Below are 72089 nucleotides of genomic sequence, written 5' to 3' on the forward strand. Positions count from 1 at the left end.
TGAGTTGCGTAGGTTCGACTGCTAGGACCGCAGGTGCGGTCGCGCAGGTGCAAAAAAATGGCCGCATGTGCGAAAAATCTGGGCAGAAACCATAAGTAGAACTCTTCGCGAATTTTGGTCATTCTTCCCAATTTCAACTCGGTTTTTGGAGCTTTTGGAGGGGTTTGAAGAGGGAATCAAGGGGGTTTCATTGAGGTAAGTTACTTGAACCTTAATACTTGTATATATGGTGGTTTCCCATTGTTTTAATCATGGTAATTAGTGAAAATGAGGGGTTAGGGCTTGGAATATTTGGAGAGTAATTTAAGGATTTGAAGGACTAAACAATGTCGGATTTTGATGAATTTGGTATGGTTAAACTCGTGAGTGAATGAGCTTTCTAGTTTTGTAAATTTTGTCGGATTTCGAGACATGGGCTCGGGGGCCGGGTTTGACCCAATTGCGGGTTTGGGTCTAATTTTGTAGTTTTTCTTGTGGAATTCATTCCATTAACGTATATTGATGGTATTGTATTGATTATGAATAGATTTGGAGCATTTGGAGGCCGAGTCCAGAGGCAAGAGCATTACGGGGTAGAGATTTGACCGATTTGAGGTAAGTAACGATTGTAAATCTAGTTCTGAGGGTACGAAACCCTGGATTTTGTATCATTCTACTATTTTGAGGTGACAAACATGCTAGGTGACGGGCGTGTGGGCGTGCACTGTTGAGGATTTGTGACTTGGTCCGTCCCGTAGCAACTGTAAAGTTGCATATTTTGTTGAAATTATATGATACTTATATGTTTTAGAAAGAATTTCTGTAAATTGGGCTGAATGCCACATTTAGGCTTTGTGCCAATGCTGTTTGGACCCTTAAGGGCTGTTTCTTACCATCCTCTCATTGGTTTCGATTGGAAATCCATACTCAGTCATGTTACGCTTGTTTACCACATAACTCGATTTTATGACTCTATATTTTTATGCATATAAATGTTTTGGGCCGAATGCCCTGTTTTACTGAAATGCTCGAGTGGCTTGAGAGGTTTATGACTGAGTGAGGCCGAGGGCCTGATTTGTGAGGATGAGTGTGGATCGGGGATGCCCGCCTGCAACATACTTTATTATTATGGCACGTGAGTTGTCCATGCAGCACGTGAGTTATCCATACAGATTATAGCGCTTTGGCTGAAAGAGCCCCTCCGGAGTCTGTTCACACCCCCAGTAAGTGCAGGTACCTACTGAGTGCGAGTTCCGAGTGCTGAGTGACTGGGAGGCATGAGTGATTGTGAGATATATCCGAGTGGCACGAGTGACTGTGAGGTTTGCCCGAGGGGCTGTATATGAGTGATGTTTTTCCTGATGGGCTGTTTATGATTTCATCATTTTGCTCACCTTTGCATTGAGCCTTTGTTTGAAAAACTATTGGAAAAATATCCTTAAATGATTTTTACTGAAACCGTGTTTAAACGAGATGATTTGATTCAAACACTGATTTTTAAAGCATGTTGTACTTTACTGAGATTTCATGATATGAATGTTATATGCTTTATTGCTCGTCACTACTGCTCAGTCTTTATTTATTATTGTTACTTACTGAGTTGGCATACTCACATTACTCCATGCACCTTGTGTGCAGATTCAGGTGTAGCTGGACATGGTAGCGGATATTGAGTATTCTGGTTGCAGATTTTCATTGAGATAGCAAGGTAGTTGTTTGGCGATCGCAACCCCTCCTCTTCTCCCTCTTATCTTCCTCTAGTGGTATTTAGATATTTTTCAGGCTGAGTTAGCCTTGATATTGTTAGATAGATTATTGTAGATGCTCATGACTAGTGACACCCCGATGTCAGACTTTTTCTTTTCCGCACTTCTGTTTTTCTTTGATTTGAACTCCTCAAATGAAGGTTTTATGTTAAATAGTATTGAAATTATCTTTGGAATGAAAATATTGGTTTGTTTGGAAATGAGTCGGCTTGCCTAGTTCCACGATAGGCGCCATCACGACAAATTAGGTTTTTGGGTCGTGACAGATTGGAATCAGAGCCTATGTTACATAGGTCTCACGAGACATGAGCGGGTTTAGTAGAGTCTTGCGGATCGGTATGGAGACGTCTATACTTATCTTCAGGAGGCTGCAGAACCTTTAGGAAACTCCACATTTTTGAATTCATGTCGTGCAAATATGTTAATTCTAGTAACTAAACATTTGTTGTTTCATTCTCTCACATATGGTGAGGAGTCGTACTACCGGTCAGGAGGGCCAGCCACCAGTACCACCATCCAGGGTTGTGAGAGGCCGAGGCCAAGGCCGCGGTAGGAGCAGAGCTGCAAACCGTACAGTAGTTTGGGCAGTACCTGCAGATCCACTGGTAGTCCCAGATCAGGACCAAGTTCCAGATGTTGATGCACCAGCTCAGGCACCACCTATGCCTATTATGATTCCAAGCCTTCAGGAGGACCTAGCTCAGATTCTGACAGCATGTACTGGCCTTGCTCAAGCAGTCTCTATTTCGACGGTCGAAGCCACTTCTCAGGCCAGGGGAGGCACTCAGACTCCCGTCGCTCGCACACTCGAGCAGGTTGTTCAGGGACTTCAGACACCGGAGGCACCACCAGCCCAGCCGGTTATAGCTGCACAGGATTATGCGGTTCCTGCTATGCCTGAGGATGATCAGTGTAGGTTGGAGAGGTTTGGGAGACTCCCGCCACCACCTTTTAGTGGCACAGAGAGAGAGGATGCTCAGGACTTTTTGGACAGGTGTCAGAGGATACTCCATACTGCTGGTATTTTCGAGACTTGTGGGGTCTCATTCACTACCTTTCCGTTTTCTGGGGCTGCACTCAGATGGTGGGAGACTTAGGAGAGGCGTAGGCCTGTTGACGCAACACCCCTTACTTGGCAGTAATTCTCCGTGGTCATTTTGGAAAAGTTCGTGCCTCGATCTCGCAGAGAGGAGCTGCGTAGAGAGTTTGAGCAACTTTGCCAGGGTGATATGTCTGTGACACAGTATGAGATGTGATTCTCTGAGTTGGCCCGTCATGCGATCTGGTTGGTTCCCATAGACAGGGAAATGATCATGAGGTTTATTGATGGTTTCATTTATCAGCTACGGTTGCTCATGACCAGAGAGAGGGTTTCGGGTGCTACTTTTGATGAGGTTGTCGACATTGCTCGGCAGATTGAGATGGCTTATGGTGCTCCTTTTGGGGGTCAGTTCCAGCACGGTAAAGGTCTTCATTTCAGACAGGCTCAGTTAGCTCGGCCATTTCATCGGGGTATATCATCTGGTCATGGTTCTCACAGTTCTCATCAGGGCCACTCATCACTTAGTGCCCTTCCAGTTCAGATTTCGTCTCGTGCTCCACCTGTTCAGGGCTCTTCCTTGCCGGGTTCTTCTACCAGTCATTCCGGTGCTAGGGGTTCCCTTCAGTTTCCGCCTCCAGCACCAGGGAGTTGTTTTGAGTGTGGGGAGCTGGGGCATATGTGGAGGCAGTGTCCTCGTCATCATGGAGGTCTATCTCAGCATAGGAGTCAGCCTCCGACCACAACACCAGTAACCTCACCACCCACCTAGTTAGCTCGGGGTGGAGGTCAGTCAACTAGGGGTCGCCCTAGAGGGGGAGGCAGATCAGGGGGGTGGTCAGGCCCGTTTCTATGCTCTCCCTTCCAGACAAGATGTTAATGCTTCAGATGCTGTGATTACAGGTATTGTCTCAGTTTGCCACAGAGATGCCTCAATATTATTTGACCCTGGTTCCACGTATTCATATGTTTCCTCGTATTTTTCCCATTATCTAGATATACCCCGTGAGTCCTTAGTTTCATCTGTACATTTATCTACTCCTGTGGGCGATACTATTATTGTGGACCACATATATCGGTCATGTGTGGTAACTATTGGGGGTTTGGAGACCCGAGTGGATCTAATGTTGCTCAGTATAGTTGACTTTGATGTGATATTGGGTATGGATTGGTTATCTCCATGTCATGTTGTTCTAGATTGTCATGCTAAGACGGTGGCGTTAACTATGCCGGGAATTTCGAGGGTTGAGTGGAGCGGTTCTGTAGATTATGTACCAAGTAAGGTGATTTTATATTTGAAAGCTCAGCGCATGGTTGAGAAGGGTTGTCTATCTTATTTGGCTTTTGTGAGGGATGTTAGTGTAGAGACTCCTGTCATTAATTCTGTTCCGGTGGTACATGATTTTCCGGATGTGTTTCCTGCAGATTGTTGGGCACGCTGCCTGACAGGATATTGACTTTGGTATTGATTTGGTGCCGGGCACTCAGCCCATTTCTATTCCACCGTATCATATGGCATCGGTAGAGTTGAAGGAATTGAAAGAACAACTTCAGGAACTCCTTGATAAGTGATTTATTCGGCCTAGTGTGTCACTTTGGGGTGCACCGGTTCTATTTGGGAAGAAGAAGGATGGTTCCATGAGAATGTGTATTGATTACAGGCAGTTGAACAAGGTTACAGTCAAGAATAAGTATCCTTTGCCTCGTATTGATGATTTATTCAACCAGCTTCAGGGAGCGAGGGTGTTCTCCAAGATTGATTTGAGGTCCGGTTATCACCAGCTGAAGATTCGGGATTCAGATATTCTTAAGACAGCTTTCAGGACCCGATATGGCCATTATGAGTTCTTGGTGATGTCTTTTGGGCTGACTAATGCCCCAACAACGTTCATGCATTTGATGAACAATGTATTCCAACCCTATTTGGACTCATTCATAGTTGTATTCATTGATGACATCCTGGTGTACTCTCGTAGCTGGGAGGAGCATGCCCAATATTTGAAGATTGTATTATAGAGATTGAGGGATGAGAAGCTTTATACAAAGTTCTCCAAATGTGAGTTTTGGCCCCGTTCAGTAGCATTCGTGGGGCACGTGGTGTCAAATGAGGGTATTCAGGTGGATCCAAAGAAGATAGAGGCGGTGCAGAGTTGGCCCAGACCGTCCTCATCCATGGAGATTAGAAGATTTCTTGGTTTGGTGGGTTACTATTGTCGCTTTGTAGAGGGATTTTCATCTATTGCATCGCCCTTGACCAAATTGACCCAAAAAGGTGCTCCATTCAGGTGGTCGGATGAATGTGAGGAGAGCTTTCAGAAGCTCAAGACTGCTTTGACCACAACTCCAGTGTTAGTTCTGCCATCAGCTTTAGGTTCTTACACCGTGTATTATGATGCCTCGAGGATAGGCATTGGTTGTGTTTTGATGCAGGAGGGTAGGGTGATTGCCTATGCCTCGCGCCAGTTAAATACCCATGAGAAGAACTATCATGTCCATGATCTTGAGTTAGCACCCATTGTTCACGCCTTGAAAATTTGGCGTCATTATTTGTATGGGGTTCAAATTAAGATTTATACAGATCACCGGAGTCTACAGTATCTGTTAAAGCATAAGGATATTAATTTGCATCAGCGGAGATGGTTAGAGCTTCTTAAAGACTATGATATCACTATTTTGTACCATCCGAGGAAGGCCAATGTGGTGGTCGATGCTTTGAGTCATCGGGCAGAGAGTTTTGGGAGTTTAGCATATCTTCTAGCATTAGAGAGACCTTTGGCATTGGATGTCCAGGCCTTAGCAAGCCAGCTTGTCAGATTAGATATTTCGGAGCCTAGTCGGGTATTGGCTTGTGTGGTCTCCAGGTCTTCTCTTTATGACCGTATCAGGGAACGTCAGTATGATGACCCCCACTTGCTCGTTCTTCAGGACAGGGTTCAGAGAGGTGATGCTAGGGACGTGACTATTGGTGATGACGGCGTGCTGAGAATGCAGGACCGGATATGTGTGCCTAATGTAGATGGACTTTGAGAGTTGATTCTTGAGGAGGCCCACATCTCGCGGTATTCCATCCATCCGGGTGCCGCGAAGATGTACCAAGATTTGAGGCAGCACTATTGGTGGAGGCGGATGAAGAAAGATATAGTTGGCTTTGTGGCTTGGTGTCTCAACTATCAGCAGGTTAAGTATGAACATCAGAGACCGGGTGGCTTGCTTTAGAGATTAGAGATCCCAGAGTGGAAGTGGGAGCGGATCACTATGGACTTTGTAGTTGGTCTCCCACAGACTTCGAGGAAGTTCGATGCTATTTGGGTTATTGTGGATCGGCTGACCAAGTCCGCGCACTACATTCCAGTTGGTACTATTTACTCTTCAGAGAGGTTGGCTGAGATTTACATTCGAGAGATCGTTCGCCTGCATGGTGTCCCAGTTTCAATCATTTTAGATAGGGGTACTCAGTTCACATCGCAGTTTTGGAGGGCCGTGCAGCGAGAGTTGGGTACTCAGGTTGAGTTGAGCACAGCTTTTCACCCTCAGACGGACGGGCAGTCCCAGCGCACTATTTAGATATTGGAGGACATGTTACGTGCTTGTGTCATTAACGTTGGGGGTTCATGGGACCAGTTTCTGCCACTCGCGGAGTTTGCATATAACAATAGTTATCAGTCGAGTATTCAGATGGCTCCGTACGAGGCTTTATATGGGAGGAGGTGTAGATCTCTGGTTGGATGGTTTGAGCCGGGTGAGGCTAGGATCTTGGGTACAGACTTGGTCCAGGATGCATTAGATAAGGTGAAATTGATTCAGAAGTGGCTTCGCATGGCGCAGTGTAGGCAGAAGAGCTACGCGGATAAGAAGGTCCGTGATGTGTCTTTTATGGTTGGGGAGAAGGTTTTGCTGAAGGTATTACCCATGAAGGGTGTTATGAGATTTGGGAAGAGGGTCAAGTTGAGCCCCCGGTTCATTGGGCCTTTTGAGGTGCTTCAGAGGGTAGGAGAGGTGGCTTATAAGCTTGCCTTTCCACCCAGCTTGTCGAGTGTGCATCCAGTGTTTCATGTTTCCATGGTCCGAAAGTATATTAGAGATCCGTCCCATGTTTTGGATTTTAAACGGTTCAGTTGGAGGGTGATATGACTTATGATGTGGAGCCGGTGGCTATTTTGGATCGGCAGGTTTGAAGGTTGAGGTCAAAGGATATAGCTTCAGTGAAGGTGCAATGGAGAGGTCAGCCTGTGGAGGAGGCCACCTGGGAGACCGAGAGGGATATGCGGAGCAGATATCCACGCCTATTCGAGACTCCAGGTATGTTTCTAGACCCGTTCTAGGAAGAACAGATGTTTAAGAGGGAGAGGATGTAACGACCCGATCGGTCGTTTCGAGAGTTATAGCCGCATTTTCCCCATTTCTACTTCTTTTTGTGTTATTCAGCTATATTATGTTATATCGGGTTAGTTGGTTCGGGACCGGACTGGTTTCAGAGTGAATTGAGACACTTAGTCTCTTAAGTAGAAACTTAAGTTGGAAAAGTCAACTGGATGTTGACCTATGTGTAAACGATCTCGGATTTGAATTTTGATGGTTCTGTTAGCTCCGTAAGGTGATTTTGGACTTAGAAGTGCGTCCGGAATGAGATTTGGAGGTCCGTGGTAGAATTAGGCTTGAAATGGCGAAATTGAAAATTTGACGATTTCGGTCGGCAGTGAAAAATTTGATATCGGGGTCGGAATGGAATTCCGAAAGTTGGAGTAGGTTCGTAGTGTCATTTGTGACGTGTGTGCAAAATTTTAGGTAATTCGGACGTGGTTTGGTTGGTTTCGGCATCGTTTGCCGAATTTGAAAATTTAGAAGTTCTTAGGCTTGAATCCGAGGGTAATTTTGTGTTTGGGTGTTGTTTTGAGTGATTCGGAGGTTCGACTAAGTTTGTATGTTATATGACTTGTTGGTATTTTTGGTTGAGGTCCCGAGGGCCTCGAGATGATTCTGGGTGGTTAACGGATTGGTCGAAGTTGGACTTTGCAGCTGGAGCTGTTGCTTCTGCTATTTCCGCACCTGCGGAAGAAAGGATCATAGGTGCGAGGCCGTTGGTGCGCGTGGGGAGTGCACAGGTGCAGGAGACGCTGGGCCAAGCCTGGGAACGCAGGTGCAAAGAATTGGCCGCATCTGCGAGCCCGCAGATGTGAGGCCTTGAGCGTAGATGCGGAGATGAGGAGTTTGGACTGGTTTCGCAGATGCGCACCTAGGGCCGTAGATGCGAGTCCGCAGGTGCGAGGAAGGGGTCCGCAGGTGCGGAATCTGGGTGATTAAGTGAGTTGCGCAGGTGCGGATTCTTGGACAGCAGGTGCGGTCGCGCGGGTGCGAGAAAATGGCCGCAGGTGTAAAAAAACCTGGGCAGAAACCATAAATAGAACCTTTCGCGAATTTTGGTCATTCTTCACAATTTCAACTCGGTTTTTGGAGCTTTTGGAGGGGTTTGAAGAGGGAATCAAGGGGGTTCTGTTGAGGTAAGTTACTTGAGCCCTAATACTTGTATATATGGTGATTTTCCGTTATTTTAATCATAGTAATTAGTGAAAATGAGGGGTTAGGGCTTGGAATATTTGGAGAGTAATTTAAGGATTTGAAGGACCAAACAATGTCGGATTTTGATGAATTTGGTATTGTTAGACTCGTGAGTGAATGAGCTTTCTAGTTTTGTGAATTTTTTGTCGGATTTTGAGATGTGGGCCCGGGGGCCGGGTTTGAGCCAATTTTGGATTTTGGTCTAATTTTGTAGCTTTTCTTGTGGAATTCATTCCATTAACGTATATTGATGGTATTGTACTGATTGTGAATAGATTTGAAGCATTTGGAGGCCGAGTCCAGAGGCAAGAGCATTGCGGGGTAGAGATTTGACCGGTTTGAGGTAAGTAACGATTGCAAATCTTGTTCTGAGGGTACGAAACCCTGGATTTTGTATCATTCTACTATTTTGAGGTGACGCGCATGTTAGGTGACAGGCGTGTGGATGTGCACCGTTGAGGATTTGTGACTTGGTCCGTCCCGTAGCAACTGTAAAGTTGCATATTTTGTTGAAATTATATGATACTTATATGTTTTAGAAAGAATTTCTGTAAATTGGGTTGAATGCCACGTTTGGGCTTTGCGCCAATGCTGTTTTGACCCTTAGGGGCTATTTCTTACCATCCTCTCATTGTTTTTGATTGGAAATCCATAGTTAGTCGTGTTACACTTGTTTACCTCATAACTCGATTTTATGACTCTATATTTTTATGCATATAAATGTTTTGGGCCGAATGCCCTGTTTTACTGAAATGTCCGAGTGGCTTGAGAGGTTTATGACTGAGTGAGGCCGAGGGCATGATTTGTGAGGATGAGTATGGATCGGGGCTGCCTACCTGCAACATACTTTATTATTGTGGCACGTGAGTTGTCCGTGCAGATTATAGAGCTTGGGCTGAAGGAGCCCTTCGGAGTCTGTACACACCCCCAGTGAGCGCAGGTACCTACTGAGTGCGAGTGTCGAGTGACTGGGAGGCATAAGTGATTGTGAGGTATGCCCGAGTGGCAAGAGTAATTGTGAGGTATGCCCGAGTGGCACGAGTGACTGTGAGGTTTTCCCGAGGGGCTGTATATGAGTGATGTTTTACCCGAGGGGCTGTTTATGATTTCATCATTTTGCTCACATTTGCATTAAGCCTTTATTTGAAAAACTGTTGGAAAAATATCTTTAAATGATTTTTACTGAAACTTTGTTTAAACGAGATGATTTGATTCAAACACTTATTTTTAAAGCATGTTGTACTTTACTGAGATTTCATGATATGAATGTTATATGCTTTATTGCTTGTCACTACTGCTCAGTCTTTATTTATTGTTGTTACTTACTGAGTTGGCATACTCACGTTACTCCCTGCACCTTGTGTGCAGATTCAGGTGTAGCTGGACACGGTAGCGGATATTGAGTGTTCTGGTTGCAGATTTTCTTTGAGATAGCAAGGTAGTTGTTTGGCGATCGCAACCCCTGCTCTTCTCCCTCTTATCTTCCTCTAGTGGTATTTAGATATTTTCCAGGCTGAGTTAGCCTTGATATTGTTAGACAGATTGTAGTAGATACTCATGACTAGTGACACCCCGATGTCGGTCTTTTTCTTTTCCGTACTTCTATTTTTCTTGGATTTGAACTCCTCAAATGAAGATTTTATGTTAAATAGTATTGAAATTATCTTTGGAATGAAAATATCGGTTTGTTTGGAAATGAGTCGGCTTGCCTAGTTCCACGATAGGCGCCATCACGACAGATTAGGTTTTTGGGTCGTGACACAACCCCCCGTCAAACTTCCCAACAATTCAACTTTCGGCATTTCAAGCCTAATTCCACTACGGACCTCCAAATAATTTTCCGGACACGCTCCTAAGTCCAAAATCACCATACGGAGCTATTGGAATCATCAAAACTCTATTTCGAGGTTGTTTACACATAAGTCACCATCCGGTCAACTATTTCAACTTAAGCTTCCAACATAAAATTTATTCTTCCAAACTAACTCCGAAATACCATAAAACCAAAATCGACAATTCACACAAGTCATAATACCTCATAGGAAGTTATTCAAGACTTCAAATAGTTGAAATGAGTGTAAATGCTCAAAACGACCGGTCGGGTCGTTACAATCTCCCTCACTTAAACATACGTTCATTATCAAACGTGCCAAGAGTTGTTCTTAACCTTCAAATCTCTATTCCACCTTACCACGCACATACCCGGGGGTGATATCATGTCACCCTATTCTATATAGGCCTGACCACACAACCTAACTGAAAATCATTAATTTAACCCTAACCCAAAAACCTTAGAGCCAAATTTCTAACATCCAGAATTTATTTTCAAGACCTGAATCTCACATCAACACGGTATATGAATCTTAACCAACCGTATCAAGCCATAACCATAGTCTCAGATATAATCACTTAACATACTACACAACTCGTATGCTCGCAATACCATTTTCGATCACATTAACTACTCCAAAGTAACTCGGTAATAGTATTAAACCCCATATCAAACAAAACATCATTCTAAACCTTCGTACACTGCTGATAATGGAAGAAACACGCAAAATCTCATAACATCTTATTAGATCGACAAGTCATGGAGCTTTCCCGCCCCAACCAGAACCTTAATCACTCTCTAAGCCGACTTTCAATAATATCCTCCCAATATACCATAATCCAGCCTGATAGTACCCATTCTAGCTCCAATGACCTTATATTATTAAACACAACTATCTCATTGACATGCCACACCAATACAACTCAATCTACAACTGCGCAACCTTGTACCCAAAATTAAAGATGTCTCAAAGTAGAGAACCGTATTGTAAGTTCAACAAGTACTAATACAACTGAAATGCTATGAGATCATTATATACAGTAGAACCAAGACACCCAAATTTAATAACAGTAACCAGATCCTCTAGAGCTCATATTAACATCACTCGCACGGATAACTCACGTGCTATAGTATCAATATCTGGACCCGCATGGACAACTCACGTGCCAATAACATAATCTGCATGGCATGGTCACAGGCCTTTAATTCAAGCATAGCATACAGGAGAAATCAAATAAGTACACATGAACCATCGTAACTGATCACAACTCAATTACTCGCATGGCTATCACATTGTTCGTGCACGATCATCCCACTAGGAATATTCCCATAATTCCTCTGTGCCACATATCAATAACTCGTATATCAGTAGTCTATTAACTAGGTGAGTATTGCAATACCACTGACATCCGAAAGTCAGAACATAATGCGCACCCTTCTCAGGGATTACCGAGCAGTTATAGCATCCATCGAAATATCTGAAACCGACTATGTTGTCCCACATTTGTTACCTTCTCTTCAAGACCGAACTGTCACCTTGTACGTGTAAATCCTAATCCCACACAATACACCACACCTATTATGCCATCATGTGACAAGCACAAGAATCCCATTATCAACTCTGAGTCACCAGCAAATTACATACCTTCCTAGTTAGAAACCTCTCTCTTACTTCTTTCCAGGAAGAAATCACAATACACAACACGTTCCATACATCGGTAGAAATTTTCCGGTTCAAACCATGGTAGAAACCATCATGAACACTTTGAAATCCATTCGCACATAATCAAGCTATCAGAACTGAATTCCTCTAACTCGACCAAACCACGTAGGTCATCAAAACCCAAGAATATTGTCACCAAAACATCTGTAGAGTCTCGCCACATCATAATTACCCCTATAAATACCACAACCGAAACATCTACTCTGAAAATACCTTATTTGAGTCTAAGGCTATTTCATTCACCTTCCAGATATCGAAATATAAAATCCATAATGATATACAAAAATGTCACAAGTCTCAATACCATACAACTTAAATCTCAGACTTTAGCCATAAACAAATCCGCCAAAAATTCTCAATTTTTACATATTAATCTCGAAATTAGAACTTTCTCGAGAGTCACCCACTTTTCTCAAATTTAAATTGCACCGCCCAAATGGGCCAAAAGACACGTGTTACTTTAGCACACTCAACACTCCAAGAAGTAACCTTGCCTTAAAACGACCAATCAAATTCATACTTCGTTCGCACTACATCCTTCAAAATAACAACCTAATCATTCCATAATTTATATATTTTTAGAAAGTGCAATGTAACCCGTATCCAGGAATTTCCTTACCCGAGTCATCCTCGATCTCTACCTCTGTAAGTCATAACTAACCCACAAGTATGCCTCAGACCAAAACTAAATTTTTAACATATATCCATAAAATTGAATTGCCAATAGCAGGCTCCCCCACTTAGCTCAATGCCATACAACAAAACACTTCATAACTCATAATACCCATACTTTATTACTGCCATAATACTACAGTCCGTTCAACGAGAATTCTTCTCAAGTTTACGCAACACCCACCATAAAGTGCCTCAATCATCCGCTAAGTTTGCATTTATTCTCTGACAGTCAAGTCAACTTTCTCAACAGTATTCAAATTCAAATCTCAACACATACGCCTAGCCGGTAGAAAAGAAACTGTCCACTCAACATTATAAGGAACACACCTATGTAGATTACTCCGCAGGGGGTAACCCACCTGCTTAGTCTCAACTAGCATCTTGTTATACCCTTTCGCAGCCACAATATATGCAATAACTCAATCTTTTTGAGTCAAAACTCATTAACCAAACAAGAGAATTTAATTTGTCCCAAAATTTAACAACGTGAAAGATCCTTCAAAACATCCATACTCGAGACTGTACGTCACATCAAAATGAAAATCAAGCACCCAATGGCCTTTCCTTTACATTTCAAGGTAACGCTTCTCGTTATATTCAAATCGTCTTAACACATTCCGTGGTCACATCATACCCATCACAAGGACATTCCACCGCTCATCGAGCCACAAATTCCACTCGTAGGGACATTACCGGACGTATGAGTCCAATTGTACAAGTTGTAATTGAAGCTACCGAGTTTAAGCTGCGGTCTAACCATGGCCTCAAGTCCTCCAGACTGGCCTATCACCAAAACACAGAATACTCATCTCGAACCTCGTTTATGGAATCACAAGACAGCGATACACAACTGATACTGAGCGCTCACATACGCACACAAATGTGTGGAAGGAATTTAAAGAATTATGTTTCAAGCTGAATCAATTCTGCACGATAGAATACAAGAAAGTAAAATTTTCCTAAGGGTTCGGCAGTCTCTCGAAGCTAAATACAGACGTCTCCATACCTATCCGCAAGACTCTACTAAACATGCTCATGAATCATGAGACCTATGTCACCTATAACTCTAATACCAACTTGTCACGACCCAAAATCTCACATGTCGTGATGGCGCCTATCTCAATACTAGGCAAGACAAAAATCTCAATAAACCACCATTTCTTTTAAATTTGAAAAAAAAATAATTAAATTCAGTGGAAGAAATCTCACAATTTCAAATATAACACTCCCCAAACCCGGTGTCACTGAATACATGAGCATCTAATATGACTACAATGTTTGACTGAAAAAACCACTGTCTGAAAGTATAGAACAGTACAATAACTAAAGGAAAGAGAGACAAGGTCAGTGGACGCCAAGCAGCTACCTTGATAGTCTCCAACTGATAGTACTCTGAAATCTAACAATCTTCATGTCCAAAACCACCTGGATCTGCACACGAGGTGCAGAGTGTAGTATGAGTACAACCAACTCAATAAGTAACAAGACTAACCTCTAAGCTGAAAGAAATGATGAGCTCCGCAGGTACAGTCCAGTATAACTAATGGTACAGAAATGTAGGCATGCTTTCAAGTTCAACCGTTAAACTTAGTACAAGTGAAATAGATCAATACTGCATGATATGAGGAATATGACATCACAGTAGAAAGACCTCACGAAATATTGGTCACAAAGTATTCGGTCACTCGGTACAGTTTATGGCCAATCCAGCCCAAGGGTGTTCCAACCCGTATATATATACACATCGACTGACAATCAGTCATTCAGTACCGTATAAGGCCAATACAGCCCTGGGAAAAATTTATTCCCAAAAATAAATGATACGGACAAGATCGATGTCCAGATAAATTCATTATAATACAAATAAGTAAGGCAAGTCCACGCCCTAGGAAAAATCCATCCCGAATATATATAATCAGTACGTAACTAGGGTGTATAGATTCCGGAAGGGATATTTTAGCCCAAGCATAATACAAATCCAATGTGGCCTACTACAGGCAGGCAGTCCCGATCCGTATGTGTCACGACCCAAACTAACCCTTGTCGTGAGGGCGCCTATCGTGGAACTAGGCAAGCCTACTCATTTCCAAAACAAACCGATATTTTCATTTTAAAGAAAATTTCAATGTTATTTATCATAAAAACCTTCGTAAAGGAGTTCAAATCAAAATAAAAGTGCGGAAAAGAAAGCCCGGCATCGGGGTGTCACTAGTCATGGGCATCTACTACAATCTGTCTAACAACATCAACACTAACTCAGTCTTGAAAATAGCTAAATACAACTAAAGGAAGATAAGAGGGAGAAGAGCAGGGTTGCGATCGCCAGGCAGCTACCTTGCTATCCCCGGGAAAATCTGTAACCAGAACAATCAACAACCGCTACCGTGTGCAGCTACACCTGGATCTGCACACAAGGTGCAGGGAGTAACATGAGTACGCCAACTCAGTAAGTAACAACAATAAATAAAGACTGAGCAGTAGCGACGAGCAATAAAGTATATAACGTTCATATCAGGAAATCTCAGTAAAATACCACATGCTTTTAAAATCAGGATTTGAATCAAAACATCTCGTTTAAACCTAGTTCCAGTAAAAATCATTTAAAGATATTTTTCAACAATTTTTAAACAGAGGAAAAATGCAAAGGTGAGTAAAAATGAGGAAATCATAAACAGCCCCTCGGGCAAAACATCACTCATATACTACCCCTCGGGCAAACCTCACAGTCACTCGTGCCACTCGGGCATACTTCACAATCACTCTTTGCTACTCGGGCATACCTCACAATCACTCTTTGCCACTCGGGCATACCTCACAATCACTCATGTCTCCCAGTCACTCAGCACTCGGCACTCGGCACTCGCACTCAGTAGGTACCTGCGCTCACTGGGGGTGTGTACAGACTCTGGAGGGGCTCCTTCAGCACAAGCGCTATATCAAGCCAAATCATGGCAGCTTCACCTGTCACCTGGTGATTCCTTCTTCGCGATCGCGAAGAGTGATCTGGGCTGGGGAGTGTCACGACCCAATTTTTTCTCCGTCTGGGTATCGTGATGGCACCTAGTCTTAGGGACTAGGTAAGCCTAACAATAATTAAAACAACATTATTTAAATAGAATCTCTTAAAACTCCCAAAACCGGTAGTACAAGTCATAAGCTGTACAGAGTGTTTGCTAGAAAAGTGGACTCAAGCCTACTATATGAAACACATTAACGGGCCTGGCTTTCCCCTCTTTGGGCGCCCTCTACTCGCCTGAATACTCCGCTGTGACACACATGTCCGGAGTCTAGGACAATCTCTAACCCTGTGGCTGGTATCTCTACACTCGAAACAACCTCTCTGCTGACGTGGTTGTGGGAACTGTGCGGTACGGGTACTCTGAGACCCTTGAGCACCTGAAACACTGCGCGAAGCCGGAAGTGCAACTGAACTGGCTAACCTTCCAAACTCCTACCATGTCGTACCCTGCTTCCAAAAATAAGGACCAATAGATCTCTCCGGTCTACGAGGTATCATCGCCTCCCTATACTCTCTCTCCTAATCTCGTATGTTCTCTCACTCCCGGTCTCACATGCCCTCTAACCGGCGAGAGATCCCTACCACCTATTGAAACCAAACATATGACTCCAACTCTCGAGCCATGCTGAACCAAATATCATGCATGAGCCCCTCAATGAATCTAGGGACTCGCCCTCTAGCTGAAGCGACCAAGGCAGGTGCATGTCTGGCCAAATCACTGAATCTGACGGCATACCCTAATACTAACATAGTGTCCAAACGCAACTGCTCAAACTCCGCGCGCTATGCATCCCGAAGGGACTGAGGTACAAACTTTCTCAAAAACATCTCTAAAAACTGAACCCATGTAAGTGAAGTTGCATCGGCCGGGCTACCTAACTCATATGCCCGCCACCACTAATGAGTTTCTCCCTTAAGCTGGAACGTAGTAAAAGCAATCCCACTTGTCTTAACATTGTCCATAGTGCGGAGGATGCTATGGCACTCCTCCAGAAAACTCTGTGCACTCTTTGAAGCCAAACCGCTGAAGGTAGGAGGGTTATATCTCTTGAACCTTGCAAATCTAAGTTGCCCTTCCTTGGATGCTGATGCTCTGACCATAAGTTAAACTAGAACCATAGCCCGTGTCACCATGACACCTGGAACCTGACCAACGTGAACTCGCTGCTCTGGAGTATGGGCGACGGGAGTCTGGGCTCCTCCCCCGATCTATGAAGTAACTGGTACAACCGAAAATAACCCCGCCTGAGCCAATATATCAAACATGCTCAGGAACTGCGCTAAAGTCTCCTGAAGTCCGGGGGTAACATCATCAGGAACCGCAACTCGTGTCCTCACCATTTGTGGGAGAATGGAATGGTAAATTTCAAACTTCAAGATCAATGAACTCGTACGATAGGAATGAAGGAAATGAAATTGTCCTAATAATTTCGTAGCCTCTCAAAGCTAAGTACAGACGTCTCTGTACCGATCCGCTAGACTCTACTAAACTCGCTTATGACTCGTAGCACCTATGAACCTAGAGCTCTGATACCAAATTGTCACGACCCAATTTTCCCTCCGACTGGGTATCGTGATGGCACCTAGTCTTAGGGACTAGGTAAGCCTAACAATAATTAAAACAATATTATTTAAATAGAATCTCTTAAAACTTCCAAAACCGGTAGTGCAAGTCATAAGCTCTACAAAGTGTTTGCTAGAAAACTTCTAAATACAACTGTTTAGAAATAAGAATAAACAGTTCAAAACTAAAAGTTGAAGGTGACTCTCAAGCCTGCGAACGCAGCAGTAGGTTTACCTTGAGTCTCCACAGCAACAGTCCACACAGATAGCTAACGAACAAGTACCTGGATCTGCTCAAAAAAATGTACAGAAGAGTAGCATGAGCGCACCACAGCGGGATCTCCCAGAATACGTCCATATTTTTTTGGGCACCGCTGTGGTGTGCTCATACTACTCTTCTACATATTTTTTTATGCAGATCCAGGTACTTGTTCGTTAGTTATCTGTGTGGACTGTTGTTGTGGAGACTCAAGGTAAACCTGCTGCTGCGTTCGTAGGCTTCGGAGTCACCTTCAACTTTTTATTTTGCACTGTTTATTCTTATTTCTAGACAGTTGTATTTAGAAGTTTTCTAGCAAACACTTTGTAGAGCTTATGACTTGTACTACTGGTTTTGGGAGTTTTAAGAGATTCTATTTAAATAATATTGTTTTAATTATTGTTAGGCTTACCTAATCCCTAAGACTAGGTGCCATCACGATACCCAGACGGAGGGAAAATTGGGTCGTGACAATGCTACGACGTGAAGCCTGATCCCATAAATATCCTCACAAATCAGGCCCCCGGCCTCACTCAGTCATAAACCTCTCGAGCCACTCGGGCATTTCAGTAAAAACAGGGTGCTCAACCCAAAACAACATTTATATGCCTCAAATCGAGTAATAAAACTGAGATATGCAGTAAACAGGTATAACCATGACTGAGTATAGATTTTCAATCAAAAATAGTGAGACCTAAGGGTCCAAACAGCACTGGCACAAGGCCCAAACATGGCATTCAGCCCAATTAACAGAAACTCTTTCTAAAAACACATAAGTATCATATAATTTCCACAAAATATGCAACTTTACAGTTGCTACAGGACGGACCAAGTCACAATCCCCAACAGTGCACGCCCACACGCCCGTCACCTAGCATGTGCGTCACTTCAAAATAGTAGAATGATATGAAATCCAGGGTTTCATACCCTCATGACTAGATTTACAATCGTTACTTACCCCAAAATGGTCAAATCTCTACCCCATAATGCTCTTGCCTCTGGACTCGGCCTCCAAATGCTCCAAAATCTATTCACAATTAGTACAATACCATCAATATACGCTAATGGAATGAATTCCGCAAGAAAAGCTACAAAATTAGACCAAAACCCGAAATTGGCTCAAACCCGACCCCCGGGCCCACGTCTTGAAATCCGACAAAATTTACAAAACTAGAAAGCCCATTCACTCACGAGTCTAACCATACCAAATTCATCAAAATCTGACATCGTTTGGTCCTTCAAATCCTTATATTACTTGTTCAATATTCCCAAGCCCTAACCCCTCATTTTCACTAATTACATGATTAAACAACGGAACAATCATCATATATACGAGTATTAGGTCTCAAGCAACTTACCTCACTGATAGCCCTTGAATCACCTTTCAAAAATCACTACAAAAGCTCCAAAACCTACTTGAAAATGGTGGAAATGAACCAAATTCGCGAAGGGTTTTATTTATTGTTTCTGCCCAGGTTTTTCGCACCTGCGGAAAATTTCACGCTTCTCTGCCACCGCACCTGCGGAAAAATCCATCGCAGGTGCGGAACTCACTTAGGAGCCCAGCTTCCTCATCTGCATCCCAAAACCCCATGCCTGCAAAGGCGCACCTGCGCGTTTCCTCCGCTTCTGCGAAGCCTGCCCAGCGTCCCCCTTTCCGCATATGCGCCCCAGGTTTCGCACCTGCGGGCTCGCAAATGCGACCTCCAACTCACACCTGCGCATCCTGCCTAGCCCAGCATTTCCCGCTCCTGCGGACTTCCCATTCGCACCAGCGGCCTTGCACCTGCGACTCTTCCTTCCGCAGGTGCGTAAAAAGCAGAAGCAGCAACTTCAGCTGCATTTTCCAACCTCGACAAATCCGTTAACCACTTGGAATCACCCCGAGGCCCTTGGGACCTCAACCAAAATACCAAAAAGTCATATATCAACATACAAACTTAGTCGAACCTTCGAATCACTCAAAACAACATCCAAACACCAAATTACCCTTGGAATCAAGCCTAAGAACTTCTAAATTTCCAAATTCGGCAACCGATGCCGAAACCAACCAAACCACGTCCGAATGACCTCAAATGACTCATCACAAATGACTCTACGAAACTATTCCAACTTCTGAAATTCCGTTCCGACCCCGATATCAAATTTTCCACTGCCGACCAAAATCGCCAAATTTCCAACTTCGCCAATTCAAGCCTAATTCTACCACGGACCTCCAAATCACATTTCGGACGCACTCTTAAGACCAAAATCACCTAACAGACCTAACAGAACCATCAAAATTCAAATTCGAGATCATTTACACATAGGTCAACATCCGGTTGACTTTTCCAACTTAAGTTTCTACTTAAGAGGCTAAGTGTCTCAATTCACTCTGAAACTACTCTAGTCCCGAACCAACTAATCTGATATAACATAATATAGCTGAATAACACAAAAATAAGTAGAAATGGGGAAAACGATGCTATAACTCTAGAAACGACCGGCCAGGTCGTTACATCCTTTGACCTCAACCTTCGAACATGCCGATCCAAAATAGCCACTGGCTCCACATCATAAGTTATATCACCCTCTAACTAAACCATTCTGAAATCCAAAATATGGGACGGATCTCCAATATACTTCTGAAGCATGGAAACATGAAACACTGGATGCACATTCGACAAGCTAGGTGGCAAGGCAAGCTTATAAGCCACATCTCCTATCCTCTGAAGCACCTCAAAAGTCCCAATAAATTGGGGGCTCAACTTTCCCCTCTTCCAAACCCTCATAACACCCTTCATGGGAGATACCTTCAGCAAAACCTTCTCCCCAACCATAAAAGATACATCACAGACCTTTCTATCCGCGTAGCTCTTATGCCTAGATTGTGCCGTGTGAAGTCGCTCCTGAATCAATTTCACCTTATCTAATGCATCCTGGACCAAGTCTGTACCTAAGATCCTAGCCTCACCCAACTCAAACCATCCAACCGGAGATCTACAACTCCCATATAAAGCCTCATACGGAACCATTTGAATACTCGACTAATAACTGTTGTTATATGCAAACTCCGCGAGTGGTAGAAACTGGTCTTATGAACTCCCAAAGTCAATGACACAAGCACGCAACATGTCCTCCAATATCTGAATAGTGCGCTCGGACTGCCCGTCTATCTGAGGGTGAAAAGTTGTGCTCAACTCAACCTGAGTACCTAACTCTTGTTGCACGACCCTCCAAAACTGCGATGTGAACTAAGTACCCCTATCTGAAATGATAGCAACTGGGACACCATGCAGGCGAACGATCTCTCGGATGTAAATCTCAGCCAACCGCTCTGAAGAGTAAGTAGTACCAACTGGAATGAAGTGCGCGGACTTGGTCAACTGATCCACAATAACCCAAATAGCATCAAACTTCCTCAAAGTCTGTGGGAGCCCAACTACAAAGTCCATGGTGATCCTCTCCCACTTCCACTCTGGGATCTCTAATCTCTGAAGCAAGACACCCGGTCTCTGATGCTCATACTTAACCTACTAACAGTTGAGACACCGAGCCACAAACCCAACTATATCCTTCTTCATCCGCCTCCACCAATAGTGCTGCCTCAAATCCTGGTATATCTTCATGGCACCCGAATGGATGGAATACCGCGAGTTGTGGTCCTCTTCAAGAATCAACTCTCGAAGCCCATCTATATTATGCACACATATCCGGCCCTGCATTATCAGCACGCCATCATCACCAATAGTCACATCCCTAGTATCACCTCTCCGAACCTTGTCCTGAAGAACGAGCAAGTGGGGGTCATCATATTGACGCTCCTTGATAAGGTCATAAAGAGAAGACCTGGAGACCACACAATCCAATACCCGACTAGGCTACGAAATATTCAATTTGACAAGCTGGCCCGCTAAGGCCTAAACATCCAATACCAAAGGTCTCTCTGTTGTTGGAAGATATGATAAACTTCACAAACTCTCTGCCCGGCAAATCAAAGCATCGGCCACCACATTGCCCTTCCCCGGATGGTACAAGATAGTGATATCATAGTCCTTAAGAAGCTCCAACCATCTCCGCTGACGCAAATTAAGATCCTTCTGCTTGAACAGGTGTTGCAGACTCTGGTGATCAGTATAGATCTCACAATGAACCCCATACAAATAATGACGCCAAATCTTCAAAGCGTGAACAATGGATGCTAACTCAAGATCATGGACATGATAGTTCATCTCATGGGTCTTCAACTGGCGCAAGGCATTGGCGATCATCCTACCCTCATGCATCAAAACACAACCAATGCCTATCCTCGAGGCATCACAATACACGGTGTAAGAACCTAGAGCTGATGGCAGAACTAACACTGGAGTTGTGGTCAAAGCAGTCTTGAACTTCTGAAAGCTCTTCTCACACTCATCCGACCACCTGAATGGAGCACCCTTTTGGGTCAATTTTGTCAAGGGCGATGCAATAGATGAAACTCCCTCCACAAAGCGACGGTAATAACCCGCCAAACCAAGAAAGCTCCTAATCTTCGTGGTTGAGGACGGTCTTGGCCAACTATGCACCGCCTTTATCTTCTTCGGATCCACCTGAATACCCTCACTGGACACCACGTGCCCCAAGAATGCTACTGAACTGAGCCAAAACTCACATTTGGAGAATTTTGCATAAAGCTTTTCCTCCCTCAATCTCTGTAATACAATCTTCAAATGTTGAGCGTGCTCCTCCTGGCTACGAGAGTACACCAGGATGTCATCAATTAATACAACAACAAAAGAATCAAGATATGGCTAGAATACATTGTTCATCAAATGCATGAATGTTGTTGGGGCATTGGTCAGCCCAAAAGACATCATAAGGAACTCATAATGGTCATATCGGGTCCTGAAAGCTGTCTTAAGAATATATGAATCCTGAATCTTTAGCTGGTGATAACCGGACCACAAATCAATCTTGGAGAACACCCTCGCTCTCTGAAGCTGATTGAATAAATCATCAATACGAGGCAAAGGATACTTGTTCTTGACTGTGACCTTGTTCAACTGCATGTAATCAATACACATTCTCATGAAACCATCCTTCTTATTCACAAATAGAATCGGTGCACCCCAAGGTGACACACTAGACCGAATAAACCCATTATTAAGGAGTTCATGAAGTTGTTCTTTCAATTCCTTCAACTCCGCCGGTACCAAATCAATACCAAAGTCAATATCCCTATCAAGCGGCATGCCCAGCAGGTCTGCAGGAAACACATCCGGAAAATCACGTACCACCGAAACAGAATCAATGAAAGGAGTCTCTGCACTAACATCCCTCACAAAAGCCAAATAAGATAGGCAACCCTTCTCAACCATGCGCTGAGCCTTCAAATATGAAATCACCCTACTTGGTACATAATCTACATAACCGCTCCACTCAACCTTTAGAATTTCCGGCATAGCCAACGTCACCGTCTTAGCGTGACAATCTAGAACAGCATGACATGGAGATAACCAATCCATACCCAATATCACATCAAAGTCGACCATACTGAGCAGCAAAAGGTCCACTAGGGTCTTCAGACCCCTAATAATTACCACACATGATCGATATATGTGGTCCACAATAATAGTATCGCCCACAGGAGTAGATTCATGTACAGATGAAACTAAAGACTCACTGGGCATGTCCAGAAAATGGGCAAAATACGAGGAAATATATGAATACGTGGAACCAGGGTCAAATAATACTGAGGCATCTCTATGACAAACTGAGACAATACTTGTAATCACAGCATCTGAAGCAATAGCATATGGTCTAGCAGGGAGGGCATAGAAATGGGACTGGCCACCCACTGATCTGCCTCCCCCTCTAGGGCGACCTCTAGCTGACTAACCTCCACCCCGAGCTGACTGGGCGGGTGGTGAGGTAACTGGTGCTGAAGTCGAAGGATGACTCCTCTGCAGTGATAGACCTCTATTATGACTAGGACAATGCCTCCACATATGCCCAAGATCCCCACACTCAAAATAACTCCCTGGTGCTGGTGGCGGAAACTGAAGGGAACCTCTAGCACCGAGATGACTGGTAGAAGAACCTGGCATGGAAGAGCCCTGAACAGGTGGAGCACGGGACGAACTCTGAGCTAGAAGGGCACTATGTGATGAGTGGCCCTGATGAGAACAGTGAGAACTATGGCCAGATGATGCACCCCGATGAAATGGCCGAGCTGACTGAGCCTGTCTAAAATGACGACCTCTACCGTACTGGAACTGACCCCCAAAAGGAGCATCGTTGAATCCACCCTGACCACGAGGCCTCTTGGCCTCCCTCTCAACCCTCTCCTGACCACGAACCATCCCAATCTATCGAGCAATGTCGACAACCTCATCAAAAGTAGCATCCAAAACCCTCTGTCTGGTCATAGGAACTGTAGCTGATAAGTGAGACCATCAATAAACCTCATGATCCTCTCCTTGTCCGTGGGAACCAACCAGATCGCATGACATGCCAACTCGGAGAACGGTATCTCATACTGTGTCACAGACATATCACCCTAGCGAAGCCGCTCAAACTGTCTGCGCAGCTCCTCTCTGCGGGATCGAGGCACGAACTTCTCCAAAAAGACCACGGAGAACTGCTGACAAGTAAGGGGTGCTGCACCAACAGGGCTACGCCTCTCGTAGGTCTCCCACCATCTGAGTGCATCCCCAGAAAATTGAAAGGTAGTGAATGAGACCCCACAAATCTCCAAAATACCAGCAGTACGGAGTATCCTCTGACATTTGTCCAAGAATTCCTGAGCATCCTCTCTCTCTGCACCACTGAAACGTGGTGGCTGGAGTCTTCCAAACCTCTCCTACCTATGCTGATCATCCTCAAGCATAGCAGGAACCACATAATCCTGAGCAGTTACAACCGGGTTGGGCTGGTGGTGCCTCCGGTGTCTGAAGTCCCTGAACAACCTACTCGGGTGTGCGAGCAACGGGAGTCTGATTGCCTCCCCTGGCCTGAGAAATGGTTGCGGCCGTCGAGATAGAGACCGCTTGAGCAAGGCCGGTACATGCTGTCAGAAACTGAGCTAGGGCCTCCTGAAGGCCTGGAATCACAATAGGCATAGGTGGTGCCTCAGCTGGTGAATCAACAACTGGAACCTGGTCCTGATCTGGGACAACCGGTGGATCTGCAGGTACTGCCCCAGCTGTTATACGGGCTGCACCTCTGCCCCTACCATGACCTCTACTGTGTTATCGGCCTCTCGTGGCCCTGGCTGGTGGTACTGGTGGCTGGCCCTCCTGACCGGTAGCACGAGTCCTCACCATATGTGAGAGAATGAAACAACGGATATTTAGTTACAAGAATCAACATATTCGCACGACAAGAATTCAAGAATGTGGAATCTTCCTAAAGGTTCTGGAGCCTCTCGAAGATAAGTACAAACGTCTCTATACCGATCCGCAAGACTCTACTAAACCCGCTCATTACTCGTGAGACCTATGTAACCTAGGCTCTAATACCAATCTGTCACGACCCAAACTAACCCTTATCGTGAGAGCGCCTATCGTGGAACTAGGCAAGCCGACTCATTTCCAAAACAAACCGATATTTTCATTTCAAAGAAAATTTCAATGTTATTTAACATAAAAACCTTCGTAAAGGAGTTCAAATCAAAATAAAAGTGCGGAAAAGAAAGCCCAGCATCGGGGTGTCACTAGTCATGGGCATCTACTACAATCTGTCTAACAACATCAAGACTAACTCAGTCTGGAAAATAGCTAAATACAACTAGAGGAAGATAAGAGGAAGAAGAGCAGGGGCTGCGATCACCAAGCAGCTACCTTGCTATCCCCGAGATATCTGCAACCAAAATAATCAACAACCGCTACCATGTCCAGCTATACCTGGATCTACACACAAGGTGCAGGGAGTAACATGAGTATGCCAACTCAGTAAGTAACAACAATAAATAAAGACTGAGCAGTAGCGACGAGCAATAAAGCATATAACGTTCATATCAGGAAATCTCAGTAAACTACCACATGCTTTTAAAATCAGGATTTGAATCAAAACATCTCGTTTAAACCTAGTTCCATTAAAACTCATTTAAAGATATTTTTCAACAGTTTTCAAACAGAGGAAAAATGCAAAGGTGAGCAAAAATGATGAAATCATAAACAGCCCCTCGGGCAAAACATCACTCATATATAGCCCCTCGGGCAAACCTCACAGTCACTCGTGCCACTCAAGCATACCTCACAATCACTCTTTGCCACTCAGGCATACCTCAAAATCACTCGTTGCCACTCGGGCATACCTCATAATCACACATGCCTCACAGTCACGTAGCACTCGACACTCGCACTCAGTGTGTACCTGCGCTCACTAGGGATGTGTATAGACTACGGAGGGGCTCCTTCAGCCCAAGCGCTATATCGCGAAGGGTTCTATTTATGGTTTCTGCCCAGGTTTTCTGCACCGGTAAAAAATTTCACGCTTCTGCGCCACCGCACCTGCAGAAAAAATCCATCGCAAGTGCGGAGTTCACTTAGGAGACCAGCTTCCGCATCTGCAGCCCAAAACCCCGCGCCTGCGAAGGCGCACCTGCGCATTTCCTCCGCTTCTGAGAAGCCTGCCCAACGTCCCCTTTTCCGCATCTGCGCCCCAGGTTTCACACCTGCGGGCTCGCAGATGCGACCTCCAACTCGCACCTGCGCATCCTGCCTAGCCCAGCATTTCCCACTCCTCCGGACTTCCCATGTGCACCAGCGGCCTCGCACCTGCGACTTATCCTTCCGCAGGTGCGGAAATAGCAGAAGCAGTAGCTTCAGCTGCATTTTCCTACCTCAAAAAATCCGTTAACCACTCAGAATCACCCCAAGGCCCTCAGGACCTCAACCAAAAATACCAACAAGTCATATATCAACATACAAACTTAGTCGAACCTTGGAATCACTCAAAACAACATCCAAACACCAAATTACCCTCGGATTCAAGCCTAAGAACTTCTAAATTTCTAAATTCGGCAACCGATGCCGAAACCAACCAAACGACGTCCGAATGACCTCAAATTTTGCACACACGTCACAAATGACTCTACGAACCTATTCCAACTTTCGAAATTCTATTCCGACCCCGATATCAAATTTTTCACTGCCGACCAAAATCGCCAAATTTTCAACTTCGCCAATTCAAGCCTAATTCTACCACGGACCTCCAAATCACATTTTGGGCGCACTCCTAAGTGAAAAATCACCTAACAGAGCTAACGGAACCATCAGAATTCAAATCCGAGATCGTTTATACATAGGTCAACATCCGATTGACTTTTTCAACTTAAGTTTCTACTTAAGAGACTAAATGTCTCAATTCACTCTGAAGCCCTCTGGTCCCGAACCAACTAACCCGATATAATATAATATAGTTAAATAACACAAAAAGAAGTAGAAATGAGAAAAATAGGGCTATAACTCTCAAAACGACCGGCCGGGTCGTTACAGTATAATAACAAAGCCTATAAGGCATGTTGCAGGCTGGCAGCCCCGATCCATAAAATAGTAAAGCCAATAAGGCCTGTTGTAGGCAGGCAGCCCCAATCCAGAACAATAATAATGCATAAAGCCATTCTGGCTTGCTACAGGCGGGCAGGCCCGGTCCATTTAATAATAACATATATAAAGCCAATATGGCCTGCTGCACATGATTTATTCAAGACAATAACATGATTCTTTAATCTTTACAACTGCACATGATTTATTCAAGACACAATTTATATGGTGCACGTCCACATGCTCGTCACCTATCATGCGTGTAACCTCCAAACAATTTATATCATACCAAATTCGGGGATTCTTACCCTCAGAACCAAGTTTAGAAGTGTTACTTACCTCAAACAGTGTAATTCTTTACTTTGGTGGGCCTTTGCCTCGTGAATTGGCCTCTAAATGCCTCGAATCTAGCCACAAATAATTCGATACAGTCAATGAAATTTATTGGAATTAATTCCATAATAAAATACTAATTTTCCATAAAAATCCAAAATTTAGCTCAAAAATTGCATGTGGGGCCCACGCCTGGAACCAGACCAAAAGTTACAAAATATGAACGCCCATTCCAACACGAGTCCAACCATACAAATTTTACTCAAATCTGACATCAACTCGACCCTCAAATCTCCAAATTAAACCAAGAGGGTTTTCACAATGTTTCAACTTAATTCACCAATTAAATATTAAAAACAACCATGGATTCGGGTAATTTGACCAATATTGAGTTAAGAACACTTACCCCATTATTTTCCTTGAAATTTTCCCAAAATTCGCTTCTTCTCGAGCTCAAATCTGTCAAAAATGAAAAATGGGACGAAGTCCCATTTTCAGAACTTAAACTCTCTGCCCAGTCATTTCTTCTATGCAATCCTGGTCCACGTCCCGTGATCGTGCAACACAATATTTCCACTGCCCAAAATAACCCTATGCGATCGCGTACAAGGTTATGTGATCGCGAAGACCAAAATACATTGCACCCAAAACTTCTCTACGTGACCGTACCATAACACACGCGAAGCATGAGCTTCCTTGGCATGTGCGATCGCGGACAGCCCACGCGTTCGCATAGAACAATGCTCGTGAACCCCAGTTGTCTCACCTCTTCTTCGCGAACGCAGCTTGATCCACACGTTAGCGATGCATTCCTTCTTCTAAGCTACGCAATCGTGGTCATCCCCAAACGATTGCATACAAAAAAACTCAGTAGCCCTCAATTAACCCTACACGATCGCAGACCTTCTCACGTGATCGCGTAGAAGGAAACCAGATACAGATATCAGAAAATTCCAGCAAAATTTCAAGTTCAAAAATTGATCCGTTAACCATTTGAAACTCACCCGAGGCCCTCGGGACCTCAACCAAATACACCAACAAGTCCTAAAACATCATGCGAACTTAGTCGAGTCTTCAAATCACATCCAACAACACTAAAAACACGAATCATACCCCAATTCAAGCCTAATGAACTTTGAAATTTTATGTTTCCACAAACAACGACGAAACCTATCAAATCATGTCCGATTGACCTCAAATTTTGTACACAAGTCATAAATGACATAACGAAGCTATTCCAATTTCCAGAATCGGATTCCGACCTTGATATTAAAAAGTCAACCCCCCGGTCAAACTTCCCAACAATTCAACTTTCGATATTTCAAGCTTATTTCCACTACAGATCTCCAAATAATTTTTCGGACACGCTCCTAAGTCCAAAATTACCATACGGAGCTATTGGAATCATCAAAACTCTATTACGGGGTCGTTTACACATAAGTCACTATCCGGTCAACTATTTCAACTTAAGCTTCCAACATGAAATTTATTCTTCCAAGCTAACTCTGAAATACCTTAAAATCAAAACTGACAATTCACACAAGTCATAATACCTCGTAGGAAGTTATTCAAGATTTTAAATAGTTGAAAGGAGCGTAAATGCTCAAAACGATCGGTCGGGTCGTTACAAAGCAAATATACTTTGAACGAACCACTATCACTCATTTTGTTCTACTCCAAACAAGCATTGTAGTTCTCTTTAGGTGTGTTGTGTAATTAGTGAGAGATGAAAAAGAGATAAACACTAGTGAGGTATTGTATTAAGAAGAGAGAAGTGACATAGTGACTAAGTTATTGGTGTAAAGCTACATCAACCATCTTGTAAACGAAAAACTTCAAATACTGAAATAGAGCACCCTTGCAACCCAAGGGGACTGGACGTAGGATTCACATTGAATCCGAACTTTGGTATTTTTAATTCCTTCACTTTATTTCTGCACTATTTCTATCCTGTTCTTATCTCTAGTCGACTAATTGGTAAACTAATCAACTACTTAGAATGTAAAGAAGAAAAATCGACAATTCACTCCTCTCCCTTGTACGTTCAATTAATAATATCAAGTGATCAATTGATGTATGTGCAAAATGTGTCTATTGAACACAACACTAATAACCACCAAATGCATGAAACTCAAAGTGGGTGATATGGCAACTAAGCTAATGAGATGATGACATGTGTCAATTTAGACCAAGTAATCTTAGCTGGAATTTTTACCCAAATTTTTCTTTTAAAAAAAGAGAAAATTAAAAAAGGGGAAAAGTCCAAATTTATCCTTCTACTTTGAAATATTATTTACACTTAAACCTTAGTCATATTTTCGGGGTTATATATACCGTTAGCAAAGTATTCAAGTTTGTCCTTATTTTTAACTTTGCTCCAACGTGGCATTGGATCCTGCTGTTAAAATGCCACAACACGCCACATGTGTATATTAATTTTCTTATTTTTGAAAAAAAAAAAAAAAGAGGAACCTTTTCAAAATCTTCTCATTCGTTGCTTATACTTCCACAAGTAAATTTGTCTGCGCTTCGTGCAGTTATAAAAAAAAATTGTATAATAGTTTTTTTAAAAATTCAAGATAGAAAAGATAAAAATCTTCATATGTATGCCTATGAAAAATAATTTTATATATGGATAAAATCATAAGTATACGTTTTTGTTATAATTAGAACTATCATGAACTACATTTCTCATTAGAAGATTTTCTTCAAGAAGAAAAAAAAAGAATTGTCAAGGAAAAGAGAAAAGAAATTAATGGTATAGTAAAATTTGGCCGAACAAACTTGAGATTTTATTCTCGTTTTTCTTCTCTCTTCTTTCTCTCTATATATATATGTGGTCATCGACACACAATTAATTCCTAGCGGCTACTAATCTTCTTATACATTCAAACCAACAAACTTGATAAAAAAAAAAAAAGAGCTTTTAAGGTAGGCTATTTCTTCTTTTAACTTTCAAATTTAATATTTGTCGTAACGGAAAGTCTATACATCTCGCAATCTTTTATAAATTAAAGTGAAACTACATCTCCCCTCTCTATTGTCCCTCATTCATTCATGTTCCAATTCAAGTATTAGGAACAATATAATTTCAGATTATACAATAATTTTGTACTTTATGATGTTATATAATAAGCCCATATAAATTCAAACTACCAATATAAATCATGACACTAATGCTTGAAATCCTAAGCTATAAACAATTATGATTTAAATTCTTCTATAATCATATATAAGATCAACCTGAAGTCCTGAATATTCGAAAATACAAATTCGATTCTTTAAGACAATGAAATCACATTGTGGTCAACTATTTTTTTAAACAATAAATTAGTTTTTGGAGATTTTTTGAAAATGGTTTCTTCAAAAACCAAAAATTGGTCTTTTTCAAGTTTTTAGGAATTTTTCTTTTACTCACTCACAAAATTACTATATATTTTTCAAGTAAAATACATGTCAAAACATAGTTTCAAATTCTAAAAACTATTTTTTAACTTAACTTTAGATACTACCTTTTTATTAAATCACAATTTTTATGTCCAAACGCTTACGTAGATACAGGGAAGGGAATTGAATTTGAATTTATTTGATGAAATGACAAAACGGCCCATAATTTTAATCATCTGATAGGAAAAATAAAGGTATTTTAAAGACTTAGAAAATTGATACAATGCTAACATACTACCTTCGTCTCGACCTAGATTGATCTTTGTTCTGATGATGATAAACCACCATCAATTTCCATAGTATATATATATATATACCCCAACTCTCTTTTGTATTATTTTTTTTTTCACTCTAAAAGAGTGCCCATAACTAGATTTTTTTCACAGCCCCTACCGGCATTAGGAAGAGATTTACTCAACTGGTGTAATAAGTTCAATCGATAGAAAAATGTATTGATACCTAAAACACAAAATACCATATGTATACGTTCAAAATCGGGCTCGTCTACGACATGGTAGATCGGACTCGGAACATGAGGGACTGAAGATCGACCCCTAGTCCCACTAGACCATAACCCGAGGTCAGAGTGTCTATCTTCGAGAACTTTGAGTCTGTGATCCCGGAATCGAATCTGACCCCGAACGAGCTCGAAGAAACATTGTTAGCGTAACCAACAGAAGACCAAAATATCCGTGATCGGTCGGATATTACGGCGGGAATATCGGCACATATCAATAAGGAACCGATAATCAGCAAATCAAGAGATTTTTACCTTTTATAGAATTGTACCTAAAGTAGGACTCCCCCACTATATAAAAGGGTCTGATAATTTGTTTTAAGACATTGTAATACGCATTCCAAAGTAATATATTATTTTTCTCTTTAAGCTCTTATTTCAGACGTGTCTTGACATCGATCGTAGTGCATCCAGTTCGAGGGTCCCCAGACTGTAACTGCTCAATTCATGTGGTTTGAATTTACTTTATCATTATTTATTTTAATTATAATTTAATTTATCTCTTTGTGTCAAGTTAATTCACGTATACTTAAAACCACTTATAAATTCAATTGTTATCCGATTTTAAAGGTAAATAGTTTGGCGGTCACCGTGGGGCTAAGGATAATAGTGATTATTTGATACAAATTTCCACAACACAAACTACTTTACATTGTTCTTTGAAGTATCTCTAATTTCAGGCTAAAACTTAAATTGTCAAACTCTCAATCAACTCCCCTACATGTTGTCAACGAGTCCGGTCATCACGGTGAAAATAACAACATAGCGCCTGGTGACGAGCTACCGCCCGTTGATCCCGTCGAAATTTCAATCGCGGACCCATTTGATGCTAACTTGCATGTGGCTATCGACACAAATCTGCCTACCGACACCGAGAATAGCGTCCATGGTGGAGCCCGATCGACAACGTAAAATATACAAAACAATGGAGCATACAGGATCAATTTAGGGATGATCTTCAAAATGTTATAGGCTCAACAGGCGGCTATAGCTCAGTTACAGAACCGAAGCCGTGCACCGAGCAGAACTGAACCCGATCCGTCCCGGAAAGTCACCCGCAGGGATGAACCGTTCGCCGAGAGGTCGAATGAAAATGAAAGGACCAATCCCGAGATCATGAAAATGCTTGAAGAACTAACGAAAAAGATAGAATCGGGGGAAAATAAAATCGAAGAAAATGACAAAAAGGTGGAAACCTACAATTCCAGGGTCGACCAAATCCTCGGAGCACCGCCGATACTAAAAGGCCCGGATTCCAACTTACCTCTTAACTCTATTAACTCATTTGCTATGCTTGCAGATTCTTTTGTAAAAGCACATGCCAGGGCTATCAAGGTCGAGACCAGGAAGTCGGACATTTTCAAAGTAAACCAGAAGGATAATGAGATGCTCGGAGAGTTCGTGTCCCGGTTTCAAATAAAACTAATGGATCTATCACCGGTCGTTGATGATTGGGTCGTTCAAGCTTTCACCCAAATACCCAATATTTGAAGCTAGGTGGCTTCACAGCAGTTGAAAAATAATCTGATAGAATATCCAGCTGTTACCTGGGTCGACGTGCACAACCGGTATCAGCCGAAATTCAAAGTCGAAGATGATCAACTTGGGGCCCCTTACGGGTCCGTATATCCCGTCAGAACCATAGATAGAGTCAAGATAGACACTAACCGCGAACCGAGATCAAACATAGATCAGTATCAGTCGTACAATGGAGACCGAAGAAATAGTAGGTTCTTGCGGAATTCTATGCGAAATGAAAGGAGAAATGATCGAGGTTAGAGCAACTGGGGACTCATGAGCAAGAACGGTTTCGACAGGCCTATCGGGCCTAAAGAAGCACCAAGGTTATCTGAATACAACTTTAACGTAGATGTTGCTGCCATCGTATCAATTATCGGATGCATCAAGGACACAAAATGGCCTCGACCTCTACAATTCGATCCAGATCAAAGGGATCCTAACCAAATGTGCAAATATCATGGCACTCACGGCCATAGAACAGAGAATTGCCGACAGTTGAGAGAGGAAGTAGCCCGGTTATTCAACAACGGGCACCTTAGGGAATTCCTGAGTGACCAAGCCAAGAATCATTTCAGAAATAGGGATTTTAGTAAATAGACCGAACAAGAAGAACCTCAATACGTAATTAACATAATCATCGGTGTGGTCGATGTCCCTCAAGGGCCGATATTGAAGCGCACCAAAGTATCCATCACAAGGGGAAAATAGACTCGAGATTACATACCAGAAGGAACCTTGTCTTTCAACGACGAGGACGCAGAAGAGATTGTGCAGCCATAAAATGATGCACTAGTAATATCTGTGCTCATAAATAAATCTCGAGTTAAGCGTGTGTTAATTGATCCAGGTAGCTCGACCAACATCATCCGATCGAGAGTCGTAGATCAGCTCGGCCTATAAGATCAAATTGTACCTACAGACCGAGTTCTAAACAGATTCAACATGGCATGTGAAACCACTAATGAGGAGATAACATTACCAGTTAATGTCGTCGGGACCATCCAGGAGGCCAAGTTTTACTTGATCGAATGAGACATGTGGTACAATGCTCTATTCAGAATGCCATGGATCCACAACATGAGGGCAGTGCCCTTGACTCTTCACCAAGTGTTAAAATTCCCAATGCCTGGAGGGATTAACACAATCTACGGAGAAAAACCAGCTGCAAAGAAAATGTTTGCGTTGAAGAGGTGATTCAGATATCCGCATTTACAACATCAAAGGAACCAATTTCGGTCGCAAAGCAAGAGGCTAAATAGCAATTATCGACACCGGCCACGATCCAACCGGAGAAGTAGGGGACTGATGAAGACGATGATTATGGGGTTCCCGGATCTTTTATAGTCCCCGATAATTCCGACACAACTAAATCAATGGGCGAGGAGCTGGAACAGGTTATATTGATCGAGCATCTACCCGATCGGAAGTTATACCTGGGCACGAGGTTAAGTCCCGAGCTCAAGAAAAAACTCATTCAATTTCTTATAGCTAACATAGATTTTTTTGCTTGGTCCCATGTTGATATGGCAAGGATCCCGCTAGAGATAACCACTCACAAGCTAAGCTTAGACCCAAAATTCCACCCGGTCAAGCAGAAGAGGACACCCCAGTCTGAAGTCAAACATTCTTTCATCAAGGATGAGGTATCTAAACTGCTTAAAATAGGGTTCGTTTGGTAGGTTAAATACCCAGATTGGTTAGCAAACATAGTGGTAGTCTCTAAAAAGGGAATCAATTAAGAATGTGTGTAGACTATAAGGATTTGAATAAGGCATGTCCCAAGGAATCCTTCCCTTTACCCAACATCGATCGCATGATCGATTCCATAGCCGACCACGAGACCTTAGTTTTCTCGATGCCTACTCCGAGTACAACCAAATACGAATGAACCCGGATGATCAGGAAAAAACCTCTTTTATCACTAAGTACGGCACATACTGCTATAACGTGATACCATTCAGATTAAAAAATGCAGGTGCCACTTATCAACACCTAGTAAACCGGATGTTCGAGGAACAAATAGGAAAATCAATAGAGGTTTACATTGACGATATATTGGTCAAGTGCCTACGAGCAGAGGACCATTTAAAACATTTGCAGGAAACTTTCAGCATATTGAAGAAGTACAATATGAAGCTGGACCCATAGAAATGCGCGTTTGGAGTCGGATCAGGTAAATTCCTCAGATTCATGGTATCCAATCGAGGAATCGAGATCAACCTTGGCAAGATCAAAGCCATCGAGGATATCACGGTTGTGGACAATGTGAAGGTCATGCACATATTAACCGGACGTATAGAAGCCTTGGGGCGATTCATCTCGAGGTCCTCTGATAAGAGCCACCGATTCTTCCAACTACTGAAGAAGAAGAAGAATAACTGCCCATGAACCCTGGAGTGCCAACGGGCCTTACTGCTTCACACACCGAAGGCAGACGAACAATTATACATGTACTTGGCGATATCAGAGAGAGCGGTAAGTGGAGTCCTGGTCTGGGAAGAGCAAGGTACATAATTTCCAATTTACTATGTTAGCCGGACTCTAGGTGAGGCCGAAACTCGGTACCCTCACCTAGAAAAATTGGCACTCGCTTTGTTAATCGCCTCTAGGAAGCTGAAACCATATTTTCAATGTCATCCTATATGTATTGTGACTACTTACCCATTGCAAAATATAATGCATAAACCTGAGATCTCGGGGCGATTGGCCAAATAGGCCGTGGAAATCAGCGGGTACAATATTTAATATCAACCCCGGACAACCATTAAATCTCAAATTTTGGTAGATTTAGTGGTCGACTATACGCTGGCCCTAATACTCGAGGTCGAAAGAGAGTTGTTAATCAACTCAGGGACCTCCTCGGGAATCTGGACCCTCTTTATGGACGGCGCCTCAAACACAAAAGGGTCCGGACTTGGCATCGTATTGAAGCCACCAACATGCAATGTAGTTAGGCAATCTATTAGGACTGTGAAATTGACTAACAATGAGGCTGAATATGATGACATGATTGCAGGTCTCGAACTAGCCAAAAGCTTGGGGTGGAGGTGATCGAAGCTAAGTGCGACTCCCTCCTCATGATGAACCAAGTTAATAGGACATTCGAGGTCAGAAAAGAATGAATGCAAAGGTACCTAGATAAGTTGTAGGTAACATTACATCGGTTCAAGGAGTAGACTTTGCAACACATATCTCCGGATCAAAACAGTAAGGCCGATGCCCTTGCTAACTTAGGGTCATCGGTCGAGGACGACGAACTCAACTCGGGGGCAGTCGTACAACTCATGAGATTGGTAGTGGAAGAGGGTCACGCCGAGATAAACTCTACAAGCCTAACTTGGGATTAGAGGAACAAATATATAAAATATCTAAAAATCGAAAAACTGCCCTCGGATCCAAAAGAAACGAGGGCCTTGAGTACGAAGGTAGCGCGATTTAGCTTCTCCAAAGATAGAAAATTGTTCAGAAGAACGTTCTATGGCGTACTAGTGATATGTCTAGGGCAGGGAGATACTGAATACGTTCTGAGAGAAGTTCACGAGGGCACATGCAGAAATCATTCGGGCATCGAATCACTAGTTCGAAAGATAATCAGAGCCGGCTATTACTAGATCGACATGGAAAAGGATGCAAAGGAGTTCATACGAAAATGTGATGAATGGCCAAAGACATGCTCCGATGATTCATCAACCCAGGGAGCTGCTGCATTCGGTTTTGTCACCATGGTTGTTCCTGAAGTGGGGAATGGACATCGTTGGCCCCTTTTCATGGGCACCCAGTAAGGCTCAATTTATATTATTTATGACTAACTATTTTACTAAGTGGGTGGAAGCTCAGGCATATGAGAAGGTTAGGGAGAAGGAAGTCATAGATTTCATTTGGGACCACATCATATGCCGGTTCGGAATGCCGGCTGAGATCATGTGCGACAACGGGAAACAATTCATCTATATCAAAGTAAGAAAGTTTCTTGAAGACCATAAGATCAAAAAAATCCTATCAACAACCCACCACCCTAGTGGGCACGGACAAGCAGAATCGACTGACAAGATCATACTCCAAAACCTTAAAAAGAGGTTAACCAATGCTAAAGGAAAATGGAAGGAAATCCTGTACGAAATCCTATGGGCGTACCGTACGACCTCGAAGTTCAGTACCGAGGCCACCCCGTTTTCGTTGGTTTACGGCGCCGAATCTCTAATACCGGTCGAAGTCGGAGAACCAAGTCTTAGGTTCCGATACGCAACCAAGGATTCAAATGACGAGGCCATGAGTACGATCCTGGAGCTATTAGATGAAAGGCGTGAAGCTGCCCTTGTCCGGTTGGCCGCCCAAAAATAGTGGATCAAAAGATATTATAATCGAAGGTTGTGACACGATGCCCTCGACCCACTCCTTGAGTCGAGGGACTGCATTTGGGACCCGAGCAACACCTGCACCACCACAAAGCACCGATTAAAAAAAAAAGGGAAGCCTGGTGCACTATATTCCACTTTATATTCCACTTCTCGATTAACGGCATGTGCTCAGTTGGGATCAAGTCTGATGTCCTCACTCTGACAAAATGACCTAGCCAACCTTGATCCTGATCTTCATCGATACTCGAGAACAAGGCTTTACTAGCCCGATGCGCGATCTTGATAAGTCCCCCCGAAAGAGTCGGGGACTGTATAGGCGCATGGGGTGGTCGATGGTGAACGAGCATCCATCGATCTTGCTCACAGAGAACTGAAGAAGGATCACGATCCTCTAGAAAGAAGGGTGAATTTGAATGAGGCATACCTCGTATCTTTTGCAGAAGTCTATGATGACCGGATCCAATGAACCCAACGTAAAGGGATAAGTGTAAACACTTAAGTATCCCTCGACGTGGGTGGTGATATCTTCATCGAGTGTGGGAACCACAACGTGCTTGTCAACCCAATTGCAATCCTTTTTGATCGTGGGGAGGATTTATTGAGTAATCGAGCATACGTTGTTACAGCCCAAATTCGCATACCATAGATCACGCCGTAAGTTAGTCGACGTAAATCCAAGAAGAGATTATCTTTGAGATGATAAGAAGTTAATCCTATTGGTCTTAAACGATACAAGGGTGTATAAGAGTGGTTAACAAGTATTTGAAGTTAAATAAATCAAGGATGTTGTAACCCGTATTTTCGGGTAACACTAAAGGTGATTAATTTTCCCAAGAGGTCTTGTTTTAATGTATTTGAATCATATAATATCCGCATCATAAGTCTTGAAGTCAAGCGAGTTATGAAACAAAAGTCGATAAAAGTTGTCGCAACTTAGGTTTATAATTTTACTTAAACTTTAGGTCGAATGTTACTGCATTTTTCTCCCAATGTGCTTGGAATTATGGGGTGATCCTTGAAGATCTATGAGTCTAATTTCCAACGCATTAAACCGTTCGTCGATACGATCTCGGAATAGAGAGATATTCGTGTTTTTGCGAGAGTACGTCAAGCTGCTCTCTATGGGGCCCACAAAGGCGGTTTAAGACATATGGACATATATAAGATACCTCAACCCCGTTTTAAGTCATTATTTTTCAGTATATTCAGACCTTATAACCCTAAAAACAGTCTCTCAAGGTTCTCTCATGATCCAAGACCCAAACAAAGGGCAAACAACACAAATCAAATGTCGGGAATCTCGTGGCGCTAGTAAGTTTCTTGTTCTTCTTGTTGTTGCTGATTTTTGTGTTGTTCCAGCTCGTGTGGGAGGTTGTTTTAAGTGTTTTATGTCCTGTAAATACACCTTCAAGTTTTTAATATCAACCCTAGGTGATTTCAAGTCTTCTAAAGTAATTCTAGTGCCGAAAAACCCGAATTAATTGCTAGTTTCGCTTCCTTGTTCTTGTGGCAGAATTGAAGGGATATTTCGTGGAAAATTAAGGTCAAATTGGAGTTGTTCTTTCTGTTTAAAGGTAAGGAACCTCTTACTCTATATATATTTAAGATTATCCAAGTTGCAGCTAAGTCGTTGAAGCTAGAACTTGTGAAATATATATCGAAAGGCTTGGTAGTAATGTTGTTGGTTGGTAGACTGTTTTGGAGGCTCAATATGATTATTAATGATGTTGTTTGGGCTGTTTGGTGATTGTATTGACTTGTGGGAAGTCATATCAATAGGGGAGGTGCTATCCGTTTCATCGTAAAATAGGTTGTGGTCGATATATAATAGTTACGACGCTTAAACGATAATGATAGTGTCATTTGTCTTATTGTAGACTAAGGAGTCGTGACATTTGCATAGCTTGAGGTTGGGAAGTATATACAAGGTATGTGAGGCTATCCCCTTCATTCTTTTGCACGACTCCGATTGTACATAATGCAATGAACGAGCTCCCAAAGATACTCTACTCTTAGAAGCTAGCAGTACTTACATTGCTGCCCTTCTTATGAAACGATTGATATTGATGTTACTTCTCTTATTCTTATATTATCAATGTTATTGGTAGTTCCTGATTCTTATAAGATTCTTGATGAAGAGTTAATCCTAATAACGTGTACGAAGGATACCGACCTTACGTCACTCCGAAAGGTTCAAAATATGATTCCAATGAGTCCAGCATGCATCATATATATGTATCTATTTTACTCTACCGAGCCACACTATAGTCGGCCGGGTACGGCACCTATTGTGCAACCACTGATCAGTTGGGTTTTACCGAGCTCCACATGGCCGGGTACGATTCTACCGAGCCCTATGATGGCCGGGTACGTTTTACCGAGCCTATTATGGCCGGGTACGATATGATGATGGTGATGCCCACAAAGGCGTATGTTTTAAAAGTTTATGTATATATATGTATGTATCATGTATTTCATGTCAGTAGCCCTCAGAGGTACCCAGATGTCACAGGTTATATATTCTCTATCCCTGTTTACATTACTGTTCTTACTTATGCTTTCTTGCCTCACATACTCAGTACTTTATTCGTACTGACGTCCTTTTTATTTGTGGACGCTGCATGTCATGCTGCAGGTCCTGATAGACAGGTAGACGTAGCTCCCCCACCACAGTAGGCTGTCCAGTTCAGCGGTTATTGGCGAGATCCCTTCTCCGGACTTGCCGTGGTCTTGGTATGCATTTTTGTTATAGATATTATGGGTATGTCGGGGCCCTGTTCCGGCAATGTTGTAGCACTTATGTTCCTTTAGAGGCTCATAGACAGGTGTCGACTTATGTATGGTTTAGAATGCCTTTTCGACTGATTTTTGTTGTATAGTCTTTCATGGCATCATGATAGCTCGTACCTTATATATAGTTTCTTGACAGTCTTGTCATCCCATGTTATATATGTTCATGACATTATCTTTCATTGTTGGATGTTCATGATCCATGTCTACTATTTATATTGATCTTGTCGGCCCTTAAAGATAATAAGGAAGGTTAGATAAAATGTACGTTGGTGCTCGGCAAGTATGGCCAGGGTGCTAGTCATGACCCTCCAGTTGGGTCGTGACATACGTATCTCGAGACCTCCTCACACCGGCTTGGTACGGAGGAAGGTTTTTCAACCTTGAAATAGACGGTTACTGAGCATCCACCAGGGATGAACGTGTTCAAGGGGGGTTCCGCTACTGGTTCCTCGACAACGGTACGCGAAACGGTCTCCTAGACAACCGCCCGTGATGTAGAAGAAGTTTCTTTTTGGGGAACTGTTTTTGAAGTCTTCGCCATTTCTTTTAAAATGGAGGGGAAAAAAGGAAAAAGAGGAAGTTAAAGGAGTACACTTGATGGTTTGGGATGAAGACGAGCAAAAGTTCTCACAAAAGATCTCACAAGACGCCAAAAAGTATAGAGATTGCTAAGGAACAAAGGTAGAGGGTTTGGATGTAAAGTTTGAATGAATAAAGAAAGGGGTACTTATAGTTTTCAAACAACGGTTCGCATCCAGGAGTGGCCGACCGGCAACTGACAAGCATTTAATACCATTAAGACTTGACTGATGTGACGTTTCATTTATTTTGTCGTTTCTGTCGCAGGGTATCGAAGTGAGAATCAGAAGCTCATATCGTTTTTCGTCGTCTACACTCCAAAAATGAGGGGACTATCTGTATACGGTCGAAATCGGACTCGTCTATGACATGGTAGATCGGGGCTCGGAACATGAGGGACTAAAGATCGACCCCAAGTCCCTCTGGACCAAAACCCGAGGTCAGAATGTTTGTCTTCGAGAACATTGAGTCTGTGATCCCGGAATCGACCCTCACCCCGAACGAGCTCGAAGAAACATTGTTAGCATAACCAACAGAAGACCAAAATATCTGTGACCGATCGGATATTACGACGGGAGTCTCGACACGTATCAATAAGGAATCGGCAATCAGCAAATCAAGAGATTTTTACCGTTTATAGAATTGTACCTAAAGTAAGACTCTCCTACTATATAAAAAGGGGTCTGATAATTCGTTTAAGACATTGTAACACACATTTCAAAACAATACATTATTTTTCTCTTTAAGTTCTTATTTGAGCTATATCTTGATACCGATCGTAGTGCATCCAGTTCGAGGGTGGCTGACCTCCCAAGACTGTAACTGTTCAATTCGTGTGGTTTGAATTTACTTTATCATTGTTTATTTCAATTGCAATTTAATTTATCGTTTTGTGTCAAGTTAATTCACATATACTCAAAATCACTTACAAATTTAATTGTTATCCGATTTTGAGGGTAATGAGTTTTATTTTGCATATCTTGAGTTTATTTTATTTGAGTTGTTGAATTAATACCATTATATTTGAGTTGTTAAAATATAATTTTAACGAGGCCGAAAAAACTTCAAAAGCAAAAGTGACACATGTCGTCTCATTTGAGACCTTTAAACCAGATGCGGGCCTCCAACAAAAACCTAATCCCTCAGAACAAAAGGACTTCTCATAAATTCCGGGTAGGCTGTAGCGCTTTGTGATCCGAATTGGGTGATTATAGGGTTTGCCAAGAGAAGTGACATGATTCGTGAACCGCCGCCACCGACAATACCTCAGAACGTTACTTCCTCGTCAGTAGCAGGGGTTCGTAGCGGAGATTTCTCTGACGCTACGGAGACCCCGCCAGAGAAGAAACAGAAACTTGGTGAAGAGGTCGATTGCAAGACTTCGACTTCCGCCGGTGATGAGGATGGTATGTCCAGTCCCGTAAAAGCTCAGTATATTGATGGGTATGATTCAGAAGAAGAGATTGATGAAGCTGTTTGGGACAAGTACCTCCAACAGATCAGGGAGAGCGAGGTACCTCATTTATCCCTTGTTTGAAATTGTCATTCAATTCCCCCCTGCCCCCCCCCCCCATTACATAAGCATCCTTCATGAATCAGGAAAATATAAGTCATCAATATTATTAACAATTGCATAATATATTCTTGAAAAACTTGCATGGAAAAACTTTTGCAATTATATGGATCAATTATTTGGAGGTTAACTTGTCACAAGAACAAAGTGGTTGCAATAGGTGATTTCTATCTCTTCTTATAAGGAAATAAAGGTGATTTTTATGTCTCATTTGTTGCGTGTACTTTGTTAGGGATTTGATATTAAAGACTATCCAGGACCTAGCCTGATGGTTACAGTTTTCCCAATGCCGTACTACTTGACCGATCCTGAGAATCTCGTCATGTTGAAGGGTTATGCGGAAAAGGCACTTAAGAAATACAATGATACTAATGTAAGCTCGAGCCACACTTTCATTTGTCTTGTCAGCTCTTTTTTCCTTTTTTTTCTTCTTGGTAACTAAGAAATTTACCTTTGTACTGGTTTTAGAGCACCTGTTGGGAGGTTGATGATATTTTGAAGGTGAATGGAGAGGGCGGTCGTAGCTTCATTTTCTATATTACCCTTTCGGTCAAGACACAAAAAGGGGAAAAGGACTATTTTCAAGCTAAGGTGGTGAGAGATTTAGATGGTCATTTGGACTTTCCTATCGTCAGGCCCCAGGTATAGGTTCTTATGAGATCTGTTAGACTATTCTTATGTTTCTTCTGATGTTTAAACATGTTGATATATCTTTCTAATGTTTTAACGTGTTTATTCTTGAGTCTCCAAGTCCTTACCTACAAATAATAACTAAGATCCACCATGAGTGCCAAGTAATGAAGCTGCAACATAGACTAAGTGTGAACAAATGAGCATCCTTTAGGAACCAACTTGTGACAATTGATGTGATATAGTTGCTATGTGCTCTTTTAGGGAGAATTTAGAAAGAGAAACATTCCCTTAACCGTGACTTCCATTCATCAGTTCCCATATCTCTTCCATGCTCCGAAAATAACCATTTTTGTAAGAATTGCATTTGGTCATCTGATAACTTAACCTTAGCATATGCCGACTTTAAAGACGATTGAATTGAATTAAAGCTTTTGGAAGTGAAGGATGGGGAAAGCTTTTTTTCTTGCTAGAAGTAAGTCCGTTGTACCGATAGAAAACAAGAATGAGGAATTTGAATTAGGCTCCCCCCCGGGTCCACCTGGTTCCGCTACAATCAATCTGAACCCCCTTGTCTCTGTTATCACATTATCATTCCTAATTTAAACTTATAAGTTTAGTCTATACCATCTCCGTTGCCCCCGGAATTTGACTCTTTTCTATCCCCTTCTCCTGTCAGGAGAAATTTGCTTTTCTTCTGTGCTCTTTAACTTGACACAGCAGGCTGTCACTAAATCCTTTTCTCTTTCCACTTTCAAAAGATTAGATGTCCTGATCTTCAAAAGTTCATGATCAAGTCTGTTATTTATTGTCGGGCACATGGGGTTGGGCTCAATGAAGAGAAGCTAGAGGAAATGAGTATAGAGTGAAAGTTCTTGGAATTGTCTGAATCACAGCTAGGCATATATTGTGTGATAACGAAATTGAGAGTTATCTCTCTACTAGACGATTTTCAAAATCTATGTGATCTGAATTTTGGTGATTAAATTCATTTGTATGCATAATTATTCCTTGATCTGAAGTTGTGCTGATGAATTTCATTTATATGCATAATTGTTCCCTGATATTTGGTTATGTAATATCCTTCAATTGCATTGAGTTTTTATTATATAACTACATGTCAATTTGGGGTCTGATTTGTATTTTCTAATAATTCTTTATATCTGAATCTCTTGATTTTTGGTCAGATTGTTACAATTTTCTGGGATCCTTCAATTTGAAACCTTTAAATGAAACCACAGATAAAGATTATGAGAACGAATTTGAAAACAATGAGTAATTTGATATTTTATTTTACAAACTTGTTAACTACCCATCAATATTACTAAATTTTGGAGAATCATATAAGCCTTTGATTCAGTAGCGGAAGCCAAGTTTTATGGGCAGAAACCGTGATCAACACCAGCTTTCAGCATTTTCGCACCCCAAATGCCGTAGCTCACACCTTTTAAAGTATGATTTGTACACCTTTCACAGGATGAATGCTCCATGTTGCTTTGTCGTGATTATGTTATTGCATGCAGGTCTATAATTGGCTCATGATTTTTTTGTTTTGTTTGTGGAAAGCTGCAAATACATGGAATGGGGGAAAACTAATTAGATCAGCACTACCCTACTATCTCGTTAATTATAGTTATAATTATTTTTCCTTATTGAAACATCTTCCACGGACAAGGATGATGCAGAGATGAACATGGAAAATGTTTTAGAAAACCTGATTTACCTTAGTGTCTTGGATATGATTCGTGTTGTGCCCTTAGAAGAATTACCATCTCCCATTGTGCTGATGGAATTGTCAAATTTTAGCATTTAATTCTCTCTTATGCAATTAATATATGCAGCCAAAGAAAGATTCGGATATGCAGTGATCTGATCGAACATCCTTTTGGTACTAAGCTTTGGGCTTTATGTTAACATTTCGTGAGGCTCATTGAACATGGTTACTAGCTCCTTGAATTTATGCTATTTAAGTTCTCTTGTACTTTTTTTTTGTTGGACATGTAAAAGTAGTAGAAAAACCAGAGTATCTGACTTCTTCATTTAAGAGGAAAGAGCTGCTTGTCTTCTCTTTTCTTTATTATATATATTTGATGTTGAGGCTAAGGAAAATTTAGTGTCCTTTGCATTGATTGATTCTTGGGTAGCTACATTTTCCTAGCAAAAATAAGAGATCTATCTCGTGCCTGCTTAAAGGTACTACTTGACCATATATACTGTCTATACAGAACGGTAGAAACATTAGATCGCTAATTCTATTATGTAATTATTTTATCTTTGCCCTAAAATGCAGGAATGAGTGTCTTAAAATGAGTAGCTTCTTAATGGAAAACTAAAAAGTTACTAGGAAGTGTAAATCCTAGAAATGTAGTTAAGCTGAATAAATAAGAATCGTCCAATTTTTAAAGTGTACTTGCTGTTGAAATGGGAACACGGATTAATATACTCTGGTAAAGGGCAAACAAGCATAAACGCGATTATGTACATCCTTGGGTAGGAATGTCGATGGTCCAATTCGGTGGAATATTTCAAAAAAGTATACTATCATTTAGCAACACTTTATTAAATGATTTTGTTTTTTCAAAAATTAATAAATTGGAAAATTTTGGAAATAACGGTGTTTTTGTTGCATTTAGTATCGCTTTAGCAAATAAAATTGGGGTATTAATACTTTTAGACTACGTCAGAAATTATTTACATATGATAGCCAAAAAAATATATAAAACTTGTATAATATTTGTATATAACATATAGAATGTATATATATAGATAAAAAATATATAAATTTTATACATTTTGTTGGCTATTATTTTTATAGAGGCTATACAATGTCATTTTTTCAATAAAATTTTAAAAATAAAAAGCTAAAAAACAACAACAAATTCAGTATATTCCACAAGTGGGATCTGGAAAAAAAAAGTTAAAAACAAATTAAGAAAATAACATTTTGTTGTACAATTTGATAGATAATTTGTTTAAGCAAATAAAAAAATTAGAAATATTAAAGGTTTTATTGCATTTATCGCTTTGGATAGTTTGAGCATGTTTGGAAAGTCAACTTGAAATTGAATATGTGTGTAATTGTCTGTAATCACACATTTTGACAAATTGGGTGTAATTGCGAATGTGTGGCAGTTACACTATGTAATAAGAAGTTAAGATAACCAATTCATTCTATTTTATTTTTCTTTTGTCAAACATATTATTATTCTTTTTACACTATTTTTCTTCTATTTCTCTAATTTGTATTTTTCAACCTTTCAACATGTTGCTTATGATATGCTTTCATATAGTTTTGCGACTTCTTAATTTTTATTTTTACTTTGCATAGTTGTTGAACACAATTTTATATTTTACTAGCTTTTTTTATTCATTAGTATAGATATTTATTAAGAAAATATATATTCTAAACATATATTTTTCATTTTGTTACGTAAATAAATAGGTCAATTTAATTACTATATTATGTAATTAAGCACCACAAAGAGTGGGTTGCTCCAGTGGGAGCACCCTCCACTTCCAACCAAGAGGAAATGATGTCGCTAATCGCGAATTATCCAAACTCCCGGTTCTTCGTCAAGATTTTCAGCTAAACCCTGATTCACTAAACCCCGAAATATTCTGGTATGGATGGTAACAGCGATGGACTGCAGGAACTGGGACGAAGAGTTCCATCGAATATAACATAAATGAAGTTTAACATATGTTTTGCGTAGGGCAGGAGACATCTCTTTTTCTTCTTTGCTTTCATGTTTGGTTGAATTTGTGTCGATCTCTAGTATGCAAGGTTAATTTTGTAATACTTGTTACTACCTAAAGAATGCCATTATATCTTCTGAAATTATGTCTTAAGAGGTGGTTTGGTTGGGAAATAAGTTATCACATGATTAATTATCCCGGAATTAGTTATTCCGGGATTAATTATCCCACCTTCCCATAGGATAGAAAAAATACTACAATCCCGGGATAACTAATCCTGGGATTAGCTATACCACGATTTTATCCCAACCAAACGGGGATAAACTCATCTCAATTTTAATCTCGGGATTAGTTATCCCTTATTCCTCGTACCAAACGAGAAAGTTATTGAAGTGGGAATAATTGACACATCTAATAGACTTTTTGCTGTCTGATTGAAGGACACTTAGTGTTCAGTATCAAGGACATGACTTGCGACACCATCTGGTTGGACTGGAGTTCGTTCCAATTGTTTTTTTTAAGACTACGTGTCTGACATGAGTACAAAAAAATATGCAAGCATATATTTGTGCCCATGCAGGAATCTAGGTTGTGGTTGTATGTGATTTTCTTAATGCCTACAAAAAGGTCTTAAGGCAGAGGTCTCCGGGAAAAATGTCTTGAGTATTCTTTTTATCGATAAAAATTAGTTTTAGAGAAAAAATAGGAAAAAGAGATGAAAAAAGGAGTTGACATACCAGTGCCAAACTGGCACAAATTATGTTAATTGAATGACAAAGAAGTGAGGAAAGACACTTCCCCACCACCTGAAAAACTGGTAGATACTAGTCTTCAAATGTTCTTGCCTTTTTTTTTTTTTTGGAATGTAATTTTGTTCTGTGTCTTTCTAACTCTCACACTTGAAGCATGGTCCTGTTTGGTTCCCACATTATGTATGTTGTGTGCCTCTGAGATACTAGCTTAGCCATAGACCAAAATTTATTGAATTAACACCCTTTTTCTGTATGTGGCAGTCATATGAATTCCTTGAGGTGAATGCATTATGCTACTTTTACCCTACATTTGAATGCCCATAAGCAGTCTGTCGTGAGTTTACTCGTTGATGTAACTTGATATTAGTTTGTTCGAGAATTCAGCAATGAGTTGGATTTTTGCTACTTCCATTTGATGTAAAGAAGAAAGGATAGTCTTCTCTGCTTATTTTTCCTCTTGTTATCACTATATATGAGGCACATCAGAGCCAATGCGTGACTTGGTGAATCCTCAACAAAAGTAAGTTACTGAAAAACGTAAAATAATTTCATTATAATTTTTTTTTATTACCTCTTCTGAGACCGTTGGCATCACTAGTAGGTGCTGGTATTGTATGCTTAGCAATTGATGTGCAACTAAAGATTAGTTGTTCAGGAGTTTAAACATTTTGTTGCAACCTTCCTGCTTACTTGATGGTTTACTGATATTCTCGTTAGCATACTTAGTGCTTAAGAAGATTCCTCAACGCTTTTGTTAGGTCTATTATTTTTCTGGGATGGGTGGGGGGAGTTAATAAATAAATTGCAATCAAAGTTTTACATCCACTGTTAATTCAACACTAGTTTAGTCTTTAGATGACTTGTTATCTTGGCCTTATATCTGAAAATTAGTTATTGCTTACAACAGTGAAGGGTTCACTTATTGCATCTTTTCTTATACTTTATACTATTATTACTTTTCTGTTCTAACCATGTTCTCATATCTCAAAGGTCATTGGGGTGCACTTTCTCCAATTCCAAAGAATAATTGCATGGCCATTAATACTCAGGTTTGTTGCCCTTTAATTTTCTTTTAAATCAACTGAGTGGCTTCTTGATTGACACTTTGGAGTGAGTGGATAGGACTATAAGTCTGATTTCAGTTGATGCATTAGCTGGTCCAGCCAGGACATAGGAGGTATAAATAGATTGTGGTTTAGTTATCTTTTCTTAGTTAGATGCTTGTTTAGATACTGATAGGCAAACCAGTTCTTTTACTACAGACGCTCTTAGTTATGAAGGAATGTTTTGGGTCCTTCTCTAGATTATGATGGTAGTTGAAACCTATGTATTGTGCAGCAATAAGGCAATATTTCATTTCGTTTCCTTCTTACGAAGAAGAGAGTGGAGAGTGGTGCTGGAAGCTATTATTTTTTTTCAAATTGTGCAATCTACTAGAAGTGCTAAATTTGTGGATGAACTACAAAAGAACTTCATAGTAGCAGACAATTTGTCTTGTTCATTAGATTCTTTGGTGCACTGCTTTTGGGGGATGGCCAGTCTTCTTTTGTACATTAGACCTACTCTATTTCGATATATTGTTTTGTGTATTTGATTTTTGAATACCAAATTTGGAGAAGGATTCCTGGAACAACCCTAGGAGATGATAGGGAGAGAAGAATCAAGTGACTACCGAGGGATTCATGTTGAGTGGACTTCGGGGTTCTGGTACCATCGCTAGAGCTGTTAGTTCAAAGCGTCGAACATTGTTAACTCTGTTCATTTATATTGCATGGATTCTTCTCTTGCGTAGGTCAAGTCTGATATTCTGATTCAACCTTTTAAAACTTACCTCAAAGTTGTCCTGTCTACATATTTTTATTTAATATTTTGTGTTCCATTGTAGATTGTATCCATTTTTGCTGCTGCTGGTGATTCTTGTGCATACTGCTGGGATGTGGTATGTATTTGTTCGAGGTGTATGGTTGGCTCATATTATGATATCTCTTAATTGATTCGTTCTTTTGGCTCACTTCATCGACTATACTTCGATTCTCTTCATTGCTTCTTCTAAATCTGTCATGAAAACCTGATTAAAGCTATGGTGCTTAGGAGAAGAATGAAATAAAGATGGTTTTGAAAGGGCATTCAGACTACTTGCATTGCATTGTTGAGCGAAATTCTCACAATCAGGTAAAGCTTCTGTTTGTCTCTCATTCTCTCACCCATATACATACACATACTCTCTCTATCTCTCTCTCTCTCTCTCTCTCTCTCTCTCTCTCTCTCTCTGTATAGTCATTCCCATTTCCATTTTATGGACTCCATGTACCAAATGCTTATGGTGCTGGCTAGTTCTCCTTCCCTCTATGCCAAGATTTGATTTCTCCCATTTGAAGAGATTTTGTTAGGGATAGGAGTGTGTGATACCCATGTTGTTGGCTCTTCACTTTGAGGTTAAAACTAAACTTGGCATATGAGCTGGAAAAAATCATGTTCCTTGAAAATTTTAATTGTTCAAAATTCTTTTAGTGCAACAGCACCTTCATGTTTTGTTCTCTTTGGAAATCGAATATATTTTTAGACTTGTATTTTTATTTTTCTTCTTCTCTCAGTCTTAGTGGGAGGGGTGGCTTACTTTTAGTTGAGCAATGGTTCCTGGAATTTTGGCTGAATTCTAATTCTGCCTTGTTTCTTTTTGCTTCTCTCTTTCTCTCGCTCGGCAATTTTCAGGTTATAACTGGTTCAGAGGATGGGACAGTACGAATATGGGGTATGTCAGAGGAGCATAAGTCCTGCCACGGGGACATTTCGTTTTTTTATAAAAATAAGAGAGCGTAAGGCCTGATGAATGGCCAATTTTGCCTTTTATTGGCTTGAGCTATCTCTCTTAGTTGGAAATTACACATGATTTTGCTCATTTGGATCTATTTTTTCTGTTTTATTATTCTCTGTTATTTATGAATTTCCTTAGATTGCAGAACTGGTAAATATATTCAAATAATTGATCCACAGAAGGATAAGAAGTCGAGGGAGTTGTTTCCATATGTCAGTTGCATTGCTCTTGATGCAAGTGAGAGTTGGCTGGTAAGAGTTCAGATTCCTTTATACCCCAAACTAGCGTTCTCGTAAGTTTGCTACTGCACCCAGAAGCGGACCCAGGATTTGAGCGCAGCGGGGACACCGAATAATTGTTCATAAATTTAGAAAAGATAAAGAAAAAAAAAAAACCAAGTTAAGCACTAAATACAGGATACTATTTTATCTTGAATTCAAAGAGAAAAAAAATAAAATGAAATAAAGGGCTAGTATTGGGTTATGAACCCATGTCACATAGTTAGTAAGGCAATAAATGTCGCATGCTCAACCAGCAGAGCAATCCATCTTTTTGTTTGAGGGGGCACATCAAAATTATTTAAGGGGTCCTTGTCGTATATCCAAATATATATACACGGTTCTTTTCGAGGCTAGCAGGTTCCGGTGACCCCCCTACGCCCCATATAGGTCCGCCTCTGACTGCACCAACAAACTGCACCAACAATTATAATTGTTGTTTGGTTAGAGCTTTTATACTGCAATTCTTTATGTTGTATTTACCGATAAAAAATTCTATCTGTTGCATTGTGAAATTACTGAAGCTTACTTTTGCTAATGTTATTGAGGGTCAACCTACTGTATAGTTATAATAATCTTGTCAATGATAACTGGGTTTACTTGAAGATGATAATAAGATATAAAAAGGGTAGCCCGATGCACAAAGTATCCCGCATTTATGCAGATATGAATCTCCTATTTTCTCAGTGTTTTCGAAGTGTGAAGGTAAGTTTTGGTTTGAATTGATAATTTATTTGGTGAATTTGGTTTAGTTCGTTGGTGCCAGTGGCTGAATCTAGTTGGCTGGTACAAGGACATGATGGGCCTGCTTATGATGTTAAATTTTATGGCAACGATGAGGATTCACTGTTATTGAGGTATTTGTTCTTATAAAAATTTTGGTTCTTATGTATTCGTTAAAATTGTAGGTGAGTTAGCACAAATGTAAGATTGTTCAAGTTTTTGTTTAGAGTGAAAACTGAAAACTATGGGCTTATATTTCTTCAAGCAATTGAAATGCAGGCAGATATCTATTAAATTAACTAAGTTGTCAAACAACTAGGTTAACTGATTTTCTTTTTAATTAGTATACGTAAACAAGGGAAGCAATTATCTTGTGTACTTATCACAAAAAAAGAAAAAGAAAGAAGAAGCAAATATCTTGTATAAATTTTTTCAATCAGTGGGATTGTGTTGACTATTCGTAGGTATTGTAGTTGACTGACGGATCCTCTAACATCTACTTTAAATATTTGAAAACCTTTGCTTGGCATTGCTTTCATTTCTAATACACGACTCTTTTTATTTAGACACGCAAGAAGCATCGATTCTTAAATTTGAATATGGGCAATGCTGAAAGTCATTCAGCTTAATAATCTGTTTGCTGCACAAACTTGTCACAACTCACAATGTCTTTGCATTATGAGAGGAAGTCCAAGTGGGAAGACTTATAAATGTTTTGGTTCTTATGCATTCATTAAAATTGTGTCTTTCATTGCCTTAATAAATTAGAAGTTGATAGTGTCGATTGCTGCAAATTACTATTTTCTATGTGCTCCCCTTGCAGGAGTTTCTTACATCTTTCGTCGTCTAACTTCTGGCTGTTAATTCTGAGTTCGAAGAATTCCAGCTTTTTAGCTCTATAGTTTAGCATTTATTTCATCTAGGAGTGTATGTGTGCCCCTGCATATCATGGTCATGAAATGGACATTGGGGCAACAACAATAACATACCCACTATTATCTTACACCGTGGAGTTTGGGATGGGTAGTGTGTACGCAGACCTTATCTTTACCTTGGAGGATAAAGAGACTGTTTCCAATAGACCCTCGGCTCAGGCAGTGTTGTCAAAGGCGTGCTTAAGCCCTGAAGCAAGGCTCAAAATATGTTGAGCGCTTGGCCTCGCTTTGGGGGCGCTTCAGTGTCGCATCAAGGCTCTAAGACATACTTTTCTTTGCCAATGAGTGTAATCCTGAAAAGGAGACACTAAACAATTGATATTTCATTTTATCGTAATTCTTTTTCAAATTTTTTGTATGTATATGTATTATTCATGCTTATAATTATTGGTCTTGGACTATATATATATATATATATATATATATATACTTTTTCTCCAATTGCGCATTTTTTCATTAAACCCCACGCTTTATTTGTGCTTTGCGCTTAAAGTCCCAACGGATCTTAGAGCTTTTTTGCGCTTTTCGCCTTTGATAACACTGGGCTCAGGACATTGGGGCAAGCACAACATTGATTCAGATACAAAAGACACAATTTTGCTCTGTAGTTAAGCATGTGTTTCATCTAGGAGTTGTATGTGGCCCCCTACATATCGCGGTCATGGACAGACATTGGGCACATTACCGATTCAAATACAAAAGGAAATTGTTTTGAAAATACGGGGCATGACAGTTGTAATGACTATAACTTAATATAGTGTTCCACTATTTTCATAAGGAATTACAAAAGCAAAAAAAAAATGAACTTAAGGATTCAAGACACCACAACTACATAATATAGACGAGTTCCATCGAATATAACATAAATGAAGTTTAACATATGTTTTGCGTAGATCAGGAGATAACTCTTTTTCTTCTTTGCTTTCGTGTTTGGTTTAATTTGTGTCGATCTCTAAAAGTTACACATGATTTTGCTCATTTGAATCTTTCTTTTTTATGTTTTGATTATTTGTCTGTTATTTATGAAATTGTCTTAGATTGCAAAACTAGTAAATGTATTCAAATAATTGATCCACGGAAGGATAAGAAGTCGAGGGAGTTGTTTCCATATGTCAGTTGCATTGCTCTTGATGCAAGTGAGAGTTGGCTGGTAAGAGTTCAGATTCCTTTATACACCAAATGAACTTTCTCGTAAGTTTGCTACTGCACCAACAATTACGATTGTTGTTTGGTTATGACCAATTCTTTCTGTTGTATTGAGTCAATGATGACTGGTTTTCTTGAAGATTATAGTAAGATATGAATCTCCTAATATAGGAGATTTGACTCTATTTACATAGAGTACAACTTTTGTTTGGCCTTTGTGAAACTAAGTTCATGTTGATATAACATGGTAATTATAGCAACTCCATGCATTTGTGAAATTACTGAAGCTTACTTTTGTTAATGATGTTGGGATGACCTACTGTATAGTTATAATAATCTTGTCAATGATGACTGGTTTTCTTGAAGATTATAGTAAGATATGAATCTCCTAATATAGGGGGACTTCCTTAAATGCTGCGAACTTGTTTATCCCCATTCATTTGAAAAGTTATTTCTTTTTATTTTTTCTTCCCCAAATTTTTAGATGAATTCCTGAAATATGTTAAAATGAATGCTTAGCAATTATCAATTGGTGTTAAGTTGCATTTGAAACTCTAGCATTGCCAAGCATAATTGTTCTCCCAATATAATATCTAGCGTTGTTGCTCGGATCTTCCAAAAATGCATTATTTTTTTTTTACAGATATAACACACACCCGACGAAATTTTTGGAGGATACAAGCAACATAATAGAGTTGAAGATGATGAAGATGGTGGAAATGGGTGTAGAGCAAGGTGGAAGTCTGGAAGAAAAGGAATGCATGGAGATGTTGAAGATGATGGATAGAAGAGGGGTCTTGGGAAGAGGATGAGGTGGGGGAGGGGTTTGGGAAGAAGATACCCGCTGGATGGTTGTGTGTTGGGAGGGAGGGGGGGGGGGTCCGAAGTAGTATTTCTTTTCTTTTAATTCTTTTTTAACTTAAAAGCTTTTCTTTTTTGTTGCTAGTTTATTTTGCTATTTTTGCCATGTCATCACGGGTGAAGCTCTATATTTTTTGTTGGTTAGTTATGAAGTGTTCAATAGGTACGCTTTGAATAAAGTTAAAAGTGTTTAATAAGAACAAACCTCAGTTTAAGTGTCAAAATAAAAATTGGTGACAAGTTTAATGGGATGCCTATATATTTGGCCTATAAAACATGGAAATGGTTAGCTAAAGAGTTTCAAAGCTCTTTTTTTGAGTTAAATGGTATAGTTAAAAATGGGAGAAGGTTGTAATCAAGTGAAAATTCGAAGTTTCTCCATTTGCATGTGGTATTATCACTCGAAATTGCCAATGGTTAAAATCTTTACGCTTTTAAGTAGAGGTTTGAATTTAAATCTTCGGAATGAAGAATCTTTTGGTAGGAATAAATTTATCCCTTAATATAATGGACCTATTTGGCTCAAATTAAGATTAATCAGTTGTGGGTTTCAGACCTGACGCTTGAAACTAACAAAAAGAAATATTCAAATATAATTAGTTTACATATAGAGTATACGTGAAATATGTGCGGATATAACTGCTAAATTACAACCTTCTTTAATTTATGTCAGTTTTGTTGATCCCTGTATCTGCGAAGGGAGTGAAAATAAGAGATTATTATGATATTTCTGTTAGCATCAAAGGTATCTAGACCATTGTATATATCCATGAATAAAAGGTTAACTTAGTTTTTAGGCACTCCCTTCTCAAGATTAAGATTATATATATGAGTTTGTTTCGTCTCTACTTATCACTAATCTAACAGAGAGGAGATATGGAAAAATTATACTCCCATGCACGTTCTCATTTATTTATGTGAAACATTTGATTAAGAACAGAAGCTGAAGTGTTAATACAATAATATGTAGTATAAATATATACAGTAATAATTTGGAAAAATGGTTTTATAGTTGTAGAAAAAATTAATTTGACAAAAAGATCGATATTGAAATCTGAATATGCAGAGGAGATGAATTTAAAGACTTGAAATTCGTTGAAGTTGTAGACAATATATAATATTATTGAACTGATACCATATCTGAATGGTATGTATATTTTCAATGTTTCGTAATTAGAAAGAAACTAGGTGATGGACGAATATTAGTGTGTCAAAGCAAATTAGTCAAGGAAATAGCAAAATTTTATAAAGAGTAAAACCAAGCAACACCCTATCATTCTTGTTCGAAAAATACTTCATATACTCACATTTCTTTCGTTTTTTCAAACTAGAAAGGAAAAGAGGTATTAAAGAAATTTTAAGAGATAGGAGCAACTCTAGGCTCTATTTCAGAATCTCCTTCTCATGTACTACTATGATAGTCTTTAATTATTACATTCATGCAAACTCATACCATATATATTCCTAATTGATTATCGGATATGATAAGCTAGATACTAGGCTACGCTTCACTTTCGCGTAGCCTTTGTAGCCCCATGTTTCTCCCCAGTTATTCTTCACAAGATAGTACTCCTCTTCACCTTCTTTGCCATATCCAACGATCAACATAGCATGCCTTCCAGGCCTTTCTCCTTGCAGCATGTCCAATTCAGAAATCCCCATATATATCCCCTTAGTTGTTTTGAAAACAAACAAGAGATTAGAAAAACAGTACAAACACATAATATTAAATAGCATGCTAAAGAAAACTAAAACGTTTAGCCAAGATATATTAAATTAGAGAAACTTTTCCAGTGAAGTTGGATTAAAAATCAGCTTTGCAGAGGTTGAAAACTAAAACGTTTAGCTAAGATATATAAGCAAGAAAACAAAAAAATCGAGAAGTTGTAAAGTAAACATTTTACGTAACAAAACAAAAAGTTTAAGTGAAAAGGGTGAAGTACTCTTTCTTACCTTCCGAAAGAAATCGTCTTTTAGAGGTCGGGGTCCTCTGGTCTTGAACAACTTGGTCGATTTGGCCTCCTCTCCATTTTGTTACATGGGTTTTGAGCTTGGTTATGGATTTATGGTGATGTATTTGGGAGAATATTTTTCCAATATATAGAATAGGAGGGTGGTGCATGCTACAGTGGCCTCATTGGTTAACGTTGTATGGTTTGTTATAAAATGATGGAAGGAGAAATTCTGTGCAGGGGAAAGGTGCATGGTTTCTGTAGTACTGTGCAATGCACTTATGCAGGTAAGAAAAGGACAAAAAAAAAGGACGGGCTAATTAAGAGAAAGCTGTTTCAATTAGTACTACTACTAGTTACAGAATATAAACCCTAGTTGCAGTATATGAACCCTAGTTACAGCAGTATAGGAAGAGTGACTAATTTTACACATAATTAAGATAAGATCGATCACTTCTTTTTAATGAAAAATGACTTAAGATTTGAAATATATATTTAGAGAATGTAAGTACACTCACATTAATGATTCTTTTAACCTTAGCTTATCGTGATTGTGCAAACATTTTCTATACTATAAAATTTAAACTCTAATCATATAGCTCTAGCGAGTTCTATTCTTACATAATTGCTATAAATCTTATTAGTTTTGCACCATCAATATATTTTTATTTGCTATGACAAGTTACTTACCATTTATTCTAGATGATCAACTATATAATGGCGTCATTAACTTTTAAAGCCATCAGTACTTAAAACATAAACTAGCTCATAGAAAATAAAATGGGAACTACAATCTGTTTGAGGTAGAAATATTAGAACTCCTATATATATTTATATATAAACCTGAGAAGAATCTCAAGTCATAAAGATAATACCGAATAATGATTTAAAAATTAAGATATAAAAAAAAGACTTTCCTACTATATACGAAATTAAGATAAATATATTCACAACTTGTATAACTCTTGAGGGAAGGCCGCAGCAGATAGACCAACGAGGACTAATAATTTGTCAATTTTATCATTCAGTTGAATCCTAGACATGATCCTGCTGTGCAGTTAAATAGCTAGGAAATTAGTCATTTTCATACTCATTTGCTTCAAGCAACCCCAAAAAATTGCTAACGACACTAGAATCACAAATGCCCATTCATAAAATGTCACAGATTTGTCATGCTAAAATGTCATTTGCAAATTAATAAAAATATTACTTCTTTAGTTCGAAAGTTTATGTTCTGATTGAATCTATAGAGCAAGTTAACAAGTTGATATTCGAATTATTCACGTTATTTTTCCTTTTTAAAATTCGAATAATTTTTCACGTGATAGCAAGAACTTATTGTATATATATATTGAGTTCATACATATACATGGCCAAAAGCCAGGGGCGTATCTATAGCCTACAATACGGGCACGTGAACCCATGGTTCCTCCGTCAAATTAGGTACTTTATATACGTATTTTTTAGAATTTGTCTAGTATTATGTATTGTCACTCATAATCCATAAAGGTTGAATGATTAACTTGGTTCAATACTTAATTATTTTTCCTCATTTTTTAGTGGTGCACTCATATTCTCGAAATTCTAGATTCGTCTCCAATGCATGGCATATATATATATATATATATATAATACTGTCTATATATATAACTTTAACCTTATATTTTATGGCAAAGGGCCAAATATATCCCTCTACTTTCGAAAATGATCTAAGAATACCCCTCGTTATACTATTGAGTTATCTATACCCCTGCATTCATATTTTGGGTTCAAATATACCTCTCATTTAAACGGAAGGACACGTATCATCGTCCTGTTAGTCAATTCTAAATATCTCCTAATTAATTAAAAAGACTCATTACCCATACCCGAAAAATTATTTTTTTAAAAAAAAACTGGAAAAGACTAATTTGTTTTTTACTAAAAACTGAAAAAATATTTTTTTCCAGTTTTTTAAAAAAACTGCTTTAAAAAAACTGAAAAATATTTTCTAAAACAATATTTTTGTAAAAACTGAAAAAAACAGAAGCTTAAAATCAATTTTCTAAAGCAATTAAAAACTAGAAAAAGCTGAAATATTTTTAACTAAAAACTGGAAAAAAAATATTTATTTTTTCAGTTTTTACAAAAACATTGCTTTAGAAAATTATTTTTTAGTTTTTTTTTAAGTTTTTACAAAAATATTGTTTTAGAAAATATTTTTCAGCTTTTTTTAAAGCAGTTTTTTTGTAAAAACTGGAAAAAACCTATTTTTGTTTTTTTTCTTCATTTTTTAGTAAAAAAATAATAATAATCAGTTTTTCCATTTTTTACAAATAAAATTGCTTTAGAAAATTGATTATCAGCTTTTTTGTTTTTCAACTTTTACAAAAATATTATTTTAGAAAATATTTTTCAGTTTTTTTAAAGCAGTTGTTTTTGGTAAAAACTGGAAAAAAAAATATTTTCGTTTTTTTCAGTTTTTAGTAAAAAACATTTAGTTTTTTTTAGTTTTTACAAAAAAAAAAATATTTTTCGGGTATGGGTAATGAGTCTTTTTAATTAATTAGGAGATATTTAGAATTGACCAACATGACGATGACGTGTGTCTCTCCGTTTAAATGAGGGGCATATTTGAACCCAAAATATGACTGCAGGGGTATAGATAGCCCAACAGTATAACGAGAGGTATTTTTAGACCATTTTCGAAAGTAAATGGGTATATTTGGCCCTTTGCCGTATTGTATATATTGAGGTATTAGACGATTGGAAAAAAGAAAAAGAAAAAGAAAAAAGGAACCAATCGAACTTGATAATTCAAAATTAGGGGTAATAAGGACAAAGTATCTTATTTCTTGAATAGAAAGAAAGCAAAACTTTGTTCAGAAGAAATACAGGAAAGTAACCAGCACCTGTATATGTTCCTTGCCCAGTGTCATAAATATTGGTCGACGTTCTGACTTCTGAGCATGCATGCCTGGTTCAAGCAATTTTTACTAATTACTATCAAATAATGCCTGGCTTTTTTTAGCAAATCATCTCACTTTTGTTGTTGCAATAAATTAAAGAGAATTATTTTCGTTTTAATTTGGGAATTAAGTGGTGAAGAATCATCAGGCAAAAGTTAAGTAGTATTACATTAATCTCTTCCACAATATAATGCTTTACATTAAAGGTTGGGCTCATTTAATTTGGATTAAGAACAAGTTAGGCAGAAATTATAATATATCAACTGAAATACGTGAACAATAATTCTAAATTATATATCTAGTACGTTTATGTATTCTTCTCAGTCTATTTATTTAAACATTTTAAAAAGTATATATATGAGTTTGGTCTAGAACCTAAGTTAAATTTTATTTCCTTTAATGTTTTGTCATTTGGAATCATAACGGTTGGATAAAAACCTTATTATTAAGTAAAGATGTCATAATAAACAATTGTCATAATAAACAATTATGCAACTTTTTTTTTGTCCTTTCAATTTATTAAATCACACGCGCGTGTTTCCTTAAGTTTTTCTAAATTTAAAGAAACAAATTTGTTGATACACCTGACCAAGAATTAGGTTCAATAAAACATGTTTTATTCAAATAAATACATGAACAGAGTGAAGCCTCTTCCTTAAACTTGGATGCCTTACACTTAGGATGGAGATCCCCTCCAGTGAATTTTGGTCAAGTATTGTTCAATGCAGTTACCGATATATGCCATGTGTACTCCCATATTATTCAAGGCTGAGAATCATTTGTTTATTAAACAACTAAAAATGGTAAGACAACATTTAACAAAAAAATAATAATAAGAAAACTCAATACTAACAACAACCGTTTATATTGTTGTTCTAATTTATTTTTACTATTATAATTTATTATTTTTGGAATAGGTCTTGTCATCTATTTGAAAAGAAATTTGACACACATTGAAAGACAAGTATCATTTGTTTCATAGTAACACAAAAGCTTTTGATTTAGTTATTGGACTTCCCAAACTCAATTTTTCTAGAAATCATGTATATGATGCATTTCAAATTGGTAAACAAACTAGAAACTCTTTCAAGAATAAAGACATTGTGTCTACGACAAAGCCCTTACAATTGCTTTATATGGACTTATTTAGACCCACTAGAACTGCTAGCATTGGAGGTAAACAATATGCTTTTGTTATTGTTGATGACTACTCACGTTTTACATGTGTGATTTTCCTATTTCATAAAGATGAAGCTTGGAAAAATTTTGAAATTTTCTGTAAAAGAGTTGAAAGAGAAAAAAGGTATCTCATCACAACCATCCAAAGTGACCATAGAGGAGAGGATTCGAAAGCAGAGCATTTGAAGATTTCTGCAATGGTCAAGGATATAACCACAACCTTTCAGCTCTAAGATCACCTCAACAGAATAGAGTTAGTTGAGCGAAAAAATCGAACTCTACAAGATATGGCTAGAGCAATGATATTAAAACATTCTATGCCAAATCACTTTTGAGTAGAGGCAGTAAGCACAACCTTCCACATTCTCAACAGATGTCTTATAAGACCTATTTTGAAGAAAACTCCATATGAATTATGGAAAGGCAAACGGCCCAACATAGGCTACTTTCATCCATTTGGCAGTAAGTGTTTCATCCACAATAACGGTAAGGACAACCTTGGAAGATTTGATCCAAGGAGTGACAAAGGTATCTTTCTAGGTTATTTTATTAATAGTAGATCTTTTAGAGTTTATAATAAACGTACTTTATCTGTAGAAAAATCAGTGCATGCCATATTTGATGAAAATAAAGCTACGGCCGAGAAAGTAATTATTGCAGGTGATGAAGATATCAGCCAAGAAACATCACAGACAAGCAAGTCACAAAAGTCGACTGATAGCACAAACATAGTCATAGAGTCGACTAATGAACCTGCCAACAATCAACCTGAACCACAGAAGGAGTCAACTACTCATATGATTGGAACGCGTCCAAATGAGTGGAGAAGTGAACCAAAATATCCTCAAAGGTTTATCATAGGAGATCCAAGTGAAGGAATGAAAACTAAGGGAGCTCTCAAGAAGAAGGCAAATATAGCACCCATCTCTCAAATCGAACCAAAGAAAGTTGAGGAAGTTTTAAAAGACTCCAATTGGGTACAAGAAATGCAGGAAGAACTAGATCAATTTGATAAAAAATTAAGTCTGGGAACTACTACCTAACCTTGCAAATGCTGCCATGGTTGGAACCAAATGGGGTTTCAGGAATAAGCTGAATGAGGATGGAAAAATTTGTGCGAAAAAAGCCAGATTAGTAGCTCAAGGCTACTCACAGCACGAAGGAGTTGATTATGATGAAAATGTTGCTTTGGTAGCTCGACTAGAGTCAATACAGATTCTTCTTGCATGTGCATTTTTCAAAGGGTTTAGACTTTTCCAGATAGATGTCAAAAGCGCCTTCTTAAATGGATTTATTGATGAGGAGGTGTATGTAAAATAACCTCCTGGTTTTGAAGACTCACAATTTCCTTACCATGTGTATAAGTTGACTAAATCTCTGTATGTAACGACCTGACTTGTCATTTTAAGAATTTACGCCCCATTCAGTAACTTAAGATTTTGAGCAGCCTCGCAATATGTATTATGACCCGCGTGCGTGGTCGAGTTAGAATTACAGATGATTCTGAGTGATTTGGGACACTTAGTTCCTAAAGAGGGAGCTTAAGTCTTAGAATTTTGACCGTAGTCGGAACTGTATGAAGCTGACTCTGGAATGGAGTTCCGTCGATTTCGTTAGCTCCGTATGATAATTTTGGACTTGGGAGCATGTCCGAAAAATTATTTGGAGGTCTGTAGTAGAATTAAGCTTGAAATGGCGAAACTCAAAAGTTTGGAAAGTTTGACCGGGGGTTGACTTTTTGATATCGGGGTCGGAATGCGATTCCGAGAGTTAGAATAGCTCCGTTATGTTATTTGGGACATGCCTGCAATATTTTACACCATTCCGGGTTGGTTTGATAGGTTTCGGCACGAGTTTTAGAAGTTGGAAGTTTTTGAAGTTCATAAGTTCGATTTATGGTGCGATTTGTATTTTCGGCATAATTTGATGTGATTTGAAATCTCAAACGAGTCCGTGATATGTTATGGGACTGGTTAGCATGATTGGACGGGGTCCCGAGGGGCTCGGGTGTGTTTCAGACCAAATTGGAGTTGTTTGGACTGCTGTTGCTGAAGTCTGGTTTCTTTCTTCGCGAACGCGAAGGGAGTCCCGCGTTCGCGAAGAGGAGTTTGAGGGGCTGATGGTTTGTCCTTCGCGAACGTGAAGCTGTGAACGCGAACACGAAGAAGGAGCAGGGCAAACCTTCGCGACCGCAAAGCTTGGAACGCGAATGCGAAGGAGTGGGTCAGCTGGTCATCGCGAACGCGACGAGGACTTAGCGAACGCGAAGAGGAAATGATGGGGCAGAAGCAGTTGGCTTTCGCGAACGCGACGCTTGTCATGCGAACGCGAAGAAGGATTTGAGGCAGCTGGATTTTGGCCTTCGCGAACGCGAAGAAGGTGTATCTAGGTAGAATTAAAAGTCCCAAAAACGGGGGTTTGAGTTCATAACTCAAAATCAAATTGGGAGCTCGGTAGAAGGCAATTTTTGGAGAGATTCTTGCGTGGGTGTTTGGGGTAAGTGATTCTTATCCAGTTTTGATTAATTTTCATGATTACGTCTTTTAATCCATCATTTAATTCGGATTTAATGGAAAAAAAATCAAAATTTTTGTAAAATCTTCCAAAAACGAAAATTTAAGATTTGGAGGTCGATTTGTGATTGGAATTCGATACAATTGGTATGGTTGAACTCTTATAGGAATGGGTGTTCGGATTTCATGAAAATTATGTCAGGTTCCGAGAGGCGGATCCCGCGTTGACTTTTGTTGACTTTTTGGAATAAATTTTTAAGTCGACATATTATTATCCGAAATTATTTCCGACGAATTTTAATGGAGTTATACAATTAATTTGGATAGATTTGAGCTGTCCGGAGGTCAATTCAAGCATGAAGGATATTTTGGAATATCGGCCTAACTTCAAAAGGTAAGTGTCTTGCTTAATCTCGAGTGGGGAAAACTCTCCATAGGCATTGAGTCTTATATGCAACTTGGGTAATTGAAAATCATGTACGCGAGGTGACGAGTACGTACTTGGTTTATATGTGCAAATTTTATGGAGTTAAAGTCTTGAACATATTGTGTAGTAAATTAAATAATAGTTGGCATATATTTAATCATCTACTTGTCGTGTCTAAACCATTGTTGTTGACTCTGTTGTTATATGACAATGTGATGTGATTGTTATTTGATTATTTATGAAATTTCGTGAATTTGCTGGCTTGATAATTATTGGAATTTAATTCCATTTTGGATCTTCCCCTCTGCAAATAATTAATTAAATGAGCTTAAGAAGAGGTGTTTACATAATTATTAAAAATTTGATCTTTTATGAAAACTTTGCTTTATGTTGAGTAATTTCTATCTCTATTGATTATTTTTGGGTGTTGTACACATTGTGTGGATCATTTGGCTATTTGCTGTGAAATTAATTGACTTGGTTGTAGCTTTAAAATTTGGTTGTGGCCATTGGAAAAATTGTGATATGAGTTGATTTTTGTTATGTTGTGATAATTTTCCGTGTAAATTGTTGTATTGTGTGAGTTGCTATTTTGTAGAGATAAGTGTGGCATTTTACCGTTGATGTTATGTGGTTATAAGGGTGGCATTTCACTGTTGTATTTGTTGGCTATTGATATTGTCTGGGCGGAGCGATAAGGGTGGCTATAGGAGCGATAAGGGTGGCAATATGAGCGATAAGGGTGGCTATTGATATTGTCTGGGCGAAGCGATAAGGGTGGCTATATGAGCGATAAGGGTGGCAATAAGAGCGATAAGAGTGGCTATTTTCAGGGACGATATGTGATGATGTGGGATTATGGTGTTGACAATTTTTATGTGATGTTTTGATTTTCTTGTGTTTATTTTTATACCTTGTGCAACTTGTCTTGTTGTTAGTAAATTGATAATAATCTGATTTATGTTGAAATTGGGAGCTTGTGGCTATTGCTAGGCGGTTTATGATATAAAATGTGGGCACGAGGTACTGTGATGGAATGATAATGATATTTGGCACGTGAATTGTCCGTGGAGTTGTGATATGAAATGAGGGCAGGAGGTGCCGAGAAAGTATGATAATTTCATTATGGGCACAAGGTGCCGTGAAAATATAAAAATGGGTTGAGACCCGTATTTATGAAAAATATGAAAAATGGGCTGAGACCCGTATTTACGAAAAATATAAAAAATTAGCTGAGACCCGTATTTTGATGATTTTGAAATGAGGTGTCACATGGTGACTTTTTAATTGAAAGAATTATATTCAAAATATTTATTTGGAAGGATTTTTACTTAGAAAGTATTATATAAAAGAATTATATTTTGAAAGATATTTATTTGAGGAAATTGTATTTGAAAAGATTTATTGAAAGAATTATATTTAAAAAATAATTATTTGAGAAAATTATATTTGAAATAGAGTTATTTGGAAGAAATATGTGAAAGACATTTATTTGAAGGGCTTGATTTAATTGGGTGTAATTATGTTTATTAATTGTTGAGTGATATTAATGGTATTGTTGTTGTCTGTTGTGCATATCACTGGTTGTTTTATCCTGCCTTTAATATTATTATTATTTGTTTCCTATCATTTTGTATATTATATTGCACAGGTTATTAGACTAGTGAGTGTCTTGACTGTACCTCGTCTCTACTCCATTGAGGTTAGTCTTGATACTTACTGGGCACCGTTGTGGTGTGTTCACTCTACACTTCTGCACATTTTTGTGCAGATCCAGGTATTGGAGTTATTGGACTTGAGAAGAATTAAAGCGGGATCGTAAGGATTCAAGGTAGAGCTGCTTTGTTGTCGCAGTCCCTTGGAGTCTTTCCATTTCATTGTAGTGTTAACTTTTAATCAAACAATATTGTATATTCGGTCCTCGTGATCATTCTATGTATTCAGTTAGAGTTCGTGACTCAGTACTACCAGTCCTGGGAGGTTGTATATTGTGATTATTTTGGCTGTTAGTTTTGGTTACTTAATTAAATTAAAAAAGAAAATGGCTTAAAAAATGCAATGAAAATCGGCTTACCTAGTCTTAGATACTAGGTGCCATCACGACTCCTGTTGTGGGATTCTGGGTCGTGACAAGTTGGTATCAGAGCTTTAGGTTCATAGGTTCTACGAGTCACGAACGAGTCTAGTAGATTCTTGCGGATCGGTAAGGAGACGTCTGTACTTATCTTCGAGAGGCTACATAACTGTTAGAAAATTTCCATTTCTTTCATTCTTGTCGTGTGGAATTTGTTGAATTTGGAATTTGAGCCTTTGTATCTTTATTCTCTCACATATGGTGAGGACACGTGCTACCGGGTTAGCTGAACAGGCATCCGCACATACTGCTAGGGCTGCAAGAGGCCGGGGCCGAGGTAGAGGTCGAGGAAGGGCACGTGCTACGACTAGAGCACCTGTCAGAACAATAGTTGGGGAGCCACTAGTAGCTCTAGTTGGGGGACAGGTACCAGAAGCACCTGTTGTTACCCCGGGACTTCAGGAGACCTTAGCACAGTTCCTGAGTATATTTGGTACATTAACTCAGGCGGGATTGATCTCTGTTGCACCAAATATTTCGCAAATTGGGGGAGTAACTCAGACTCCTACCACCACTCTAGAGCAACAGGTTCACATTGGTCAGGTTTCGGGTGTAGTACCGGTACAACCTGTTATTCCGGTTCGGCCGGAGGTCAGGCCCGAGGCATCAGAAGAAGAACAAAAGAGACTTGAAAGGTTTAAGAAATATGATCCACCAACTTTCAGTAGCACAGCTACAGAGGATGCCCAAGGATTTCTGGAAAATTGTCAACGTATTCTCCGCACCATGGGTATTGTGGAAGTGAGCGGAGTTTCTTTTACTACATTTCAACTATTAGGCACAGCGTATCGGTGGTGGAAAATCTATGAAGAAGGTAGACCAGCCGATGCCACACCACCAACTTGGGCTCAATTTTCGGAAATGTTCTTGAAAGAGTTTGTTCCCCAGACTCTCAGAGATGCGTGGCACACCGAGTTTGAACGGTTGCATCAAGGCACTATGACAGTGTCAGAATATGCTATTAGGTTCAGTGAGTTAGCCCGTTATGCACCTATCTTGGTTCCTACAATCAGAGAACGGGTCCGCAGATTCATTGAGGGGCTCGATTATGATATCAAAATATGCATGGCTCGAGAATTGCAAACTGATGCTCCATTTCAATAAGTAGTGGAGATTGCAAGGAAAATTGAGGGTGTTTTAGGCGAGGAAAGGGAGTCTAAGGAGGATAAAAGGTCTCGAAGATCTGGAGGGTTCAGTGGATTTTACTCTTCAGCTAGAACCCATTATAGAGAAGGCTCGAGCAGTCGGTCAGCTCAGTCCGCACATCAGAATACTCGGAGTGCTCCAGTTTACAGTGCACCACCGACACGAGATTCTTACAATGGTTATTCCAATTATCCGGCACAAACTCAATACGAGTAGCCGCGACCTCATAGGGGTTGTTATGAGTGTGATGATACTAGGCATATCATGAGAGATTGTCCCAGACTTGGGAGGGGTGGATTTCATCAGAACACTCTAGCTACAAGCTTTATTCCAATTGATACTCCATATGCACAGTCAGCTAGAGGTGGAGGACAGGCGGGTAGTGGGCGCCTAAGAGGTGGAGGCCCGAACCGTTGATTTAATCACTATGATTTGGCTGAGGCCAATACAATAGATGGTGTCGTTACAGGTACGATCCTGATTTTTATTATAAAATGATATTTTTCTTAATTTGATTCGGTTCTGAATATTGAGGTGAATCATCCTATTATGCTCCACTTATGGGTGAGCTTTGTAAATTTGTGACCCACTTATATGTGTATCCCTGTTGGGAGATTTAAAGATGTGAGCCTGTGTTTGTCACTTTATTTTTGTGTATCATTGAGGGTTATAAGTCCCAAAAAAAAAAAAAAAAATTTATTATTCAATACAGTGGGTTTAATGTATTTCGGAATAATTAATTCCAATTTTTATGAATTATACACCCTACCGGTATGAGAGTTCATTATATGTTGTGAAAATTGTTTATGAAATATATTGAAAAGAAGAAAGAAAGGAAAGTTGAAATTTCAGTTGGCACAATGTGAAACATAATTATGATTCGGATTTGAGGACGAGATCCTCGCAATTTTACATGATGTAAAATATTTAAACCGGGATGCAAGCCGCGATGGAAGTTATATAAGGACGAGGTCCTTGTGGTGAAATATTTATGAGTTTAAAACTCTCCCTTGTAAAATTTAATTTGTGCAATAATATTAATAGGGAGTCATTCCTGTTAGGCTTATTTGATAATGCTTGTGTATTTTCTATTCATATTCATCAATTTTTATGCTGTAAATATTGAGTTTTAGCCTATGAGGTGAGTGTCTAGGTGGCGTTAAATGTGACTCATTAATCCGAGTAAGTAATCATGAGGTCTTTATGCCTCACGTTCTGTTGTCAGTATTATGAAAATTTGAAATTAGGTGATAGTTAATATGAGATTAATTGATGATATTGGAATTAATTATGAACAACTTTTAAGACCAGAGATGTGGTGATGAGCATACATATGATGTGCTTCATGTCCTGATATCATTATGATCAGGCAATGCTGAGATTAATGTTATTGATATATACCCTGTGATATTTTGTTGGGTTGTGGACATATTGTTAGGAGTTGTTTGGGTGTTACTCTGGCAGGTGGATAGGACCAATTACAGGGGAGACTCTGCCGAAATTTCTGAAAATTTTGGGAGTTAGTAAAATTTGGGGGATTGAGATTTGCAAAGGAAGAGATAAATTATGTTATGTGTTTGAGGGTGAATGATCCTAAGCGGGGAATAATGTAGCACCCCAGAGAAAGTTTTGAATTACTTCAACACAATTGAGGAAATTTATATGTGCATAGGCACGAGTTGCTATAGCCAGTTAAGACTAATACTGTGCGTTGTTGTGAGAATTCAAGCATATTTTGGAAATGATTGGAGAGTTAGGGATTTTGCTTTAAAGCTTATAAGAATGGAGAAAAGAAATAATCTCAATTAAGTTGGTATTGTCGGACTCGTATTAAATTGCGGGAATGTAAAATCACTCACAAGTATGTGTGCAAGAATATACTCAGTAATTTAAAGTCCTCAGAAAGATTCTTAGCACGTTCGAGGACGAACGTTTGTTTAAGAGGTGGAGAATGTAACGACCCGACTTGTCGTTTTAAGAATTTACGCCCCGTTCAGTGACTTAAGATTTCAAGAAGCCTCACAATATGTATTATGACCCGTGTGTGTGGTCGAGTTTGAATTACGAATGATTCAGAGTGATTTGGGACACTTAGTTCCTAAAGAGGGAGCTTAAGTCCTAGAATATTGACCGTAGTCGAAACTATATAAAGACGACTGCGGAATGGAGTTCCGTTGGTTCCGTTAGCTCTGTATGATGATTTTGGACTTAGGAGCGTGTCCGAAAAATTATTTGGAGGTCCGTAGTGGAATTAAGCTTGAAATGGCAAAACTCAAAATTTTGAAAAGTTTGACCGGGAGGTTGATTTTTTGATATCGGGGTCGGAATGCGATTCCAATAGATGGAACAGCTCCGTTATGTTATTTGGGACTTGAAAATGCAATGAAAATCGGCTTACCTAGTCTTAGAGACTAGGTGCCATCACGATTCCTGTGGTGGGATTCTGGGTCGTGACACTGTATGGACTCAAACAGGCTCCTCGATCCTGGTACGGAAGGCTAAGCTCTATTTGATCGTGATTTTACAAGAGGTAGAGTAGATACTACATTATTTATCAAAAGATCATCAAGAGGTAATCTTATTATCCAAGTCTATGTTGATGATATTATTTTTGGAAGTACTAATCCTCTTTTATGCAAGGAATTTGCTAATCTCATACAAAGTGAGTTTGAAAGGAGCATTATGGAAGAGTTTACGTTTTTCCTTGGACTTCAAAATCAACAATCTGAGGAAAGAACTTTTGTATGTCAGACCAAATATACAAAAGGAATTGATTCAAAAGTTCGGCATGAGCAGTGCTAAAGCAATTGGTATGCTAATGAGCCCATCAACAAGTCTCGACAAAGACAAAAAGGGAAATTCAGTTAATATAACTAAATACCGTAGAATGATTGGTTGTTTACTTTACTTAATTGCCAGTCGACCAGATATTATGTTCAGTGTGTGTAAATGTGCCAGGTTTCAGTCAGCTCCTAAGGAATCACATCTGATTGCAGTAAAGAGAATAATTCGTTATCTCATCAGAACTATCTCATATGGACTGTGGTATCCACGTTCTAACAATTTTAAACTTGAAGGTTTTTAAGATGTTGATCTTGCAGGTGATAAGGAAGACAGAAAAAGCACTAGTGGAATATGCCAATTACTGGGAAAGACATTAATATCATGGAACATTAAGAAACAAGGCTTAGTTGCATTATCCACAACTGAGGCAGAGTATATTTCTATTGGACAGTGCTGCGCACAGTTACTACGGATGTCTCATCAACTGGGTGACTATAAATTATCTTTTAAATCTATTCAAATATTTTGTGATAATTCTAGTGCTATATTGTAAGGCCCCGGGAATATTTAGACTCTAAATACGCCGATTACTAGCCTAATGATATGAATGAGATATGTTTATTATCGTGATCATAGTATGTTATATTTTTTCAGGGGTATATCACTGAATAGTAAATGTTAGACCAAAGTCCATGGAGAGCATAGGTGGCAAATTTAATGAATATGATTAGACTTACATTATTTTTAAAAAGAAGAATGAAAGTCACATTTGTCTAAGTTTGTTGGTTGCTTTTCTAAAGTAGGTTATGACCACTTTTACTAAGATATTGATTTAAGTAATATTTACATGGGCCACTAGCTAAGGGTACAAATTAAAGAGAATGGCATATGTTAAAGGGAAAGAAACCAGCAACCCCAATAAGTGTTGGCAATTGGAAAAAGGAAAAAAAAGGAAAGAAACATTTTCTAAGGATTGGAAACAGAAGCTTAAGGAGAATGGCGTACAGCTTCTGCCGAGTTACACATGTAACATCTCCCTGTTGACACAGTGCACTAGGTTTCATTCTTTATTAGTTCTTCCTCCTTTGTTCTTTAACTACCAAGTACATATGGAGATAAGTATTTTAGTTGTAGACAAAAGTTATGTTTTGAGTGTGTATTTGGAGAAATTTTGAAATATTGAAGTGATAAGATTGAGATGAATTAACTCTTCTACAACGAAATAGATGACATCCACAGTACATTAGGGGGAAAATGTTAGAAAAGCTAAGGTATTTGGTCATAATCTCTTGTACTGGTGATTTTTTCCTTTTGTTTTGATAAATTTGCTCGTGGACTAAACCTTGTTGAGAAATATATATATATATATATATATATATATATATATATATATATATATATATATATATATATATATGTGTGTGTGTGTGTGTGTGTGTGTGTGTGTGTGTGTAGTAAAGAATTTTAATTGGTATGATTTTCCTTGTTAGGCATGTAAGATGTTTTGAAGCAGCAAAGGTTCTTTTGTCCCTTGCCAGTGAAAGATTGTTTCCCTAGCTCACTAATTATTCTATTTATCAATATCATGATCGTGACGGTTTTGAAATTTAATTGTGGCTCATCTTGAACGTACGATTGGACCGAAAGGCAAATTGAGGTAAGTTGAGATTTACTTTCCTAGTAGGAAATTCCATCATAACTCTTGTGCTCTATATGTTAGATAAAGCTAAGTCATGCCTTCTCGTGATCCAATACTCAGTTCACTTATTCTTATTCAATACGACATTATATATGACATAAATACATGCTTATGTGTATTACCAATTGTTATGTGCCTTTATTTGTGATAGTTACATTCAGTAGGGAGAAGCGGTCAACCTCCCCAGCGTGAGTGCCATGATGTCAGGGTTACCTACCCCACGCTTGTAGGTGCCAACTGTTTGTTGGGGAGATAGGCCGATACTCCCCGGTACGTGTTCCCAGATGTCACGTATGTAGGGCCACTATGCGTAACAATTAACTTTGAAAAATTATATCTTAAAATATATATAACTCAGTTTCTATTTCAGATATCATTTATGGGCTCAATTTCTACGTTAAGTTTTAGTTTAGCTTACAGTTTCAGTTTCCAGCTTATTACTTGGTTGTAAAATTTTATATGATTTATATGATTTTCTGTATATCCCTTTTCTTTCTTATATTTTCTAGAAGGTCTCGCTTCGCCTTTTTAGGAGGTAGCCTATGAGACGTACTGGGTATCCTTTGGTGATACTTATCCCGTTTGGGCCTGCTACGCCATGTGGAAGGTATTGAGGACGCAAGTAATGAGGCACGTGGCTAGAAGAGATATTCTACATACAGTTTACAGACTCTGTTGATTCATCCCAGCGGTAGCGGACCCTTTTCAGACTATTATTTATAACTTTTTTTATGTTTATTTTATTTTCGGGTGATGCCCCCCGTAGGCTATGTATTTTAAATTTTATTTTTCATATTCTAGAGGCTCATGACTTGTTAGTGGGTAAGTATTAAAATATTTTAGAATTTTTCCTTTATTTATTATATTTTATCAGCCAACTTAAGAACTGCAATTTGATTAGAATTAATATTTAAGCATGTTAGTTTCTTTTCTATTGAACTTGAAGTTTGATACAAATAGTATAGGGTCACTCAACGAGTGGTAAAGGTTGAGTGCCAATCATGTCCCACCCCAGTTTGGGGGTATGACAAGTTAGTATTAGAGCAACCAGGTTTACGGAGTTCTAGGGAGTCATGATCCGTGTCTAGCAGAGTTTCAAATATGCGTATGTTGTGCACCATACTTATATTTGGGAGGGTGTAGGACATGTTAGGAATTTTGTTTTTCTCCTTTGATTCTTATATCGTGCGTTAGAGATAAACGTTTCAGAATCTAAAACCCATTTATCTCTCGTTTCAGCCCAAACAATATGGTTAGAACAAGATCAACTTCATTCTCTGCTGCTAACAATGTTGAGATACCAGCTGCTAATCATCAAGAAGTAGCACCAGAGGTGCAAGCCGCACTAATAGTATCAGCTGCAGTTAGAGAATGTGGCAGAGGTATAGGTCAAAATGCTAAGGGTAGAGGTGGAAATGCCTGAGGTAATCA

At 39.5% G+C, this 72089-nt stretch overlaps 1 protein-coding gene across 11 annotated transcripts; it reads left to right on the top strand.

The window, feature by feature from the left end:
* Positions 1-41575: 41575 nt before the first annotated feature.
* Positions 41576-53987, top strand: LOC107775864 (uncharacterized). Of its 11 annotated transcripts, none has more exons than XM_075233890.1 (10): positions 41577-41980; positions 42273-42413; positions 42509-42682; positions 49004-49057; positions 49210-49290; positions 49831-49870; positions 50072-50184; positions 50964-51068; positions 52907-53019; positions 53659-53987. In XM_075233890.1, exons 1-8 carry the CDS (start codon positions 41702-41704, stop codon positions 50982-50984), a joined length of 903 nt encoding a protein of 300 aa, XP_075089991.1. In that variant the 5' UTR covers positions 41577-41701; the 3' UTR covers positions 50985-51068; positions 52907-53019; positions 53659-53987. The 11 variants fall into 11 exon arrangements, with proteins under 11 accessions (XP_075089987.1, XP_075089988.1, XP_075089991.1 ...); XM_075233904.1 differs by having other exon boundaries at positions 50079-50184; XM_075233907.1 differs by having other exon boundaries at positions 50113-50184.
* The last annotated feature ends 18102 nt before the right edge of the window (positions 53988-72089 follow it).

This window comes from Nicotiana tabacum, chromosome 2, assembly GCF_000715075.1.
Source record: "Nicotiana tabacum cultivar K326 chromosome 2, ASM71507v2, whole genome shotgun sequence".
NCBI classification, from domain to species: domain Eukaryota; kingdom Viridiplantae; phylum Streptophyta; class Magnoliopsida; order Solanales; family Solanaceae; genus Nicotiana; species Nicotiana tabacum.

Coding starts and splice junctions, on each gene's coding strand:
- LOC107775864 (XM_075233886.1), top strand. CDS start 41,702: ATGATTCGTGAACCGCCGCCACCGACAATACCTCAGAACGTTACTTCC. Junction 49,058..49,209: donor GTGCATACTGCTGGGATGTG/GTATGTATTTGT, acceptor TATGGTGCTTAG/GAGAAGAATGAAATAAAGAT. Junction 49,291..49,830: donor AGCGAAATTCTCACAATCAG/GTAAAGCTTCTG, acceptor GGCAATTTTCAG/GTTATAACTGGTTCAGAGGA.